This window comes from Eleutherodactylus coqui, chromosome 7 (assembly GCF_035609145.1).
Source record: "Eleutherodactylus coqui strain aEleCoq1 chromosome 7, aEleCoq1.hap1, whole genome shotgun sequence".
NCBI lineage: Eukaryota > Metazoa > Chordata > Amphibia > Anura > Eleutherodactylidae > Eleutherodactylus > Eleutherodactylus coqui.
In genome coordinates this window covers 194365705-194421234 of record NC_089843.1, presented here as the reverse complement: position 1 = coordinate 194421234, position 55530 = coordinate 194365705, and the positions used below count along the sequence as shown (strand labels likewise).

Below are 55530 nucleotides of genomic sequence, written 5' to 3'. Positions count from 1 at the left end.
TAGCTGAATTTTGTGACCATGCAAGGGTTATTGCTTGTATCCAGGTAGGATCAGTTGCATATGCAACATCTCAACCACCCGATTTTAAAAAACAAGTGAAATGACTACCACATTGTCTTGGAAAGCCTCCCACAATCCATCACATTAAAGGAACTGTCTGGCGAGTAGACATTGGTTTGCTCTATATTGATATACTTGTTAGGCACACGCTGGTGTTCTGAATCCCTCCAAAACATCCATCAGAAATCATCTCTAATAGGACCATCCTGCAGGATAGGAGGAACCGCTGGTGAGAACGTGCCACCACCAGGCACCAGAACAAGCATTTTAAACAACAACTTCTACACAATGGAGCCTTTTCAAATTATTTCAATTGAAAAATGTGTTTTGTGCCAGAAAAAAAAAAAAAGATTTACTCCTAAAGCGACCCACATTCTAGAATATGGGGATTGAGAGAGAGAAAAAAAAACCAAACAACTAAAGCCTAGTAGAAAACAACTCACGTACATCTGAGGCGTTTGTCACACAATGGAATATCACAAGAAAATTTGGCAGATTGAAATTTCAGTTTTGCCATTCCAGCCAAGTATGATTGGCCAAACAGAACCAAAATGAAAGGGTCTTCATAATATTCAGGAAACTGCACAAAAAAAGAAACCCGCATATGCTTCAGCCCCATTCACACAGAGGTTTTGTCATCAGCCCAATAGGAATCTGCGCTTGAGTTCACACGGCACATTTCAACATGTAAGGATTTGAAATAAATTGTGGGAATAAAACTTTACAGATTCCACGCTGAAACAATGTTGTGTCGTCGCATGTGGATTCGCCTCTTTCAATAGAGCCAAATCCACATATAGATCGAGAGAGTATTTTAGAATGCAAATCTGCTGTAGAACTATGAGGCTACACACGGGTGCATTGGAAAACCAGAATAGAACTCATAAATTTCAAAGGGTTCATTCACATTTCCATATTTTGTGCGCTCATTTTGGTCACAGGAAAAAAAAAAACAAACAAAAAAAAAAAAAACAGACCATGATTCATTTTTCGGTATATTTGTGTAACAAATGTCCCTGTAGGAGTCAAGGAGCTCTCCCATAATCTGGCAATATCCAAGACTGCAACAATAGGGCATTCGCTATGTCTAGAAGAAAGCAGGTTACATCACCAACATAGTAGAGGGTTCTTAAGGGCTCATGCTGACGGGCGAGTTTGAATTCTAGGATCCACGTGGGGCACCCGCACAGATCTGGAGTTCAAGCCGCCCACAGACAATCATGAGCCCGCGGGTTAATTTAAGCATGCGGGTTTGGTTTCCAGACCTTCTGGTTCGGAAAACAAATAGCAGCATGCTCTGTTTTGCCATGGATCCCGCAGGGACAGCTTCTATTGAAGTCAATGGAAGCCCTCCGATCTGCGGCACACCTGGAACTGTCACTCCGAGTGTGTTGTGGGTCCTGCGAGAAAGCAGGAGACTTAAAAAATAATATCTCCACTGCACATGTGCGGGGGAAGTGCCGGATGGCATGTCCGTCCACATGCACAGAGGAGACAACGGATGACCCGCTCGCATCTGGACTGGTAAGTAATGTGCTCATGCCACGGGCAGGGTGGGATCCTGCGGCGGAGCTCCCGCCCACGGAACCCGGTCCGCCTGTGGACATGAGGCCTTACTGTAAGAGCAGTGAGACTGTGGAACTCTTTGCCTGAGGACGTGGTGATGGCAAAATCCATAGAGGAGCTTAAGAGGGGACTAGATGCCTTTCTAGAGCGCTATATTACAGGATATAGACATTAGGTGAACAGCGCGTTGCTTATCTGGGTCTTGGAGTCCGGTAGAAACTCAAATGTTGATCCAGGGATTATTCTGAATACCATTATGAGTCAGGAAGGAATTTTTTTCCAACAATCGGGGTAAATTGTCTTCTGCCTCAGTTTTTTTTTGCCTTCCTCTGGAAGAATAAGGGGAGTGGAAACAGGCTGAACTGGATGGACATTTGTCTTTCAGCCTAACATGCTACGTTACTATGTAATGGGGTGCACAAATGTGCGCACAATATGCCAGGAGATGCATGAAAACATTGCATAAATCCACTGGAAAAACACCAAATCAGGAACTAAGGCGTCACGTCACATCAGTACGTTTGTTTGCTACGTACAGATGAACATGTCTTGCGGGCAGAAAAAGTACAGTAGAGCATGCCAATACGAGTGCAAAAAAGACTCGTTCAGAGCGCAAATATGCTGTGCTGGGGGGCGCAATTGTGCTTACACTCACGTGAAGCTGGCTGTAGGGTTGAGTTTCCAACAAGTTTTTTAGATGGAAAACTCCTGTGCGAGCTAAAATCCTCTACTGGAAATATCCTCTTCAATCAATCACTCACTATTCCTACAAAGTCACACCCACATAATAAGCCTACTCAGTCTGATAAAGCCCGACAGGCCTGCTTGAAAACCTCAATATTGTACATTTTAAAATTCAAAAAAAATAAAATAAAAATCTAATTTAGCCAACACAAATCATCATCATCTTCAAACCGCTTCTCGGTGGGGATCCCACCAGATATTGAGGACTTATCCTGAGGAGAGGCCACCAATATTAGAGTCTCAAGAAACCCCTTTAATAAAGTTGGCGAGTGCAGTCCTTTTAATCTGTGTTAAAACCTCTACTGTTTTAACGAGTTGTAACTAGTCCTCCAGTAGCCACCAACAGGTCAAGTGTCCAGGATTTCCTTATTGCACAGGTGATATAATTGTCAGTGGCTCAGAAGTCGCCATAAATGTTCTCTCTATAGGATATCCCCAACTCAAGGCCTGTACATATGGGAGAGGGCTTAACGCCTGCGCAGCATCTTATTGGAAAGGACGCCCCTTTAAGTCACTGTACAACCTTTCAAGAGGCAACATGACGAAGGGCGTAAGCTGAACCAGTCTTCTTATAAAAGGAAAAATAACCATATTATGAAGAGGATTCTGGTTGGCATATATCCTTCGATATGCAAGGCCTCTTCAAAGGGCGGTACCTTCCAATAGGTGGCGCTACAGAAGCACTCTGCCATCATCAATTTGCATACCAACCTTCCCCAGAGGAGCACTGCATAGCCTATAAGTCTTATGCCTACTTGGCAAGAACATTACCTTTCCCAAACTTGTACAAAGACATGAAACACAATGAACAGCATATTTTTCTCTGAACACAACCAATGGTTAAACAGGTTGCCCCGTCCCCTCTTTTTCACAGTTATGCCGATTTTCAAAATCCTAATACATCCATATAGTTGTAAATCTCACATACCTGTCTTTGTAAGTGCTCATCTGACCAACACTAGCTCTAAGTGCCATACAAATATGTATTCATTTCGTAAACCTTACAAAAAATAATGACAAACAGGGGGATCCGTCTACTCATACGCCTGGGATTCTGGAAGAAAAAGGTCGCAAATTCAGCCGCATCTCAATTCGCACACACATTTGTGATTAACTTTTGAATCATACTAGCATCTTTTGAACAAAAAAGGTTGGCAGGGGTTTGGCAAAGGGGTGTGGCCTCCCGCAGTACAAGAAGTTTGCTATAACCTATGCAAGAAGCAGGTGTAAAATAAAGTGTAATTCTACACAAGCTCATAGCCAGCATCGATTTCACTTCCTGGCACACAAACCGGCCAGGGATGCGCCAATTTTAACAAGAGGCATGCACTTAATAAATTAGGTGCACTTCGTATTTACACTAGCATATAAAACTCTGGTCTGAGTTCCCCCATGATATTTTTTTTCTGCCAAAAATCTGTTCGAATGCATTGTTAAACAACCAGACATTTCACATCAAGATACGGATTTGGAGACCATGAATTTCTATTTCAGAGTGCACCTTCCATCAGTCCCCCACATCCTGTGTTCTAGCAATATCTCAGGTTGTACAGCAAGAAATAGAAAAGAAATTAGACAATTTTTCAAATAATCTTTTTTCTGTGCCAGGTTTGTCATATTCTTTGTTAGTCGTTGACAATTAGGAGGGATGCTAGGTTAGGAGGGGAGATGCCCCCTTTGCTTCCCTGTTGTCTCCTCTTAGCCAGCTTTGATTCAGAAGGAGGAGAAAGTTGCATGGAGCAAGAGGTAGCTTTAACCATGATGGGGCATGAGGAAGAAGAGTCTGCTCCTTGCTCTTCCTCTTCTCGCTCCATCAGCTGGCGGTTCATTGCTATAGCTTCAGCAGCAAATGATGTAAGATCTTTGGCACTACTGTTCCTAAAACAGCAAGAAGACATTTGATTTGATGAATAATGCCACAACAGTCAGTCAGATTTTAACAGTTCAGTGAAGGACAGCATCTGGTAAGCTCAAAAACACAGTTCTGCATACCATGTCTCAACTAAAAGTCAAATTTTAACAAACAGCTGACACTTACCTTTGAAGGATAATAGGAGTTGGGAGTGTATTCTCTGGCGCACACTATAATGGCAAAGGAAAAATTGGAAATTAAAATTCTAGCATTGGTTTTTTGGATCTACATATAAAGGAGATTCTCAAAATGATCTTCGTGTTATTAATCACTCACACCATTTAAGGAGCATAAACAGACTACCATTCTAGGACTTGAAATGAAGCTGTTAGAGTTGGAAGGGACCTCCAGGTCATCGGGTCCAACCCCCTGCTCTGTGCAGGATTCACTAAATCATCCCAGACAGATGATATTTGTCCAGCCTCTGAAGATCCCCATTGAAGGAGAACTCACCACCTCCCGTGGTAACCTGTTCCACTCATTGATCCCCCTCACTGTCTAATATCTAATTCGTGTTTCCACCCTTTGTTTCATCCCATTGCTTCCGGTCTTTCTTTGTGCAGATGAGAATAGAGCTGATCCCTCTGCACTGTGATAGCCCTTCAGATATTTGGAGACAGCTATTAAGTCTCCTCTCTTTTTTGCAAGCTAAACATTCCCAGATCCTTTAACCGTTCCTCATATGACATGATTTGTAGACCGCTCACCATCTTGGTAACTCTCCTCTGAACTTGCTCCAGTTTGTCTATGTCTATTTTTGATTAGGACACCCAGACCTGGTCAAAGTATTCCAGATGAGATCTGACTAAGGAAGAGTAGAGAGGAATACATACTTCTTGTGATCTAAATTTTGCTTCTTTTAACCATTTGCAATCTAATTTTGGATTCAGGGTTTACAGGGGAAGGGGGGGTTCTTTCTGCCATTATACAATGGCACCACCTGCTGGCTAGAGCCAGTATTGGACATGCTGGAGAGGCCCAGGACAACAGAGCAGCCAGTAATATACAGTAAGAATGCCCTGCTGGACGTCTTCAAACATCAGAGCTGTACAGCCTTCAATCAGAAGGTCTTTAGATGTCAGACAGTGGATTGGAAAGGGTTAATACATTACAAAATGGTTTGCCTTTTTGCTGCTGCACCGCACGGTTGATGCAGGTTTTGTCTTTAAATTTGTTTGTTTTACATGTGCTGTTGCTTAAGCCTAATTTCTCCTGATCTGTATGTGCTTACCCCCCTCTCCCCATTCTTTTTGAATCCTCCCCCTCTCTAGTATTAGCTATTCTTTCTAGCTTTGGGTCTCAGAAGATTGGAAAATGGCAAATGTTGTCCCCCATCTTCATAAAAAGAGAAGATGGACCCAAGAAATTACAGGCCTGTGAGCCTGACTTCTATATCGGGAAAGATCTTTGAACAAATTAAAGCATATGTGCAAGTACTCGGATGAGAATGGAGTGACTAACCAGAGCCAGCATGGATTTGTATCAAACAAGTCATGCCAGACAAATCCAATTTCCTTCTATGGCAGAATCGCCATCCGGGTTGATCAGGAAAATGCAGTACAGATTGTCAAATGCCTTACTAAAGTCGAGATATACTAAGTATCTCATACTATCCTTATTGAAAAAAGTGACCAAATATGGGATTGACAAGGCAACTGTTTGGTGGATTCAGAACTGGCTGAGTGATCGTACTCAAAGAGTGGTCATAAATGGCTGCACATCCAAGTGGAAGAATGTATCAAGTGGGGTACCACAAAGCTCTGTCAACATTTTTAAAAATGATCTGGAGGAGGGAATGGATGGGAAATCGATCAAATTTGACGACACAAAGCTAGGAGGAAAAGCTAACACTGGAGACTTAAACAGTGGGTGGTGACTAACAGAATGGTATTTAACAAGAAGGATTTAGTTTTTTCCCCAACCATTTAGGAGATGTTATCCATTGGATAACAGCGATCACGTGACCAAGGATTGCATGATGAGCCAGGTTATGTATTTTTCTTTTTAATACCAATCTGCTTCCTGCCGCGAAAATCCGCCTGCCGGATGAAAATCTGACTCCTTTTCAGAGTCCCATGCACGTTCCCTCCCATAGACTTGTATAGGAGTGATTGTGTACGGGACTGAAGGGAGTCAAATAGTCATCTGGTGCAGGAACCTCTGCGGTGGGCGCCAGGAAGTCGGAGTGTATAATAAAATACAGCACCCTGTCACCTCTCCATAAGTTAGTTTATAGTGCTTTAGTCAGGTGACAGGTACCCTGTAATGCTGCATTTTCATTTCCATCTGATGTGCCCCTGTAAGGAGCCATTTTTTCATGGCAATCTATAATGGTTTTACTTTGGACTTACCCCTTGCACCCATGGGTGCTGCAGAACCTGTGCTGCACTTAGTCTCTTTTTGGCATCTCGTAGCAGCAATTTTGAGATGAGATCTTTGGCTCCAGATGATATGTGAGCCCAGTCTTTATCTGGAAACTCATACTTTCCTTCTTGAATACTCACAAATAGCATATTCTGTAAATATATTCACAACAGAAACATCAAAGTGCGTTACATTGACAATAGTAAAGAAATTAATGCAGCAGGGAATGAAATGGCTTTACATATTACCTGACAAGCCAGGCAAGCCTCTCCTCTATCCCAGCCACAGTCACTTCCACAGTGCCCGACAAATGGCGGATAGCCGCTCAGCATGATGTACAAGATGACTCCAAGGCTCCACAAGTCACAGCGCTTGTCATAGATGGAGGCTTCCTCATTAAATGCCTCTACCACCTCCGGAGCCATGTATTCTGCCGAGCCACACTGTAAAACACACAACACGTTCCTCATCAGGAAAGGAAGGTAGGCAAAGCTTAACGAGCAAGGCTGCACTTACACGAGCGAGGTGTGCACAAGTGGCATCCAGCAGGACTCCACCTGTGCTGTCAGAGGGTCCCGCTCTCATGCCAGACTCACAAGACGACATACAGCGGTTTGTAAAATTTAGAACATACGTCCAAGTGAAAAAAATAAACTCTACGCTCAGGTGCGTGAGCAGATCCAAATGAACAGGTTCTTTTCCCATGAAAGCGCCGTGCATATTGCAGTTGGACAGAACTTGTGCAAATAAGGCCTCACTGCACTTCACAAAGCTTTGATGATTCACACTCGGATATTACAGAACCCATTGAAACAGTTCACTACAACACAAGCACTGGGCCCCTGCAGGCAAAATGTAGCCTTCAAGGAAGTCAACAAGCAGAAGGGAGCAAATAAGTGGCACAATACATACAGAAAACTCCTAAACAGGCAGATGAGATGGCATGCAGTCCAAGGGCCTTCATCCATCAGTTCCACGTCAGTTATGTCCCTTAGGGCAGGGGTCCCCAACTCCAGTCCTCAGGGACCACCAACAGGTCATGTTTTCAGGATATCCTATGGTAAGAAGACCTGTGGCAATGTCTGAGGCACCGACAATTACATCACCTGTGTAACACTGAGGAAATCCTGAAAACACGACCTGTTGGCGGTCCCTGAGGACTGGAGTTGGGGGAACACTGCCTTAGGGGTCACCCCTCTGGTACCGTTTCTCCTCTTCTGTAGACCACGCAGTGCTCCATGGTCATAAGCTATGTATATTCATGATGTAGGCAGTCATCCACACTATTGGATAGTAGCTCCTCTATACAAGTCGCCAACCTCACGCGCTCCAACAGCCTTTACTATAGGAAATGCGTTTCCTGGACACGCAGACCCAACAACCGTGAACAATTTCTACATCATTTGATATGACTATCAGCGTAGAAGTTGCCTCTCACCACTTGTGCAATGCGAGAGAGTGAAACCGCAGAATAGATTTAAAAATTTTTTTTTTTTTAAAAAAAGGCAGACATGGTGGGATTAATTCACACTTAAAATACCTGAAAAGGATGTGCAGAGGAGTAAATACTTAAAGGGGTGGTCTCGCGAAAGCAAGTGGGTCTATACACTTCTGTATGGCCATATTAATGCACTTTGTAATATACATCGTGCATTAAATATGAGCCATACAGAAGTTATTCACTTACCTGCTCCGTTGCTAGCGTCCCCGTTGCCATGGTTCCGTCTAACTTCGGTGTCTTCTTGCTTTTTTAGACGCGCTTGCGCAGATGCATCTTCTCCCTTCGGCTGGTCTTGGAAGCATCGGCGTTTTGGCTCCGCCCCCTTTTCGCGTCATCGCGTAGCTCCGCCCCCGTCATGTGCCGATTCCAGCCAATCAGGAGGCTGGAACCGGCACACGTCATGGGGCGGAGCTACGCGATGATGCGTACAAGGGGGCGGAGCCAAAATGCCGATGCTGCCGAGCGGAGCCGAAGGGAGAAGAAGGGAGAAGACGGATCTGCGCAAGCGCGTCTAAAAAGGCAAGAAGACACCGAAATTAGACGGAACCATGGCGACGGGGACGCTAGCAACGGAGCAGGTAAGTGAATAACTTCTGTATGGCTCATATTTAATGCACGATGTATATTACAAAGTGCATTAATATGGCCATACAGAAGTGTATAGACCCACTTGCTTTCGCGAGACCACCCCTTTAAAGGGGTTTTGTCATCAGAAGAAAAATAAATTCTATACTTCCCTATTCTTCCCCAGGCGGCCTTCTTACCCCACCTCTGTCTGCTGCAGACACCAGTCACATCACTGCCAGCTGGCCGGATGCTTTTCTTCCTGTGATGTAGCATACATTGCAGCAGTTTCCTTCCTGCAGGTCAGTGTACCCGGTCACTAGTGACGCAACGTTCACTGCCTAGCAGGGAATGCCAAATCCTGTGCCGCGCGATTACCGAGACTGCGGATGCGCACTGACTCGCAACAGTAGGATATGAACATTCACAGCGAGACATTATGTAGCATCCATTCTCTGTAGTCTTCTATGCAGAGCAACTGCTAAGACTGCGCTGTTTTGCTGTGAGTGTTCACATACTATTGTTGTGAGACCGTACGCATGCGCAGTCTTGGTAGGAGCAGAATAGAGGAAGAGGATCCGGCCAGCTGGAAGGGTGGTGACCTGGGGGAGCCAGGAGAAGATATGGTAAGAATGCTGCCTGGGGAGGAATAGGCATGCATCCTGACCCCACACATTACACACACAGCTCTACTACATCCATTCTGACCCCACAAATGACACACACAGCTGCTGGATATAGTGATCAGTTCCTGGTTATGTGAACCCAGACTTCACCCACACTGGTGGTCACATGACAATGACATCACAGGTCCTGGTAGTCAAGTCCTGTTGGTTTATCCAGTACTTTTTACCAAACTCCAGAATGGCTTCTCCCACAGTAGTGACTTCACCGCAGGTTTTTCAGGCGACCGGATCTCTGTGGTGGCGGTAGGTCGGTGTCCTGTCTGAGTTAACGGCTTAGTTGTAATCTCATTTTGTTGTTTTTGTCCTCCCCTTCCAAGAGCACTAACCGTGTTCGTCTTTCGTTCAGGCTCTGTGTTTTATATATACACACACTATAGGACCTGTGATGATTTTCACCAGGGGCGGAGCATGAGAAGCACGCACACTAGAGATGAGCGAACGTACTTGGCCACGCCCCTTTTTCACTCGAGCACCGCGATTTGCGAGTACTTCTCTACTCGGGTAAAAAGATTCGGGGGGGGGGGGGCGGCGCCGTGAGAGTTAGAGAGAGCTCCCCCTGTTCCTCACTGCTAGCCCCCCGCTCCACCACTCCATCCCCGGCACCCTCTGAATCTTTGCACCCGAGTAGCCAGGTACTCGAAAATAGCGATGCTCGATCGAGTAATTACTCGAAACAAGTACGTTCGCTCATCTCTAATGCACACACATACATACATACATACATACATACTCACTGCATTAGAATCTGTATGTGTCACTAAAAAATATATATATTTTACCGGAGTTAAAAGTTCAGGGGTGGATATTGGTGAGCAATCACTATTTAACTTAATCCCACTGCCGAGGTCAAAGTCACAAATCTTCACAGGTGACACCTAGAAAAGAGCAGAAATATCTACATTACAGGGCCACTCCTGGGACTTTTTTCTCTTTATCTATACTGGGGGCTAGCTATATAAGCCCGCTAGTGTTACCTCGGGTAGTTATTCCCATCCATCCAAAACTCCTGGCTCCTTTCTCATCAAGTGGTCATGTGATCTCAGTTCTGACCAGCTCAGATTTACTTGGGGGTGTGTTCAGTTTGGAGTCTGTTTCTCAGTCTGGTCTGTTACATAGACCCTACCACAGACTGCTTGGGGGAAGGGGGGGGGGGGGGGGGGAAGAGAGAACACGACAGACCCCCCCCCCCTCCCCCCACCACATCAGCTCTTGCAGTGACCATTGTCACTACAGGGGGATGTTTTGCCTGTAACTGGGACTCCTATGGATGCAGCTCCATAAACAAAAAACATAAACATGTGAATGTCCCCCAGAGGTCTTATATGACGTCATGGGGGACAATTACAGGATAAAACAATACATACATAGGAAAGAAAATAACCCAAAGCCGACACTAATCAAAACCATCACTGTATGCGCCCTGTAATCCAAAACCATACTTACTATATAAAAAAAACCCAAAAAAAACACAACACTTAAACCGCCACATGGGTAAAATCCCTAAAAAGTGTCTGGTCCTTTAGGTACAAAACAGCCTGGTCCTTAAGGGGTTAAAAGATGCCTCAGACATAAGTGAAAGGCACCTTTAAGGAGCCCGTTCTTATCTTATTAATACAAAAGTATTCGACATAAAGGATTAATTGCTGTGGAGCAAAATAGGCGAGAACCAACCTACTGGGACACCTCTGTTACAGAACTAGTTTTCTTCGGGATCCATCACCATAACTGACCTCCCAGTTCTGTGGCTCCTCCCTCTCCAGGGTGGGTCTTCTGCGGTGTCCTGCATTTAACTCCTTATGGACCAGGCTGTTTTGGTCATAAATGACTAGACACTTTAGGGACTTTACCCATGTTTAGGTTTTACCGCTTTACTTTTTCCTTCAGCTACAAAAATTATTTTTGCTGCAACAAATTTTAGTTTTTTTACTGACTTTTTTTAGTTTTGGGTCACTTTCATGTATGTATTTTTATTTTAGTCTGTAGTTTTTACTTATATTGTAGGCTTCAAGAAAAAAAACTCCTGCGCTCAGGGTGCAGGCGAAGTGGTAGTACGTAACAAGAGGCAAATTTGAAAGACAGACCAAAAATACAATGAAAGGAAATGAAAGCTTAGTGCGACACGTTTCAGAGTTTGGAAAGCTCCTTTTCAAGTACAACTCTATAGGTGTCAGAATATAGAAAATATTTCATGTATAAAATGTTTTTTTTTTTTACTTCGTATTTTCATTCAAAACTTGTGCTTGAAAAAGGAGCTTTCTAAGCTTTGAAACGTGTTGCACTATACTGTCATTTCCTTTCATTGTAATAGAATCTGGCAGTTAAAAGGCCCAGTCACACTTAACGATTATCGCCCGAAATTCCTTCAAACAAACAAATTTTGAGCGATCATTAAGTGTGAATGCGGGGGGAAAAAAAAAAGCAACAAAGACTCACTTCTCGTTCGAGGCGGGGGGGGGGGGGGGGGGGGGGGAATTCAGGGCAGCCGTACTCTGCCAAAGCAATCATGTCTAAGCTGCAGACAGTATGTAAGGTCTGTCAGGACACTCTGGTAATTCTGCCAGCACATTCCTCACCTGATATGGACTTTCACAGAGAATGTTTTCAGGTTTCAGATCTCGATGCGCTATACCTGTGGAAAGTTGTAGTTATTGAGTAACTTCTAGAAATTAATTTCACTTATCTAATGCCAATTTCAGTTAAAAAAAAAAGCCACATTAGGTCTCTAAATTCCAAATATACAAGTAATATATGCAGTAAACAAGAGCAGAGCCTTTAAAGCTCACACTCTGTATCCCTTCTCCATAGACGTCTATGGGCAGTATGCGACTTGCTCTCATCTCCCTGGCGACGGTATCCGTGCATTGCGTCCACGGTGTAGGAACAGTTATGGTAGGTTCGCATGCAGCAGAAACACTGCACATTTTCAGAATTGCATTTGATGACAAAAATCCACTGTATTTTACAGTACAAGCTGCATGGACAAGGTTTCAAGAAATATTATCCAAACACCGGGCAGAACGTCTGTAGTGTAAACAGGCCAGATTAGCACATATCTGTAGAATGTCACTTAAAGTGGTTTTCCAGGGTAATCCTATTGATGACCTATCATTAGGATAGGTCATCAATAGTTGAGCAGCCAAGACCCGCCACGCGATCCCCTGACTGATCAGCTGTGCGAGCGCATGCTGTCAGCGCCGCAACACCACAGAGGTCGGAGCGGAAGCCTCCGTGTAGTGGTCAGCGCTTGTAACTGCAGGCACAGCTCTCATTAAAAAACCAACATGAGCCATGCCTGCAGTTTCAAGCGCCAGCCACTATATGGGAGGTCGGTGCGGAGATTTCCGCTCCAAATACACAGAGGTCGGAGTGGAAGCCTCTGTGCCGTCCTCCCATATAGTGGCCAGCGCTTGTAACTGCAGGCATGGCTCACGTTGATTTCAGCGAGACCCCAGCCTGCAGTTACAAGTGCAGGCCAGCCACTACACAGAGGTCGGAGTGGAGGCTTCCGTGCCAACCTTTGCATTATTGAGGCGCTGACAGCATGCGCCCGCTCAGCTGATTGGTCAAGGTCCCAAGCAGACCCCAGCTGATCAACTATTGATGACCTATCCTAAACATAGGTCATCAATAGTATTTCACTGAAAAACCCCTTTAAAGATGTGAAGTCTGCCCAGAGCCACAGCAAAAATAGTGAAGTCCACATCAAAAGCGGTGTGTACCTACCTTTGTTGTGCAAGTAGTTTAGAGCACCAGCAATATCTTTCACTACAAAACTGGCTTCCCTCTCGTTGAAGTGCTTCCGTCGATGAATGTGGTTTAGTATTGAGCCTAGAACACAAGATTCAGATGCTGTAATAGAACATTGATCAGAACTAGTCACCATCATATAGCATCTACAAAGTCATGTACACTAAATGGCTTTATAAAATCTCAGGGGAAAAAAAAAAAAAGTTAAAAAATTGTGGATTTTTGATTATGCCACAAAGTTACAAATCTATGCGGAGAGGAAAGACTTAAGGGGGAAAAACAAATCTCCATTAAAGCAGCAGATAAAAAGGAGGAGCGGTGGCAATTCTGTACACGAGATCACATCCAGAAAACAGACAGCCCTGATACTACTCCTTGCTTATGGAAGACCCCTAAAGGAAACCTCGTTAAAAGGGGTTTTCCAGGACAACACTATTGAAAACCCATCCCCAGGATTGATAAGTTGATCGGTGGCAGGTCCTGATGAACATTGGCACTCACCCGAACTCTTCACTTCAATCCACATCAGTGCCCTACAATGCCTGATATTGCAGCACCTCTCAGGACACACACCACCACACACTTGAGAACCTGCTGCAACAATGACTCTTCAATCAGCCGATAGCCACTCAAGATCCATGGCTGACCCCCAATTAATCAACCATTGAGGACCTAAGCTAATGATTGGTCATCAGAAGAATGCTACCAAGAAGTCCCTGTTATGAGGTCAACCCAGCATCATTCATCTACTGGCTCTTAGGCCTCCCTCACATGCGTTGCTGAAAGCGCTACAATTTAAATCAAGACACTTCGCCGCATTTTACTTTAGTTTTCGGCTGCAGCAATGCTGCGGCCAACGCCAGCTTTCAGCACTCCATTTTTGAGTGTTTTAGCGTTCCTCATCACGGAGTAGAAACAACTTGACGGTGTGATCCTGTATACTGTAATCTCTATATCTATATCAAACAACCTCTGCCATCACAGCACTGTCCTGTATACGGAGATATACAATTGTCTGCTAGAGGTTTTCTATTATAGTACCATTCGTTGCAGAGTGTTGTATGAAGTATGGAACGCACGCGGTCACACACTCACACACTCTTCAGAGCGAAAGTCTGGGCGGTTTAGTGAGCGAGCATTTCTGCAGTCCAATTCACTTCAATAGCCCATTTCAGTACTAATACATACCAAATTAGGACATGCTGTGTAGTTTTTCACACGACCATGCTGATGTTGTAAAACTGCCTTCCCACTGTGCTTAATTTTAGCCACGCTGTATGAACTGTGACATGAAACTGTCTTCCACAACCTCCCCTTTGTAGCAGAGTTTGTCTGTTCCTCACCCAGGTTTAAGCCTCCTACACAGCAGACTGCTTCAGTTAATGTCAAAGAAAATTTATGGAGGAACATGGACGCATTGCAGGTAAGTATTTTCCACTGCTTTTATTAGATCGTTGTGCTCAATAAAACACAGAAGGACGCGTTTAGACTGTCGAGGTGAACAAAGCTCAACAGTCGAAATGCGTCCTTCTGTGTTTCATTGAGCACAACGATCTAATAAAAGCAGTGGAAAATACTTACCTGCAATGCGTCCATGTTCCTCCATCAATATATTTTTCTTTGAAGTCAAGTGTAGCCATCCGTACCGAGTGGTGGGACGTGAGTATTTCCCTGCTAACATACACAGGACATATACAAGCATAGATCAACAGCAAGGTGAGACATTCCATTGTGGAGTTTAAAGGTTTCAGTTAATGACTGTTTCCCCATCTACATATGAAGATGATAATCACCATCACCTGGCAGGGATAACTGGTTAATCATACACCTGACTCATCCTACAAAACCCCTGACGTTGCCTTCAAAACTGCATCCATTTTTGCACAAAGGTTGGTCATATCAAATATAGATTTCTCTTTTGTTCAATCACTTAGCATTTTGTTAATTGACAAAAAAAAAAAAAAAAAAAAAAAAAAAAGACGTATAGCTGAAAGCAGCCATAAGCCCCTTTTACATGGGACGATTACGGTGCAAATTACTTGTTAGAGCAACAGTTTGAATGCCAACAGCGCAGTATAAATCCATGATCGGATCTTTCCTGCACACTAAACTGAATGATGCAGCGGCAGACCAACAATGTTAATCAGGGAGTCGTGTAAGTGCCGGGTGGCAAAGTAGTCAACCAAATCTGTGGCAGGACCTGGTGATTGGTAGATGGCGGTCACTTGGCGGTTAGAGGGAGAGTAGATGTAGACTGAGTGGGTAACAGTGGAAGTGTAATGAGCGTGAAGGTGCAGTTAACTGACAGATGGTCAGCACCTCCACAGTGTTTGCAGGTGTAGAATGTGGGTGAACTGCGGGCCACCGTAGAGTGCAGCAGGCAGCGCCAGAGGGAGCCACCCAGCAGGGACCTTTAAAAGATAAGAGGTCAAGAACATCATGAAGTTTATTGCAGACAAGGTGTTCCTTAGCGTGTCCAAATAGAGGGACCAAGGGAAACTGGTCACAGTTCTGTTTACAAGATTTGGGGATACCTCCCAGGAGTGAGGCAGGTGTGGACTGGACAGGGTGTGCAATGGTTGTGGGCCTTTGTAAATGTAGGCTTTAAAGATTTACAAGGAGATCCAAAGTGAAAGTCCAGCAAGATGGTAAAAGGGATGGGGAAATGAACTGTCTACTGCTAGCTGCAGGTTTTGGGGTAGTGAAGGAGTTTTAGAGCTAGGCAAGCGATAGTGAATGCTAGCCTAAGGGGTTGTACCAGGATCACAACTTAGCCACAGAATAGGAGATAACTTACTGATCGTGGAGGGTCTCACCACTGAAACCCCCACCAATCTGAAGAACGGAGGTTGTGTCCCCCTCTGCCTCACTGCTGGGTTATTCAACTTTTATAGTGATTTCAGAATGAACAGAGCGCTGGCCAAGCATGCAAGGCCATCGTTTTATTCCTTTCAATGCGGCTGACTGAAATGCCCGAGCCCTTGCCATTCGACTAGGTTTGTGTGACCAGTCTCCTCCTTGCAGTGGGGATGCAGTAACCCTGCAGTGAGGAGAGTGGGGGACATGGGACCACCCATTTTGGGATTGGTGGGTGTCTACTGCACTGATCAGTTTATCCTGGTACAACCCTCTAAAGATGGTTTCCTTACGTGGGAAGTGCTCAAGAGGTTGTAGAAGATGTGTATTAATGCTCCTAACACATCTAAAAGCCGCTATAAAACATTAATGAAGCAAAAGGCCAGATGGACACCCCCACAGTCATGTATAGATAACAGAACAAAAAGAAAACACATTAGAAAAATAGAAAAAATAAAAAAAAAGCATAGGAGATACATTCCCTTTAAGGGCTAATTCACAGTTGTAATTGTATACATTTGCAATGGCTGCATGTGGACAGTACAAGCAGCATTCCTTCCACTTTGGCTTTTCAGATATCTTTCCCCCTCCCCCCCCAATTATTATTTGCAATCATGTCATGAACTTAAAGTTGGACACAAAATATCCAAAGCCTGCGAGTCTCGAGCAGCACACAGACCTGTGTCCATATGCTGTCTGATGAGAGGTGCCCAAGAATCTCAGGCGCAACTCGCAAGAGGATGTGCGAATCTGCCGTAAAGCAGGGGCTATTCAGAGTTGTGTCCTGCTAGCCTACAGCTCATTTACATCATATTTAGGTTTCACCATATTGGCACACAGGTGGGGTTAGAGGACTACTCACAACACATTGGTTGGTGCCATCACCAGGTCCATTTAGGCATAACAGGTGCTTTATTACAATTACTCACCACCACACATCTTCTCAAATACCAAGTAGAACCTCTCCTCTTCTTCAAAGAACTCTATTAGTTCCAGGACATTCCTGTGAGACAAGACAGCATGTTGGCAACCAGTGGTGAGACTTTAGAGCATGTTCATGATTAAGTGTTTACAAAAATCTAAGAAGTCAAATAGAAGGAAATTATATAGGTAATTCACTTCATGGTCTAGAACAGGGGTCCCCAACTCCAGTCCTCAGGGACCACCAACAGGTCATGTTTTCAGGATATCCTATAGTAAGAACACCTGGGACAATGTCTGAGGCACCGACAATAATTACATCACCTGTGCAATAATGAGGAAATCCTGAAACCATGACCTGTTGGTGGTCCCTGAGGACTGGAGTTGGGGGAACACTGGTCTAGAAATCCAAATCTTTGCTGACGGCACCATCGACATAGCCAATTGTTCAACTCTAGAATTCTGATCCATCTTCATATTCCATGGCCATCCACTGGGAGGATGGATGAGAAGACCACCTGTGCTCCTAGTTCCTTCACTGTCTTTCGAAGGTCTTCAGAGTCTCTGAAAAGGACCTTGCAACTATCTGCAGTGTCATTTGCCCCTACATGTATTAGTAGGAATGGGTAGTGTTCTGCAGGACTGACAGCTTATCAGACATCTTTGATTTGTGCACCTGGAAGACAGCACACCTCTCATGAGTTGTCAGGTATGTAGAAAGCTGCCCCCGTTCCGCTCAATAGGGAATCCCCCCACAACAATCTTCTTTACAACCCTTTTTCTGCATCCAAGAGGCTTCTGAATGCCTACTAGACTGCTTTGTGGGTAGAGTAATTTTTTGATGTACCTCTTCATTGTTCTCTGTGAAAACCTGGTACCAGTTCCCAAGCAGTATGGGTGCTGGCTGACTCCTGATCCTCCGGCCTCACATGCTTCCATTCCACAGCTTCAGAAGGTAGGAGAAAAAATGTCCAGTGTACCTGCAGAAGAGTTACCTCTGCTGTCAAGGAAATACTCATCTTTCTTAATGAGTAACAACGTAGCTATTCTCTCCTGAAGACTTTGCACCTTTTCCTCCAGTAGAGACACAAGCTTGCATTGCTGGCCGGTGAAGTTTGGCTTTTCCTCTGGTTGGTCTGTAAGCATATAGCAGACATTGAAGCTCACCATATGGCTCCTCTCCTTCCATGTTTATGTCCACTTCCAAACATCTAAAAGTCAAGAATTCTTGTGATATCCAAGAGTAAGTTCATCCATCCTGGTCTCTTTAAATGCTTCCCATTCTTCCTTCTTTTAGGGATTGTTAACAATTGTGCTTTGAAAATCTCCTTTGCAATATTTCCCAACTTTTCTGGACATTTCTGTCCTTACAAATGTAAAACCAAAGCCTTATTTCATGGCTGGATTTTTTTTCTGGGCCGAGTTTGCATGCCCTGGAATCCTCACACAGATTAGCCCCATTCCAGGGTTACCTGCTGCCATTGCAACGTCAAAAAAAAGGACACGCTGCTTACTTTTTTCTTCACTGCAATGTAAATTTCAAGTCATTTGTGTCTGAACAACTGCATGGATTCCACTGAATACAATGTGAGACAAAACGCATACTGAAGCGTGTGTAAAGTCAGTCTTGTGCAATTGCCCTTAGGGAAAGTCAATGACTTAAATTGTAGTTTAAGTCATGGCAAAAATCATAATTTTTGCCATGATTTGGGGGAAATTGTGTCAAAGAAAAAAAACACATAAGTTTGACCAGGACCCTCCCTTTTATCATTTGTTACAATAGCGTTAGTCAAATCAGAAGTACAATGGATGCACTCACCTGTGACCCTGACATTGATATAACATTTCAACTTCTCTGAACACTCTACTTCGGCTGTGACCAGGTCGTTTCTCTATAATCTGATGAAACAAATGCATTCTTTTGTGAAGCCCATTTCTACTCACTTTTAGGGGCTGTTCATGTCACATTTCTAACATACAGTTAGCATTTATGTTAAATTGACAAAAACCATCTACACATATGCAGTTTGAAAGGGGCATTAGAGCCTCTTCCAACCAATGACCCATCCTCATCAGTAGCTGATCGAGAAGCGCCCACCGCTTGGGATCTTCACCAACCAGTCAGTGCAGCGGGGCTGGACATTGTCATCAGTGGTCAAGGAGAGAAGTCTACTAGCAAACTTCCTTCCCACTGAAATCAAAAGGAAGTGCTGCTTCCTATTACACCTCCAGATGTTTGGTCCTGACCATGAAGTGTAAGAGAAGTGCAGCGCTCCTGAGTGTATTTTTAAGTCCTGAGTGTATTTTTTCACTCTTTCACCAATTACATGGTCAGGTCGAGCAGTTAATACCTTTTGTACCAGCACATACTCCCGTCAAAGGACTATGTGATGTGAACCCTAGGCAGTCACATTTCACGATTCCCATGCACTGTAATCAAGGAATGCTGTAAGGCTTTCATAACTGCTGAAATGCTCAAATCAGAAAAGTTTTCAATTCTTTTCTTTAATTCCTGCATTTAAAGAGCTATAACTAATATTTCTGTTAGCATAGCTCTATATGGGCTTTTTTGCAAGGTGAGATGCATTTTTAATACATTATATGGTATTAAATACTAGTATTGAAAAAGGTTGCATAATTAATAGTTTTGACTTCTACAGATGCAGCAATACCAATTACGCTTTATAATCAAAAATTTAAAAAAATGTTTGCTTTTATTTTTAAGCCCCCCCCCCCCCCCTCGGACTTGAACTTACAATCACTTCAGCACTTTACAAAAGGTATTGCAGTATATTGTACAGTAATAAATTGTGCATTTCAATAGCAGTGTATTAAGGCCAGCCACAGGCAAGACTTAGGAGTACAATACGTAGCAGCTCTGACCATCTTAGCTAGTCTCCAGGCTGCCATGTAAACTCTGCTATACCCTGGTGGGGAGCACAGGTTTGTGCGTGATGGGGCACCCCTCTAGGTACCTGCTGGGTTGTGCAGTCTGAATTGACCACGACATCCAGAAAGATACCCAAACACGCTTAGAGCTAGCTTTAATTGCAGCTATTGCAGGATAGTGTCAAACGGCAAACACCTGCCAGGTATGGAGCAGGCTCTGTTCCCAAGCCCAATCTATACACAATCTGCTGTCCAAAGAGTCACTAAGGAGCCAAATATACTGCACAGGGCAAACAGGCTTAGTTAAGGTTTCTCACACACCCACCACCAACAGTAATAACACAGTGTGCATGAGCCGCAATAGCAAATCCAGGTGTAACCCAGCAATCGGTCCTCGGCAGCACGTATGGGTACCTCAAAGAGGAGCTGCAACAGTCCAAGGACTTACTTTCACTGCATACTCCTTGTTTGTGATTAAGTTAATGCAACTTTGGACCTTGGCATAAGCGCCTTCCCCGAGCACCTCATCCTGAAGCTGGTACATATCTGTAGAGAAAAAGCAAAAACATTTGGAATACTTTTAGATAAAGTACTTAATAAATATGGAAAAAACATCATGAACTACACAAACACTCCTCAGAATTATTTGTTATTTGAAAACCTGTGGACATCTATTCCATGAAGGGCCAAGTCTAAACCCCAATCCAGGAAGATACACCAAAGAAACCCGACATAATATCCTCTTAGTACCATTTAGTAAGATGTTCCAGACTTAACTTGGAAGCAGAACAGAAAAGTAGTGTGAAGTAATTTCCTTTATGGGGCAGCCTTGTCTCCTCCCCTATAGCGAAGGTGGAGGGTGCAGGCTGTAGTTACAGGTCAGGGTACACACCGGTGCCATAAATGCTGCTCAGCATTGAAATCTTGGGAGCTAAAGTCCAGAGGAGGAGTAAATAGTCTTGGCACAGAGGAAAGGGGGAATTCCTGCTCTTGCTCTAACAACTATCCTGCTCCGATCTGTGATATCACTACAAGGGGATTTACACGGGACGTGCTGTGGGGCAAGCGATGCCTCGTCCCAGTGATGCTATACTGTTACACAGGAGTATCGCTCCACACAGACCACTATACTACCGGGCCCACACAGACCTCATGGTCCTCTCCATTACACACCACCATACTACCACACAGACCACTATACTACCCAGCACCACCTGGTCCTCTCCTTTACACACCGTTATACTACTCGGCACCACACAGACCACTATACTATCCAGCACCACACAGACTTTGCGGTCCTCCCCATTACACACCACCATGCTACTACCCGGCACCACACAGACCTCTATACTACCCGGAACCACACAGACCACCTAGTCCTCTCCATTACACATCACTAAACTACCCGGCACCACACAGACCACTATACTACCGGCACCACCTGGTCCTCTCCATTATACACAACTATACTACCTGGCACTACACAGACCTCACAAGCACTCTGTCCAACCTGATTGTTGTGGCCCAAGACATGTGGCTGCCGCAGACAATCACTGGCTATAGGAGGTCTGTGTTCTGGCTAGTGATTGGCTGCAGCAGTCACATGTCCTGGTCAGCAGCAACCAGGAAGCATAAAACAAATAACACATACCTCTCACAAGTGTCACATTGACTACAATGGATGTAAATACAAGATAACCCTACACCCCATCGCCTCCTCTGCCTCCCTACACCAACCCCCACTTCCCACACCATCCGTCTCTCATTGAGAATATAAAAAGATAAATCACTGCTTATTGACCGAACACGATCCGCACACTGAGGTTTTAATCTTAAGGATACTTTCTGGGATTCTCCCCATCTGTGCATCATAGGAATATTCCCTACAAGAAATACAAGGTTTCTCTTTATTCTGACAAATAATGGTTACAGGGGTATTCCCTCTCAGCTTTTTATAGTCAAGGCAAACCATTGTTCTGACTACCGGCCATACAGCCGAAGACTAAGGAAAGACCGAGCATTTAGTGTGCTGCGCAGCTTCCGTAGTTCATTAATCTCAGTGAGTTATGGAAGCAGCGCTGTGCTGAGCGCTCGGGTCTTTTCAGCAGGTGGTCGGAGCAGAGACTCCAGGCTTCCCATCTTGGCCAAGAAAAGCTAAGATGAGAATACCCCTTTAAGATCAGGCCAAACAAATCCAGAGATGCCATTATCCCTAGAACTGAAAGAAACAAATCTATAAAAATAGATATAACAAAGCCGCAGGGCATCATAAAAGGAACATCAAATTAACAAGTTGAGGCTGGACTTCAGAACTTCATCCAGAGTCGCAGAGTGGGTGGCTCGAGGGTTAACCTTGCCATAGGTGTGTCGCCCAACCTTTTCTTTTCTGCCCAGGTATCGGGGGAAGGTGTAGCAGCTGGGCTCATGGGTGTTTCAGAGTGGTGTAATCCACCTTGACAGTCTAACACTTGAAGTACCAAACTGGAATGGACATCAGGCCCTTTTTTTGAGGCTTAAAGGCCCACCCCTTTCCCCTCCCCATCCTTCCCTTTATTCTTACGCTCTTTCATCTTTGTTACTGATCTTGTTTTTATTTCAGGTTAGTCAGGTTTATATTAGAGTAAAAATTTAGGACAGTGAGTATTTAGAAATAGTTCTTCAGAGGGTGCGATTAAAGTCGGAGAATGGGTTTGCTTTAGTGTATATAAATTGGCACTTGCTGTAAACCAGATTGCTTTGCTCCATATATGAGGTACACCCTGTTCTAATAAGAACTTTTTGAACAAAATTAACAAGTTGACAGTTATTCACGCATCTACTTTCCTGATAAAGTGGTGGAGAGGAATGGGTCAAATGTTATACAGATGGATGTTTACCACAAGTCCTCCGTTAATTTCTCATTACATGCTTAGTCTTCACACATTTCATCCACCATCAGGGCAGTCCCAGCTGGACAGTCCATGAGGAGAAGGTAAATTTGCTCAAATGAAACGAAATTTGAGTCCCAATTGAGAGACCTGGCTGTCACGTCCGTGCGACACAAGAGCCCCACGCTTAGAGGTGCAGGGTGATGCTCACACTGAATGCAAGAATCATACATCACGCAATGCAGGACCAAGAGCACCTTTTTGTGTCTGGGATGATCTAGTGAATCCTGCCCTGATCAGGGGGCTGGAGCCGATGACCCTGGAGGTACCTTCCAACTCCACCATTCTACGATTCTATGACTGGCCAATCACAACATTCCATAAGTAAAGGGGTCTAGTTTTCAAAATGGGGTAATTTCTTGGGTTCTTTATTGTTTTTGGCAGTTCGAGGACTCAAGTAGGCAATGTGGCCTAAATCACCTTCAAGCAAAATTCCTGTTCTGAAAGCCACCTGCTGCTCTTTTCGGTTTGGGCCCAGTTGTGCATACAACATACCATTAGGACCACAATGGGTATGTCTCTGAACACAGGAGTATCCATTTTGGGGTGTAAATACTCATTTTCATGTGCACTATAGAAAAAAAAAACCCTGCCTTTAAAATGATGCATTTGCAAAAATATGAAATTTTATTTTTTCTCCTCTAAATTGCATTCATTCCAGATAAAAAAAAAAGTGGGGTAAAAATACTCCTGACCCCCCCTCAGTGAACACATGAAGAGGTGTATTTAAAAAAACAAAAACGGTTATTTGTGGTGGTATCTGACACCTATGAGCCTTTGCAATCTTGGCTAGGTGCAGGAAAACAAAGTGTTCTTCAAAATGCTAATCAATGTTAAATTTGTACGTCTCCTAAATGGTTTAAAAAACACACAAGTTTTTCAAATGTGCATCCAGAATAAAAGTAAACAGATGGAAATATTTGTGATACTGCAATTGAAAATGTGAAAAATATAATTTTTAAAATTTTTCCAATTTTGGTGCTTTAAATAAATATGCATAAATTCTATCGGACTATTTTTACCACCTAAACGAAGTACAACATGTGGCGAAAAACTATGCAGAATCACTTGGATATGCAACATCTTTACAGAGTTATGCCATGTCAAGGCGCAAACAGTCTTCCTCACTAAGGTGTTAAAACAGATACCGCGGCACTACAGGCAATTCCATGGATGTGATCCGGATGGTCTTAAGATGTGAGGAACCGAGATGGCGAGTGGTGGCATCCGGGAATATGGGAAGAGCGGATATCACATTGTTGGCACAGAGGAATTGTTTCCACGTAGTCCTTATAGATACCAGGTTCCGTAAGGGGCTGAGAGAGTCCCTTTCCTTCTCATCATTCCTGTAGCTCCGGGTTTCTACTACGTTCAGTTTTAAGTTATTTCTTTTACCTTCCCCTTTGTAATGTCTCGTTTTTGGTTTGAATATTCGGAGAAGAATGTGGATTGCCACATCCTCCTAATGCATGAAGCATTCGCGCTCTGCATTTATGGGGGACTTCTTTTAAGAGTACCCTTTCTAGATCTAGTAAGGTTTCTTATTTTACAGAGTTAGGCCGGCTGCACACGGTGCCGCCCAGAAACCCCATACTTACCAGCGGATCCGGCGTCCTGGGTCCTGCATGACCCTTCGGCGTGACGCGCTGCAGCGTCACGTGACATGCCGGCCACGTCACAAGAGCCGCCCACAGCGTCACATGACGCGGCCGGCCGTGTCATATGACGCGCCGGCGGTGGGCGGAGAGACAATTTCACGCCACCTTCCGCTGTGCTACAGCGGAAGATAGCGTGAGTGGACAGATTCCATTGACTGCAATGGAAGCCGGCCGCGCGTACACCCGCGGCAAATAGAGCGTGCCGCGGGTGAGGACGGGAGATTTCACGGAATTCCGCACCGTGAACATTGAGCTATTAGGTTCAATAGAACCAAATAGCTGCGGGCAACGCGGCGGAAATCAGTCCGTGGGAAGGAGGCCTTTAACTAGATGGAGCGTAACGAATCCCAGTCTTTGTATCACTATTGCAGTAAAACGCATCGCAATTTATTTACACCTTAATATGGCCTCCTGCAGACGGCTGGGTCGGATCCTCACAGCGGGATACAAGCCATGCCCCTGTAGTTACCTGCGGCTCACCTGCTCCTGGCGTCTCGTTCCACTCTGCCATGTGCAGTGCCGATGCATCACTATTGACATTTCTGCGCAGGCCTCTGTGAGGCTCGCACAGAAATAGGACATGCCATGATTTGTTTACCGCACGAGTTTTCACACGGTCAAATTATGGCTGTCTGCATAGGATTATCTAATGCAATCCTACGGCCCCCCCCCCCCCCCCCCTGCTCCGTGACAGTCTTATCTCCAGTAATATAGTTGTTACTCCAGTCCTTAATTTGTGTAAAGCCAGTTTTTCCCCTTTCACTACTAGATCTGAAAAAGGTTTATCCCTCTAGAATTGACCTTCCTCATTTTCAACTTTAGCAGCATCAACGGCTTTTGCCTCCAATCATCTAATCTTACACAAATCTGTCAGATACACATCATTTCTTTAATTCATAGCGGGGTTGCAAAGTTAAAACTATGCCCATACACAATGTACAGAGTTTAGAATTTAAGAAAATAAAAACCAAAACCACACGTCCGTGTGATATGTAGACACGCACAGTACACTCACAGCCATTGGCAGTCTGCTCTAGAAGTTGTCGGATGGGACTTTTTCCTGTGATTATAAAATATCAGAGCAGAAGCATCATTTATGGTGGAGAACTGACCCCTTGTATGGAGGCTCTAGTACCCTGTTGTATTACTTCTAGTTTGGATAGAAGATGTGATACAGGCGAGCATGGAGACTCTAGTACCCTGTTGTACCGCCTCTAGCTTGGCTACAAGATGTGATACAGGTGAGCATGGAGGCTCTAGTACCCCATTGTACTTCCGCCAGCTTGGATACAAGATGTGATACATGAAGATTTTGAAGGTGGCAAGACTATTCATCTAATGATTGGCATACCTGCCTGAGATGTAACTGCATGCCGGATTTTGCAGCAAAACAATTCTGAAAAAGTGAAGCCAGGTCACAACCACCTCACATGTCTGCTTCAATGAGGGGGGTTATTAAGGAGGCTACAATAACTGTTAGGAACTTCACTGGAGTGCTGAAAGAAATATTGCACTTTGGCTTGATATTACTAACTTCTAATGAACCTGGGCAGTTTATTTTTCTTTCTGGCAGTTTACCAGGTTGTAGTTGCATTTAAGATGGCCTTTTAACGCCAAAAAAACAGAAGGGCTTCATCATTAACTTTCATTTTTACCACTATAAAAAAAATTGTAACTATTTATCCATCGATGTAGCTGTATGGGGACGAGTTGTATTTTTCAGTGGTACTATTTAATGTATCATGATATATTCTATGGTAACATTGTGAATGCAAATTTTTTCACATTTAATTTTTTTTAAATCTATTTGTCTGAAACTTTAAAAATAGCTATAAATAGTTAAACTATGCACTGTGACAAATGTATCCATGTCATACCTACCTCCTAACTTTCTATCAACTAGTAAATGACCTGTGACTTTTAGTAACAGACAGGACATAGAAACTAATAGCAACTGCAGAATGCTCGTTTTTTCCAAAATTTCTTTTCTCCTAGTTTATATAAATCAAGACTTTTTTTTTAGATGTTTTATTCAGTAACAGGTAACTGCAATATATATGAACCTTAAGACTTATAATTTACAACAAAAGTTTTTTTAATTTAACTATTAACTAACAGAACGATTAATCACACTTTCTTGGTAACAGACCAGACATCTAATTGGTGGGCTATTGATTCTACCATAAACTACATAGCAAATATAATAAGTTACATTACCTCACTGGCTTATTTTTGGTCATATGTATTAGTTAAAAACATCTATTCACTTCTATACTGAAATGCAGACTGAATAAATCTCTTCAATCTGTCCAAACACGTGTAAACTTGTATGGTCAAGTTCAGGTGCAGTATTAGATAGGATTTTGTTTGAGAATGGTAAAATATACTCAAACATTTCTCCTAAGGGCCCCTGTCCACGGGCGATGTGAAGTCCAACGGCAGATCTCTGGCACCGGTCAGCCCTATCTGATAGATAGGCTGGCCACAGAGAATAGGGGCAAGTCGCAGCATGCTGCGAATTGCCTGCCGCAAGCGGAGAATCACAATGACTCTCCGCTCGTGGACAGGTGCCGGCACGATTTGCCGGCAGTTAACCACTGGCGAAATCCCGCCCGTAGACAGGCACCCTAAGAGTCATAAAAAGAAATAAAAAATATTAATATATTTAGCTTTTTCAAAAATTCCCTCTTTAAAAGGAATGAGCCATATAATGTACTGAAAAACTCTAAAAAAAATTCAAAGTAAAGTAAAGAAAAAGAATGAAATTCCGCCATCTTTCGGTGCATCTTGTTTCCACGGCACACAAGCTGCAACAAAAATGGTAATTTTATGCTATATGGTCAGTACGATTACTACGATACTACACTTGTATTTTCCTTTTTCAAAAGAGATTTAATTTTTAATTATTGTCTGCTGCCATCTTCTACGCACAATAGCTTTTGTTTTTTATTTCTGCCGACGTAATTGTGTGAGGGCTCATTTTTTTGCAGAATGAGCTGCAGTTGGTACCATTTTGTAATAAAAATGACTTTTTGATCGCCTTTTATTGCCTTTTTTCCTTGGCAACAGGGTGACCAAAAGAGTGGATTTCTGGCGCTCTATTTTTTATTTTTTTCAAGACAACGTGCATTGTACAGGGTAAAGGCATTACCTTGATAGATTGGACTTCTGAACACAGCAATACCAAAGATGAACTTGTTTTAGATTCTTTTATTATAAATATAGCAAAAAAAAGGGGTGGCGAGAGGAGTGAAGTTACTTTTTTTTCGAACTACTAAAACTTTATTGATCTTATTTTAACTTTTTTTCAGTCCCCAGAGGGGTCAATAACTAGCGATGCTTTGATAGCTCCTGCAGTATGATGTAATGAAATGTTTCTCCTTAACGAGCCAGGGAGAGGAGTCAGCTTCGCCCCCTGCTCAAGAGAGCAAAGCAGCAGAATTACTCCAACACACACGTCACATCTGCCCATATTTCTACACTCTCCCCCCCCCCTAGATACTACACAAGATGGTTCCATAGTACTTGCTCTTCTTCAGAAGTATGGCCCTCCCAAGAAACTTTTCAAGCAGATCCTGATCACAGATATTAAAAAGTACCATCACGAGCCTCTGGTCTTTACACCTAATTTATACACCTCAAATTCCCTGCAGAGCCCATAGATAGAACAGACTCGAGAGTTTTAAAGTGTTCATTGAAGGTATAAGGATTAGAGGGGACCTGAATGGCTGTCAAACCACTCCTAGATCCATCCAACCAAGAGCCTCTTTTCACCTACTCCACTCTTATGAAGCTTAAGCCTTCTCGGACTTGAACTTGATGTTTGACGTGTACATCAGTGGATGGGCGAAGACTACCTTTTTTTTTTAACTCAAGTGCACAACTCACCATAGACAGGATTATTTATTCATTAAGAACGTACTTAAACTGGATTATAGGAAAACCTATCCTCAGGATAGGTCATATATTGGTTAGGACCCCAACCAATCAATTGCCCTGTAATGTATATCAAAAATTAGAGGTCTTCAGATTGATGGCACAACTCACCATGGGGAATGAGGAAGAGTTGACAGTTTAAAAAAAATAAAAATAAATGCATGTTTAAGGCTACAAGAAAATTCCTATAGAACTCACCAGATGGTACAAGATGCCAGATTATGTCTATAAGCAATCTCTCTGATACTGTTTGTGACTCTTATATAGAGTCTGTTACATACATGGGTAGATTACCCTAAAATATAACACTTCTGGAAAACTAACAGGTGAGAAGTTCCCACTTATGGCCCTTCTCATTCTTCTCTGGGCCACTCAAGCTCCTCCATAAAGCTTTTGATTACCAAATTAGGCAAATTTGCAGAATGGAGTCAGCTGCCTGGGAAGAGAAACATGCCAACTTTGATCATATTTGGAAACCACAGTGGGCTTTGCACAGCTCCAGAAGTCATCTGAAATTCCCAAAATAATGCAAACCCCTTATCTTATATGTACTTAAGGTGTTTTAGCCTGAATGCCCAGACGGATTATCACTGCAGAATTCGCGGTCAGACACCCGCCGTGAATTCTGCAGCAATGCCCACCCATAGAGATGCTGTGTTAAATTCGCAGCATGTTCTATTTTGTGTGGAGACAAAAATAACAAACAATGCACACAGCTTCCATTGCAGACAATCCTGCAATACCTCTGCAGTGCTCACAGGGGAAGTATCGCAGGAATCTGCGTCATGCGCTGCACTGAGCATGCGTGCTGGCTCACCAGCCGAGACAATTGCCATGGTCCGGACAGGCGAGTCTAGGGTCTCTGGGAGGCATTGGGTCCGATTACACTGATATTTCGCGGTCAGAATCAGACCCAGCCATGGAAAGTCTGAAATCTAGGAGGTAGAACGAAGTAGCAGCAGCAACCTGTAGCTTATATCTGCTGCTCCACTTCATCCTGTGCAGCCGCCGATCTGCTGCTGTGTTCACATGCATCACATCTGCAATAAACACAGCAGCAGCCTGATGCCTACAATCAGTGCTGTAGCTCCGCCCACAGCTCCTACAACATACTAATACCAGTATGTGTCTCACCAGGAGTACCAAAGAGCCTGCTGAAGGAGATGAACAGGACCGTCGGGCACTCCCATCATGCACTGCTCACAAGATGTTGGAGGCTATGGATAGGGCAGGAAGTAGCAAATTCAGACAAGTTGTCAGAGGAAGTGGGGATATTTTTTAGAGGGAGGGCCATGTGACAGAAAATAGAGAAAGTTGCTAGACCCGGTACAGTGACCCCATTACAGGATGGCTTATTGTGATGATTTACATGAGATTTTAAAAAGTTTGTATTTCTAGCAGTATTCCAGGCACAGACTGTTTGCCATGACATTCTGAAGACCTAACTCTACAGGTCTCCCCATGAACACAACTTACTATGTAAATTGTTCTGGTTTATTCTGTTTAGTGTATGCAGACTGTTGTCTATAGTACTCTGATCTCTGGGTGCCCTGGTGCCACACTTTGTACTATTCTCATTATTTACCTCTTCACCATCTCTGTACATTGTAATTGTTTTATATATTCCCCCCCCCCCCCCTCCCCATCAATAAAAAGACTTGCAAATATAAATAGGCGGAAGGCATAGGATACCCAGATTGGTTTATTCATTTAACCCTTTGCAATCCAATTTTGGATTCAGGGTTTCCTAGGGGCTCTTTTTCTGCCATTATACAATGACGCCATCTGCTGGCTAGAGCCAGTACTACAGTATGGGTCAGGCTGGAGAGGCCCCCCAACACCACAGCGGCCAGCAATATACAATAAAAATACCCTGCTGGACATCTTCTGACAGCAGAGCTGTACAGCCTTTAATCAGAATGTCTTCAGACGTCAGACAGTGGATTGGAAAGGGTTAAACCTTTGGTCATTCTGAGCTGAACAGTCAGATGGGAGGTTCTACCAGTGATTGACAGCTACCCTGTATGTGCAGTCACACACTAGGCAGGATGACCAAAGGTGCAGAAGAAAGTTCCCATTACCTATAAGTAAACCATTTTATGCCAGACACATGGAGGTCCAAAGTATCCATTCCATCAGCTTGGAAAGATAGAATGTAGAGGGGGACTCCTAACCAAAGCTCATTTTTAACATTAATGGCAAACCAAAAAAAAAAACCTAAAAGCCAGTAGCCCCCATGTAAATATATGGAGTGAAGGCGAGTCTTTTCTGAAGACGCAGGTCAGTTTGCATGGTCAACGGCTGCTAGAACTATATCTTGTAAGGAAAGCCAATACAAGCTTTCAATGTTCTGGTATCATAGCCCAGCCCTTCTCCAATTCAATGACGGTCTTTACTCCAGCTGTTGGAGGTGTCAGGAAGGCACAGAATTTTGTAGAGCAGACCTGTAAAAAAACCTATATAGTGTATCCAGCAGCACAGGAAATAAAGTCCCAATCTATAGGGGAGCCACATAAGTGCGTGCTCCGCACCAGATCCCTGACTTCCCGGGTCCTCCAAGCACATACGACAAACGAGAGCGCTAAGTGGCACATGGGAATTTTCATAAATAGTTATTCAGCATCCCAAGATGCCCCCGTTATTAGATTGTCTCGATAATAAATCGATGTTTCGGCCCCAACATGGCCTTTGTCAAGCCTACTGTGAAAAACTTGTCCTGAAATAAAGTAAAGGTTCAGACCTCTAGAATTCTCCACTAGGATATCCTTCCTGCTCCTGGACATTGGATAGTGTTGGAGAAGGTCGACTAGGATGTTCAAACACTCACTGCAGCAAAAACTTGATTGTTTACAACGATCAGAGGTGAGCCCCCATGATCCTTTTGATTGCCGTTTTTGAAGGAGCCATTTGGTTAGAAGATAACCTTCCCCATACATCACCAACTGTGCTGAAACTGATTGAATACTTACCCATCTGCCACCGCAATCCAGCCCTGTAGCCCCACCATCCTCCCACTGTCACCACTCACTATGAGACCAAGAGTTCAGAATGGTGACACTGCAGTCATGTGATATCCAGTGACCACGTGTCAGGAGGATGGAAGAGCTGTGGTGCTGGATGAGTGCCACTCTTGTTACTGTAGCAGTTGGTGGTTCAGTAACTAAACAACCCCTTTAACACACCATATGTGGAGCCATCCCACACCTTGTGTTCCATTCCAGGGTCTCTATTGGACCAGAGGCAATCCAGTTAACCCTCACCATGTGCGACTAACATCCCCGCTGACAATTTCTCCACCTAAAATAGGTCTCACATGGCAGAAATGACCTTCTACTCCCCCTCCCCGACATCTCCTGCGCTGCAGCAGTTTCCTGCATGTCCAGTCTGTTTATAAGCAGCAGTCAGCCTGCGTATGGGATGTCACAGGATGCTGCAACTAATCACAGACTACAGCACTCCAATGCCGAGGTCTGCGATTGGCTGCTGCACCCTTTGTACACATCATGTGGTTGGCCCACAGCTTCAACTGTAGGAGATGCAGGGACCCAGGAGAGGCAAGAAGATGCTTTATGTTCTGACATGGGGAACATGTTTTCATAATAGAAGTATGTAAAGTGCATCCAAGGATGGCGCTCTACTAGCTTTGCTTATACTTTCCCTTGTCAGATCAGTAGAGAAGTACTTAGAAGAAAAGCTATATGCGCAGATGGAAGCTGCGTCCGATGACTGACCTTCAAACCTTCCAGTGAAACTGTCTGTTGCTCTGCAGCGTTTTTTCTTCTTTGTTCTCTTTTTGGCATCAGGAATATCAATGGGAGCACTTGAAGGCATATCTGTAGAAAAGGTTTAAATACATAGTATGGACCATGACTCTTACCCAACAAGAGAAGTAACTTCTAACTACGATAAACAAGGATAACATGTTACACGGGTGGACTATAGGCCAGGGGTATCTATGATGCTTGACTTGGGGCCCTGTTACATGGGTGGACCATAGGCCAGGGGTCATCTATGATGCTCGATTCGAAGCTCTGTTACATGGGTGAACCATACGTCAGGAGCATCTATGATGCTTGACTCAGGGCTGTGTTACACAGGTAGACCATAAGCCAGGGGCATCTACGATGCTCGATTCAGGGCTCTGTTACATGGGTGGATCATAAGCCAGGAGTATCCATGATGCTTGATTTGAGGCTCTGTTACACAGATAGACCATTAGCCAGGGATATCCATAACTCGACTTAGGGCTATGGTTGGACCACAAGCCAGGAGTATCTATGATGCTTGACTTGGGGCAAGTTGTTGGGCACAAATACCCAACAGGTTGTACCAGTAATCATTCTTGAGCTTTAAGGGATCATTCACATGGCTGGAAGTGTAAGACGCTGCATTATTATGCAGTGTTTTTACCACTGTATAGGGCATCGATTGTGCACGGCCCATGACAGTAGCTCATGCACAATGACTTTTTTCCTTATTTCCTGCTCTGTATTAGCAACATTGCGTGTTAAACACCACATACGCAATGCATTGATTACATACAGCGTTTAATACACAACCCATAAATAGGGACTGTACACACAATAAAACACAACATACTGCAGGGTTTTTTAATGCGCACATTAAGCACAATAAAAACCGCTAGTGTGAATGGGTCAATGATCAGCGTACTTCATTAACGCTTAATACTTGGTGAAGTTACGTTCATGTGAATGAGCATTGTTCCAGCCGCCTCCATTCACAAACAGGCAGTGGTTCACAAATAAATGGCTGCCGGTTACCACGGCCGTTCACTTGTTCCGTTTTCTGCATGCAGAAACTCAACGACAAACAAGTGAACAAATTCTCGGTGGTCATTCAGTCAGAGCAGCAACACTTAGCGATTCTTCTCCGCTGTAGAAGGGCCCATTGTAGCATCACTAGTCCACTGCCTACAACAGTCCAGGGAGAACAAGCCCTTCTCCAACGGTGGACTCGCAGGAGAGAAGCCTCTGATGACGAGGGGTCATCACTGGGGAAGGGGTGGTTGATGAAATCCCATGGTACCATTCATATTGGGCATCATGTAAAGGCCCCAGTCACACATGCAGAGGTCAATTTCTGTTCCACCCTCAGAATAGCACAAGAATACTGGAACCACCGGTACGGTCTGCTGACAGGACCTCATTGACTATAATTGGGCCACTTAGGACTTCTGGACAGCATATAAAACTGGTGTTCTACACATTTAAAAATCCTATAAAACCAGGTAAAACCCCAACGGCAGGACCAACGGGATACACTTAAGTATAATTACCAGGACGGGACGGGCACTCAAAGCTGAACACAGTTTCCATGTTTCGGGATTCATCACCATAGTCCATTTCAAATGGGTTTTGACCCTAAAAAAAAAAAAACCAAACAAAGTGTTAATCACCCTCTTGACTTGGGTCCTACAAAACTTAAGGGTCACCCTGGTGCCCCCCCCTTCACCCGATTACGTGTCACTCAAGGGTCTCCCCAGCACTTCCCTGCAGTGCTGTGATCTATCATAGCCGTGCGATCATCAACAGTAACTGACAGGAATGACTGCCACCTGCAGGCAGGTCCTTTAACAGCATCACACAGATTGAGAAACTGACTAGACGGGGAATAACCCCAAGTAGATCCGAGCAGGTCAGAACGGACATCACATGACCAGAGAGGCCAGAAGATATGTATGTATGTCTACATAATGAAGGAGCTGTCACCGGAGTGACCATTGAAAACCAAAATATACATCCTTCGCTTATTCCACACAACCCAGAGTCCTTCAGTCATCCTGTAAGTCACTGGCAGGAATTGTTGCACCTCCATACTGGTCTTATGTGCCCTCGCTGTATGGCTCCACAGAACACATTTAGGTAGTTTAGTGTAGGACGGGAACAAACAGAACAATGACTGACTGAGAAGATCGTGCAAGATTAGTCAGTGACTAAGTGGGACACGAGTCATTTTACCAAGTGGATGTCATGTGAGACCACAGCTCAGAAGGATGGGGGTTCTCTGGGCCTGTTTGTAACAAGTTACACTTTGCATCTTCTCAGATTGTTGCACTTATGAGGTTTTTGCACCGGGCTTTGGTGTTCAGCACATAGGAGCAGTTTAGTTTGACTTGTTAACTTAAGACTTCATTGAGACTTTAAAAAGCTGTTAGTTATTTGGGGGTTTCTTTTTGCACTACTTGTGTGACATAAAAATCCTGCCTGCCATCAATAAAGGTACTCCATAAAGTCAGCTGTGAGGATAAAGCAGTCTGCAAGCAGGAGTCATCCATGAGAAGCCGTGGCAGCCATCTACACATACTACACGGCACTGGACCGAGACCTCCAAAGTGTCTTCTGGCGATCCTCGCTGACCCCCAGCTCCAAGTCTTCACTGCTAGCCTCCCATCTGTGCAGAAGGTGGGGTACCTGTCACCATGTCATGGAGCCCTGAGCTCAGGTTTGTCATCCGACAATGTATAACGCAATTTTATACTCTACTAGTGGTGGCGAGCCCTCTCTGCTGGCACGTGCCGCCAGCCACTTACAATAGTGTTTACCGGCTCGGGTACCACAGTTTCTCGCCGGTAATCAGTCGCACTGTTGGCAGCGCTGATCCCAGCGCACTCTGATAGCAGTGCGCAGCTGGGATCCTCCTCCCTAGAGCCCTCTTCTCCTTAGTACTGCAGGAGAGGACAAGGGAGGGAACCTTCCAGGCTCACACACTGATGTCAGTGTGCACTTAGGATCAGCGCCGAGAAGAGAAAGCAGCGCTGACTACAAGGAGGAGGTAAGTATATGGGGTGGGGGCCACCATTGTTACTTAGGCGCCACTGTGCACGTCACAGCATACCTCAAGCTGACTAAGGGGATGTTTACTCATGGTGGAAATGCAGCGGAATGTCTGCAGTGAAAATTTCCACATCAAAAACAGTCAAAATCCACACTATTGCTATTAGTTCTGGCAAGAAATCCATTGCGTATCCACAGCCGGTTTCCTACTATGCGGCGCTCCCCCTCACCTCCTCAGGCTTCCCGATGTCAGCGCTCCCTATCTTCTGGTTCCCAGCGGCCTGGACAGGTGAGGCCACTGAGAACTAAGAGCCAGGGAGCGCTGACAGCGGGAAACCTACGGAGGTGGTGAGGGGAAGAGACGCATAGTATGACATCAGCTGTGGGTACGCAACTAATTTCTAGTCAAAATCCACACCCATGGTACTCCAGGTCTCTAACTAGGAAATAAGACATACGGCGTTCTTCTCTGACCATTTTGAAACTACCCCATTTTTATAATGGCGGAGGTAAAAAACAAACAAAAAAAAAAACACATACATTGCGATAAGCCCCGCCCCCTGACGTGTTGGCACTTTTGCTGTAAATAAGTGGGTTTTGGGTGGCAGTTTGGGCACTCGGTCACAAACAGGTTCCACCACTGCTCTATACAAACTTCTTCCTTCAATGCAACAGCAACTCTAAGCAAAAGTTGCGCAAAAAAAAACAAAAAAATCTAATTTATGACTAATGTGTCTTTGTTAAGAGCATCCCATTCACAAATGTAATCTATTCTGCACGTGAGGAGTACATACATGACACAGGAGTGTTAAAGTAATCTCAATACTTCAGGGATATGCCAGTTTAATGCAAATTACACAGGCATATTACTTTCAGTACTCCTATACAAACTAACTAGTCACTAAATCGTAAGTCTCTCAAGTTGCAAGAAAAAGTAAGTAAGACCCTCAAAAATACCTGTATTTCTGCATCAACTACTATGTGGACCTATTGTTCCCCAAGTCACAGTTTGAGTAAGGCCTCATGTTCACTAGGAAATTCGGACCCGCGCAGATTCTCCATGCAGAATCCCGCAGCGGGTTCCCCCTTCCCTGCGGACATGAGGCCTGAAAATAAGATTTACTCACCTGTCCGGATGCTGCGGATCTGCCCTCCGTCGCGGCCGAGTCTTCTTTCTTCGGCCCAACGGATGTGCTCTGATGCATTTTCCCGCACGTGCGATCCGCGCGGCAGGGAAAAGGACATTTGCAGGTATTCACTTACCTGCGGGTGTCCAATGCATCCCTATGGGCGCGGATCACGCTTGCAGGACACCTGCACGGATTTGCTAAATCCAATTACCTAGTTGACATTAGGCCTTACTCAGTTGTACTGCTCAGGCCTTACAATAATGTCTAGTACAAGCAGTACTTTGAGGGGTAGAGAATCATCAAGACATGAGTGCAGCGAGTCCAATAAAGCCAACTCACCCTGAAGGAGCGGTGAAAGCCTTTCATTTCAGGACTTTTCTTCTGTACCATATTTGCAACAAAAATCTACAAGTTAAACTCAATGAACAAAATTTTCTCAAGACTCCAAGGAGTCGTAATACCGGCTGACAGTTCGGATTGAAGGAAGGACAAATGGGTGATCGGAGCTCTCAGATGGCTGGAAAGAGACCCTGTGAAGACAAAGCACAGGCTGTAAGGGTTAACCAAACACCGATACGAGTTCACATCAGCCAGTTATCACTGGAACCACTGAAGTAATGGCAGAATAAGCAGGAAGCTGCGCTACAGTATAAGCCGTATGTCTCCACCACTGCCCCCCCCCCCCCCCCCCCCCCCCACCACCACCACCACCACGAACATTTAGGGCTCATGTCCATGGGCAAAATAAGAATTAAAATCCGCAGCGGATTTTAAACTTTTCTCCTGCCCGCGGATCCGCATCCCATAGGGATGCATTGACCACCCGCAGGGTAGACAAATACCCGCGGATGGTCAATAAAAGGGATTTAAAAAAAAATGGAGCATGAAAAAATCTGGACCATACTCCATTTTCATGCGGGTCTCCCGCGGGCTTCTATTGAAGCCTATGGAAGCCATCCGGATCCGCGGGAGACCTAAAATAGGAATTTACTCACACGCTCCGTTTCTTCTCTTCGTGGCAGCGCCATCTTCTCTCCGTCGCGGCCGGCTCTTTTTTCTTCGAGACGGCGCATGCGCGGGGCACGTCACCGACGTCATCATGCGCATCCGCCGAGCCAAAGAAAGAAGATCCGGCCGCGACGCAGAGAAGATGGCGCCGCCGCGAAGAGAAGAAACGGAGCGGATGGGAGGTGAGTTTATTCTCATTTATTCTGATTTTCAGCCCTCATGTCCGCGGGGCAGGAGGGACCCGCTACGGATTCTACATGGAGAATCCGGAGCGGGCCTGATTTTCCCCGTGGACATGAGGCCTAAGGCTCAACATGAGTTATATCGTTTAACCCATTACCCCGACTCCTTCTCACCAAAGGCCTCCTGCACCAAGTACTACAACCCCCAATATCACCAGAACCCCCAACAAAGACAAAACACTTTGTAGCGGGCTCCGGCCTGGCTATGAACTGGCATCACGGCCATCATCATTCCAGTAAGTCTTAGGCTAAATATTCTGTCAGCTGCTGCAGTTTTGGGGGTGGTAGAGCGATCGCCATCACCACAACCCCCCTTGTTCATTCTGGTGCGCCGCATATCTACAGTGTTTACACACCAGTATGAACGGATCAATAAGAGTTCATGTCCTTTCATTGACGCCATTCACCTCGTGTGACACGGCCACACTGAAAGCAGTCATGTGACTGAGCCCGCACACGCCTGGTCCCAGCCGCACTTCAGGGTGAAGGAGGAACACCCCACCTCCATAGTATACTTATACGCTGCCACTAACGAGGAGGGGGGGGGGGGGATATTAAACCGGGACACACTGACTAGACGGACGCCTCACAAGACCCTCCAGTAATCTGGCCATGACGACAGCCGTTACCTGGAACAGGTACTTAATACCTGCAAACATCTCACATACCGCACATCGCAGCTACTAATGCGCTATATTATGGGCAACAACTTAAGTGACCATACAGGTTTAGGGAAAAAATAAAAAAGTTCTACCTCTACACCCGCTATTGACATGCCAGGTTTAGAGAAAAAAAACCAAAACCCACAAAGTTCAATCATTTCAGATTCCGCCCCCCATGTGACCCGTTATCTGTACAGCTCCGGGCGAAAACAAACTGAAAGTCTTTTAGGGTGAAAAAAAAAAAAACAAAGCTAAAATAATATGGTTGCGTAAGTGTTCACACCCCCTTATGGCCGGGGATGTGGGTGTGTTCAGAATTAGCCAATCACATGCAACCTACTGCTAAATAGTCAGAACTCCCTGGCCATTATTTACAGGGATTCGGGTCCCCCACATAAAGCTGAGCTCCTCTAGGAGTAACATTGTTACTCCATATAGATCTTACAGATCAGTGGGATCTGATCATTGAAAGAGGAGCGGGGGACCAAAACATCCAAGACATAAGATGTACCTGGGGCACAGGGAAGACAGTCAGCAAGAAAGATAGGGGATCCAGTCCCAGACACGGCTGCACAGGGCACCCCTAGCACTGCTCCTAATATATAGGGACCCAGACGTGACTACACAGGGCACCCTTAGTACTTGTCCTAATATATAGGGACCCAGACATGACTACACAGTGCACCCTTAGTACTTGTCCTAATGTATAGGGGACCCAGACATGACTACACAGGGCACCCTTAGTACTTGTCCTAATATATAGGGGACCAGACATGACTACAAAGTGCACCCTTAGTCCTTGCCCTAATATATAGGGGACCCAGACATGGCTACACTGTGCACCCTTAGTACTTGTCCTAATATATAGGGGACCCAGACATGACTACACAGTGCACGCTTAGTACTTGTCCTAATATAAAGGAGACCAGACATGGCTACACAGTGCACGCTTAGTACTTGTCCTAATATAAAGGAGACCAGACATGACTACACAGTGCACGCTTAGTACTTGTCGTAATATAAAGGAGACCAGACATGACTACACAGTGCACGCTTAGTACTTGTCCCAATGTATAGGGGACCAGACACGGCTACACAGTGCACCCAAGTACTTGCCCTAATATATGGAGGACCCAGACATGACTACACAGTGCACCCTTAGTACTTGTCCTAATATATAGGGACCCAGACATGACTACACAGTGCACCCTTAGTACATGTCCTAATATAAAGGAGACCAGACATGGCTACACAGTGCACCCTTAGTACTTGCCCTACTATATGGAGGACCCAGACATGACTACACATTGCACCCTTAGTACTTGTCCTAATATATAGGAGACCCAGACACGGCTACACAGGGCACCCTTAGTACTTGTCCTAATATATAGGAGACCCAGACACGGCTACACAGGGCACCCTTAGTACTTGTCCTAATATATAGGGACCCCGACATGACTACACAGGGCACCCTTAGTACTTGTCCTAATATATAGAGGACCCAGACATGACTACATAGGGCACCCTTAGTACATGTCCTAATATAAAGGAGACCAGACATGGCTACACAGTGCACCCTTAGTACTTGCCCTACTATATGGAGGACCCAGACATGACTACACATTGCACCCTTAGTACTTGTCCTAATATATAGGGGACCAGACATGGCTACACAGGGCACCCTTAGTACATGTCCTAATATATAGGAGACCCAGACATGGCTACACAGTGCACCCTTAGTACATGTCCTAATGTATAGGGGACCCAGACATGGCTACACAGTGCACCCTTAGTACTTGTCCTGATATATAGGGGACCCAGACACGGCTACACAGGGCACCCTTAGTACTTGTCCTAATATATAGGAGACCCAGACATGGCTACACAGAGCTCCCTTAGTACTTGTCCTAATATATAGAGGACCCAGACATGACTACACAGGGTACCCTTAGTACATGTCCTAATGTATAGGGGACCCAGACATGGCTACACAGTGCACCCTTAGTACTTGTCCTGATAAATAGGGGACCCAGACATGACTACACATTGCACCCTTAGTACTTGCCCTACTATATGGAGGACCCAGACATGACTACACAGTGCACCCTTAGTACTTGCCCTACTATATGGAGGACCCAGACATGACTACACATTGCACCCTTAGTACTTGCCCTAATATATGGAGGACCCAGACATGACTACACAGGGCACCCTTAGTACTTGTCCTAATATATAGGGACCCAGACATGACTACACAGGGCACCCTTAGTACTTGTCCTAATATATAGGAGACCCAGACACGGCTACACAGGGCACCCTTAGTACTTGTCCTAATATATAGGAGACCCAGACACGGCTACACAGGGCACCCTTAGTACTTGTCCTAATATATAGGGACCCCGACATGACTACACAGGGCACCCTTAGTCCTTGCCCTAATATATAGGGGACCCAGACATGGCTACACTGAGCTCCCTTAGTACTTGTCCTAATATATAGAGGACCCAGACATGACTACATAGGGCACCCTTAGTACATGTCCTAATATAAAGGAGACCAGACATGGCTACACAGTGCACCCTTAGTACTTGCCCTACTATATGGAGGACCCAGACATGACTACACAGTGCACCCTTAGTACTTGCCCTACTATATGGAGGACCCAGACATGACTACACATTGCACCCTTAGTACTTGCCCTAATATATGGAGGACCCAGACATGACTACACAGGGCACCCTTAGTACTTGTCCTAATATATAGGGACCCAGACATGACTACACAGGGCACCCTTAGTACTTGTCCTAATATATAGGAGACCCAGACACGGCTACACAGGGCACCCTTAGTACTTGTCCTAATATATAGGAGACCCAGACACGGCTACACAGGGCACCCTTAGTACTTGTCCTAATATATAGGGACCCCGACATGACTACACAGGGCACCCTTAGTCCTTGCCCTAATATATAGGGGACCCAGACATGGCTACACTGAGCTCCCTTAGTACTTGTCCTAATATATAGAGGACCCAGACATGACTACACAGGGCACCCTTAGTACATGTCCTAATGTATAGGGGACCAGACATGACTACACAGTGCACCCTTAGTACTTGTCCTAATATATAGGAGACCCAGACACGGCTACACAGGGCACCCTTAGTACTTGTCCTAATATATAGGAGACCCAGACACGGCTACACAGGGCACCCTTAGTACTTGTCCTAATATATAGGGACCCCGACATGACTACACAGGGCACCCTTAGTCCTTGCCCTAATATATAGGGGACCCAGACATGGCTACACTGAGCTCCCTTAGTACTTGTCCTAATATATAGAGGACCCAGACATGACTACACAGGGCACCCTTAGTACATGTCCTAATGTATAGGGGACCCAGACATGGCTACACAGTGCACCCTTAGTACATGTCCTGATATATAGAGGACCCAGACACGGCTACACAGGGCACCCTAAGTACTTGCCCTACTATATGGAGGACCCAGACATGACTACACATGGCACCCTTAGTACTTGTCCTAATATATGGAGGACCCAGACATGACTACACAGGGCACCCTTAGTACATGTCCTAATATATAGGAGACCCAGACATGGCTACACAGGGCACCCTTAGTACTTGTCCTAATATATAGGGACCCAGACATGACTACACAGGGCACCCTTAGTCCTTGCCCTAATATATAGGGGACCCAGACATGGCTACACAGTGCACCCTTAGTACATGTCCTGATATATAGTGGACCCAGACACGGCTACACAGTGCACCCTTAGTACTTGTCCTAATATATAGGAGACCCAGACATGGCTACACAGGGCACCCTTAGTACTTGTCCTGATATATAGGGGACCCAGACACGGCTACACAGGGCACCCTTAGTACTTGTCCTAATATATAGGAGACCCAGACACGACTACACAGTGCACCCTTAGTACATGTCCTAATGTATAGGGGACCCAGACATGACTACACAGGGCACCCTTAGTACATGTCCTAATGTATAGGGGACCCAGACACGGCTACACAGTGCACCCTTAGTACTTGTCCTAATATATAGGGGACCCAGACATGACTACCCAGGGCACCCTTAGTACTTGTCCTAATATATAGGGACCCAGACATGGCTACACAGTGCACGCTTAGTACTTGTCCTAATGTATAGGAGACCAGACATGGTTACACAGTGCACCCTTAGTACTTGCCCTAATATATGGAGGACCCAGACATGACTACACAGGGCACCCTTAGTACATGTCCTAATATATAGGAGACCCAGACATGGCTACACAGGGCACCCTTAGTACTTGTCCTAATATATAGGGACCCAGACATGACTACACAGGGCACCCTTAGTCCTTGCCCTAATATATAGGGGACCCAGACATGGCTACACAGTGCACCCTTAGTACATGTCCTGATATATAGTGGACCCAGACACGGCTACACAGTGCACCCTTAGTACTTGTCCTAATATATAGGAGACCCAGACATGGCTACACAGGGCACCCTTAGTACTTGTCCTGATATATAGGGGACCCAGACACGGCTACACATTGCACCCTTAGTACTTGCCCTACTATATGGAGGACCCAGACATGACTACACATGGCACCCTTAGTACTTGTCCTAATATATGGAGGACCCAGACATGACTACACAGGGCACCCTTAGTACATGTCCTAATGTATAGGGAACCCAGACACGGCTACACAGTGCACTCTTAGTACTTGTCCTAATATATAGGGGACCCAGACATGACTACACAGTGCACCCTTAGTACTTGTCCTAATATATAGGGACCCAGACATGACTACACAGTGCACCCTTAGTACATGTCCTAATGTATAGGGGACCCAGACATGGCTACACAGTGCACTCTTAGTACTTGTCCTAATATATAGGGAACCCAGACACGGCTACACAGTGCACCCTTAGTACTTGTCCTAATATATAGGGACCCAGACATGACTACACAGTGCACCCTTAGTACTTGTCCTAATGTATAGGGGACCCAGACATGGCTACACAGTGCACGCTTAGTACTTGTCCTAATGTATAGGAGACCAGACATGGTTACACAGTGCACCCTTAGTACTTGTCCTAATATATAGGGACCCCGACATGACTACACAGGGCACCCTTAGTCCTTGTCCTAATATATAGGGACCCAGACATGGCTACACAGTGCACCCTTAGTACATGTCCTGATATATAGGGGACCCAGACACGGCTACACAGGGCACCCTTAGTACTTGTCCTAATATATAGGAGACCCAGACACGGCTACACAGGGCACCCTTAGTACTTGTCCTGATATATAGGAGACCCAGACATGGCTACACAGGGCACCCTTAGTACTTGTCCTAATATATAGGGACCCTGACATGACTACACAGGGCACCCTTAGTCCTTGTCCTAATATATAGGGGACCCAGACATGGCTACACAGAGCTCCCTTAGTACTTGTCCTAATATATAGAGGACCCAGACATGACTACACAGGGCACCCTTAGTACATGTCCTAATGTATAGGGGACCCAGACATGGCTACACAGTGCACCCTTAGTACTTGTCCTAATATATAGGAGACCCAGACATGGCTACACAGGGCACCCTTAGTACTTGTCCTAATATATAGGGACCCCGACATGACTACACAGGGACCCTTAGTCCTTGGCCTAATATATAGGGGACCCAGACATGGCTACACAGGGCACCCTTAGTACTTGTCCTAATATATAGAGGACCCAGACATGACTACACAGTGCACCCTTAGTACATGTCCTGATATATAGGGGACCCAGACATGACTACACAGTGCACCCTTAGTACATGTCCTGATATATAGGGGACCCAGACACGGCTACACAGTGCACCCTTAGTACGTGTCCTAATATATAGGAGACCCAGACATGGCTACACAGGGCACCCTTAGTCCTTGTCCTAATATATAGGGGACCCAGACATGGCTACACAGAGCTCCCTTAGTACTTGTCCTAATATATAGAGGACCCAGACATGACTACACAGGGCACCCTTAGTACATGTCCTAATGTATAGGGGACCCAGACATGGCTACACAGTTCACCCTTAGTACTTGTCCTAATATATAGGAGACCCAGACATGGCTACACAGGGCACCCTTAGTACTTGTCCTAATATATAGGGACCCCGACATGACTACACAGGGACCCTTAGTCCTTGCCCTAATATATAGGGGACCCAGACATGGCTACACAGGGCACCCTTAGTACTTGTCCTAATATATAGAGGACCCAGACATGACTACACAGTGCACCCTTAGTACATGTCCTGATATATAGGGGACCCAGACATGACTACACAGTGCACCCTTAGTACATGTCCTGATATATAGGGGACCCAGACACGGCTACACAGTGCACCCTTAGTACTTGTCCTAATATATAGGAGACCCAGACATGGCTACACAGGGCACCCTTAGTACATGTCCTAATGTATAGGGGACCCAGACATGACTACACAGGGCACCATTAGTACTTGTCCTAATATATAGAGGACCCAGACATGACTACACAGTGCACCCTTAGTACTTGTCCTAATATATAGGGGATCAGACATGACTACCCAGGGCACCCTTAGTACTTGTCCTAAGGTATACGAGACCCAGACATGACTACACAGGGCACCCTTAGTACTTATCCTAATATACAGGGGACCCAGACATGGCTACACAGTGCACCCTTAGGCCTCATGTCCACGGGCAGAGGAAGAATTAAAATCCGCAGCGGATTTTAACTCTTCTCCCGCGCGCGGATCCGCACCCTATAGGGATGCATTGACCACCCGCGGGTAGATAAATACCTGCGGATGGTCAATAAAAATGATTTATTTTTTTTTAAATGGAGCATGAAAAAATCTGGACCATGCTCCATTTTCGTGCGGGTCTCCCGCGGGCTTCTATTGAAGCCTATGGAAGCCGTCCGAATCCGCGAGAGACCAAAAATCAGAATTTACTCACCCGCTCCGATTCTTCTCTTCGCTGCGGCGCCATCTTCTTTCCGTCGCAGCCGGATCTTTTTTTCTTCGGGCCGGCGCATGTACGGGGCACGTCACCGACGTCATCCTGCGCATCTGCCGGGCCGAAGAAAGAAGATCCGACTGCGACGCTAAGAAGATGACGCCGCGGCGAAGGGAAGATCCGGAGCGGGCGAGAGGTAAGTTTATTCTTATTTTCAGCCCTCATGTCCGCGGGGCAGGAGGGACCCGCTACGGATTCTCCATGGATAATCCGTAGCGGGTCTGATATTCCCCGTGGACATGAGGCCTTAGTGCTTGTCCTAATATACAGGGACCCAGACCTGACTACACAGGGCACCCTTAGTACTTGTCCTAATATAGGGGACCCAGACATGGCTACACATTGCACCCTTAGTACTTGCCCTAATATATATGGACCAGACATGACTACAGAGGGCACCCTTAGTACTTATCCTAATATATAGGGGACCCAGACATGACTACACAGGGCACTCTTAGTAATCGTCCTAACATATAGGGGACCCAGACATGACTACACAAGGCACCCTTAGTACTTGTCCTGACATATAGCGGACTCAGACATGACTACACAGTGCACCCTTAGTAATTGTCCTAATCTATAGGGGACCCAGACATGGCTACACAGGGCAGCCTTAGTACTTGTCCTAATATATAGGGGACCCAGACATGACTACACAGTGCACCCTTAGTAATTGTCCTAATCTATAGGGGACCCAGACATGGCTACACAGTACACCCTTATTATTTGTCCTAATATATAGGGGACCCAGACATGGCTACACAGGGCACCCTTAGTACTTATCTTAATGTATAGGGGACCCAGACATGACTACACAGGGTACCCTTAGTACTTGTCCTAATATATAGGGACCCAGACATGGCTACACAGGGCACCCTTAATACTTGTCCTAATGTATAGGGGACCCAGACATGACTACACAGGGCACCCTTAGTACTTGTCCTAATGTATAGGGGACCCAGACATGACTACACAGGGCACCCTTAGTACTTGTCCTAATGTATAGGGGACCCAGACATGACTACACAGGGCACCCTTAGTACTTGTCCTAATGTATAGGGGACCCAGACATGACTACACAGGGCACCCTTAGTACTTGTCCTAATGTATAGGGGACCCAGACATGACTACACAGGGCACCCTTAGTACTTGTCCTAATGTATAGGGGACCCAGACATGACTACACAGGGCACCCTTAGTACTTGTCCTAATATAGGGGACCCAGACATGGCTACACATTGCACCCTTAGTACTTGCCCTAATATATATGGACCAGACATGACTACAGAGGGCACCCTTAGTACTTATCCTAATCTATAGGGGACCCAGACATGACTACACAGGGCACCCTTAGTAATTGTCCTAATATATAGGGGACCCAGACATGACTACACAGGGCACCCTTAGTAATTGTCCTAATATATAGGGGACCCAGACATGACTACACATTGCACGCTTAGTACTCATCCTAATACATAAGTGACCAGACATGACTACACAGTGCACCCTTAGCACTTGTCCTAATACATATATTTGATACACGGCCCACCAGGGGGAGATCCTCCGACCACACGGCCGCCATGTTTAGGCCTCACGTGGACAACTGACATGGACCTGAGGTAAACAGTGCGCGGCACAAAACAGCTGGGCGGGGAGCAGCGGGGAGACCAGTCCGTGAAGGCCGCGCCGCTCGAGTCATCAGCGAGGACACGGGGCAGTCAGCGGCCCATCCGCCCGCACTCCCCCTGATTACACCCCACTCGGCGCCTGCGCACATCCCACCTCTACTGCGGGGAGCGCGCCGTGCACTGCCGAACTGTCAGATAGAAACAAGTTTACAGCGGGCACCCAACAGCAGAGACCCAGCGGCCCACCTACCTGCACGGGCTCTGCAGTGGCCGGGGCACCGCTAGCAGCCTCGGAGACAAACGCCGCTGGTGACATGAGAGAGCTGACGCACTGCCCCGTCCGCTGCCCTTATATAAACCCAGAGGAGGGGCGGGGCCGATGCTCACGTGACGTCGAACTGACATTGCTGTAGGTGGAGGTTGGTGGTCATGTGATGCCCCGCCGTCCTCCTCAGTGTCTGTAGCGAATCACTGCTGTTCTTCCCCGAGACCAGTTCTAGCCAACCTGGAGCTCCTCCCCTCCGGACAGGAAAACATTGCGTCACTCAGAGCGCTGCGTGCGCGACGGACTGTAGCGGCTGCCATGACCACTGCGTTCGCGATGGACTGTACGAGCGAGATGACTACTGCGTGCGCAGCGGACTGTAGAGGCGACATGACTACTGCGTGCCCGACGGACTGTAGAGGCGACATGACTACTGTGTGCCCGACGGACTGTAGAGGCGACATGACTACTGCGTGCCCGACGGACTGTAGAGGCGACATGACTACTGCGTGCCCGACGGACTGTAGAGGCGACATGACTACTGTGTGCCCGACGGACTGTAGAGGCGACATGACTACTGCGTGCCCGACGGACTGTAGAGGCGACATGACTACTGTGTGCCCGACGGACTGTAGAGGCGACATGACTACTGTGTGCCCGACGGACTGTAGAGGCGACATGACTACTGCGTGCCCGACGGACTGTAGAGGCGACATGACTACTGCGTGCCCGACGGACTGTAGAGGCGACATGACTACTGCGTGCCTGACGGACTGTAGAGGCGACATGACTACTGCGTGCCCGACGGACTGTAGAGGCGACATGATTACTGTGTGAGCGACGGACTGCAGAGGCGACATGACTACTGTGTGCCCGACGGACTGTAGAGGCGACATGACTACTGCGTGCCCGACGGACTGTAGAGGCGACATGACTACTGCGTGCCGGACGGACTGTAGAGGCGACATGACTACTGTGTGCCCGACGGACTGTAGAGGCGACATGACTACTGCGTGCCCGACGGACTGTAGAGGCGACATGACTACTGTGTGCCCGACGGACTGCAGAGGCGACATGACTACTGTGTGCCCGACGGACTGTAGAGGCGACATGACTACTGTGTGCCCGACGGACTGTAGAGGCGACATGACTACTGTGTGCCCGACGGACTGTAGAGGCGACATGACTACTGTGTGCCCGACGGACTGTAGAGGCGACATGACTACTGTGTGCCCGACGGACTGTAGAGGCGACATGACTACTGTGTGCCCGACGGACTGTAGAGGCGACATGACTACTGTGTGCCCGACGGACTGTAGAGGCGACATGACTACTGTGTGCCCGACGGACTGTAGAGGCGACATGACTACTGCGTGCCCGACGGACTGTAGAGGCGACATGACTACTGTGTGAGCGACGGACTGTAGAGCCGACATGACTACTGTGTGAGCGACAGTCTGTAGAGGCGACATGACTACCGTGTGAGCGACAGTCTGTAGAGGCGACATGACTACCGTGTGAGCGACAGTCTGTAGAGGCGACATGACTACCGTGTGAGCGACAGTCTGTAGAGGCGACATGACTACCGTGTGAGCGACAGTCTGTAGAGGCGACATGACTACCGTGTGAGCGACAGTCTGTAGAGGCGACATGACTACCGTGTGAGCGACAGTCTGTAGAGGCGACATGACTACCGTGTGAGCGACGGACTGTAGAGGCGACATGACTACCGTGTGCCCGACGGACTGTAGAGGCGACATGACTACTGTGTGCCCGACGGACTGTAGAGGCGACATGACTACTGCGTGCCCGACGGACTGTAGAGGCGACATGACTACTGTGTGAGCGACGGACTGTAGAGCCAACATGACTACTGTGTGAGCGACAGTCTGTAGAGGCGACATGACTACCGTGTGAGCGACAGTCTGTAGAGGCGACATGACTACCGTGTGAGCGACAGTCTGTAGAGGCGACATGACTACCGTGTGAGCGACAGTCTGTAGAGGCGACATGACTACCGTGTGAGCGACAGTCTGTAGAGGCGACATGACTACCGTGTGAGCGACAGTCTGTAGAGGCGACATGACTACCGTGTGAGCGACAGTCTGTAGAGGCGACATGACTACCGTGTGAGCGACAGTCTGTAGAGGCGACATGACTACCGTGTGAGTGACAGTCTGTGGAGGCGACATGACTACTGCGTGCCCTACGGACTGTAGAGGCGACATGACTACTGTGTGCCCGACGGAACGTAGAGGCGATATGACTACTGTGTGAGCGACGGACCGTAGAGGCGACATGACTACTGTGTGCCCGACGGACTGTAGAGGCGACATGACTACTGTGTGCCCGACGGACCGTAGAGGCGACATGACTACTGTGTGAGCGACGGACTGTAGAGGCGACATGACTACTGTGTGCCCGACGGACTGTAGAGGCGACATGACTACTGTGTGCCCGACGGTCTGTAGAGGCGACATGACTGCTGTGTGCCCGACGGACTGTAGAGGCGACATGACTGCTGTGTGCCCGACGGACTGTAGAGGCGACATGACTGCTGTGTGCCCGACGGACTGTAGAGGCGACATGACTACTGTGTACCCGACGGACTGTAGCGGCGACATGACTACTGTGTGAGCGATGGACTGTAGAGGCGACATGACTACTGTGCGCCTGACGGACCATTGAGGCGACATGACTACTGTGCGCCCGACGGACTGCAGAGGCGACATGACTACTGTGCGCCCGACGGACTGCAGAGGCGACATGACTACTGTGTGAGCGATGGACTGTAGAAGCGACATGACTACTGCGTGCCCGACGGACTGTAGAGGCGACATGACTACTGTGTGCCCGACGGACTGTAGAGGCGACATGACTACTGTGTGAGCGCCGGACTGCAGAGGCGACATGAGTACTGTGTGCCTGACGGACTGTAGAGGCGACATGACTACTGTGTGCCCGACGGACTGTAGAGGCGACATGACTACTGTGTGCCCGACGGACTGTAGAGGCGACATGACTACTGTGTGCCCGACGGACTGTAGAGGCGACATGACTACTGTGTGCCCGACGGACTGTAGAGGCGACATGACTACTGTGTGCCCGACGGACTATAGAGCCAACATGACTACTGTGTGAGCGACAGTCTGTAGAGGCGACATGACTACCGTGTGAGCGACAGTCTGTAGAGGCGACATGACTACCGTGTGAGCGACAGTCTGTAGAGGCGACATGACTACCGTGTGAGCGACAGTCTGTAGAGGCGACATGACTACCGTGTGAGCGACAGTCTGTAGAGGCGACATGACTACTGCGTGCCCTACGGACTGTAGAGGCGACATGACTACTGTGTGCCCGACGGACCGTAGAGGCGATATGACTACTGTGTGAGCGACGGACTGTAGAGGAGACATGACTACTGTGTGAGCGACGGACCGTAGAGGCGACATGACTACTGTGTGCCCGACGGACCGTAGAGGCGACATGACTACTGTGTGAGCGACGGACTGTAGAGGCGACATGACTACTGCGTGCACGACGAACTGTAGAGGCGACATGACTACTTCGTGCACGACGAACTGTAGAGGCGACATGACTACTTTGTGCCCGACGGACTGTAGAGGCGACATGACTACTGCGTGCCCGACGGACTGTAGAGGCAACATGACTACTGCGTGAGCGACGGACTGTAGAGGCGACATGACTACTGCGTGCCCGACGGACTGCAGAGGCGACATGACTACTGCGTGCCCGACGGACTGCAGAGGCGACTTGACTACTGCGTGCCCGACGGACTGCAGAGGCGACATGACTACTGCGTGCCCGACGGACTGTAGAGGCGACATGACTACTGTGTGAGCCCGACGGACTGTAGAGGCGACATGACTACCGTGTGAGCGACGGTCTGTAGAGGAGACATGACTACTGTGTGCCCGACAGACTGTAGAGGCGACATGACTACTGTGTGAGCGACGGTCTGTAGAGGAGACATGACTACTGTGTGCCCGACGGACTGTAGAGGCGACATGACTACTGTGTGCCCAACGGACTGTAGAGGCGACATGACTACTGTAGAGGCGACATGATTACTGTGTGCACGACGGACTTTAGAGGCAACATGACTGCTGTGAGCGACAGACTGTAGAGGCGACATGACTACTGTGTGAGCGACGGACTGTAGAGGCGACATGACTACTGTGTGAGCGACGGACTGTAGAGGCGACATGACTACTGTGTGAGTGACAGACTGTAGAGGCGACATGACTACTGTGTGCCCGACGGACTGTAGAGGCGACATGACTACTGTGTGAGCGACGGTCTGTAGAGGAGACATGACTACTGTGTGCCCGACGGACTGTAGAGGCGACATGACTACTGTAGAGGCCACAGTCTGTAGAGGTGACATGATTACTGTGTGCACGACGGACTTTAGAGGCAACATGACTGCTGTGAGCGACAGACTGTAGAGGCGACATGACTACTGTGTGCCCGACGGACTGTAGAGCGACATGACTACTGCGTGCCGGACAGACTAGAGGCGACATGACTACTGCGTGCCGGACAGACTGTAGAGGCGACATGACTACTGTGTGAGTGACGGACCGTAGAGGCGACATGACTACTGTGTGCCCGACGGACCGTAGAGGCGACATGACTACTGTGTGAGTGACGGACTGTAGAGGCGACATGACTACTGTGTGCCCGACGGACTGTAGAGGCGACATGACTACTGTGTGAGCGACGGACCGTAGAGGCAACATGACTACTGTGTGAGTGACGGACTGTAGAGGCGACATGACTACTGTGTGCCCGACGGACTGTAGAGGCGACATGACTACTGTGTGCCCGACGGACTGTAGAGGCGACATGACTACTGTGAGCGCGACAGACTGTAGAGGCGACATGACTACTGTGTGCCCGACGGACTGTAGAGGCGACATGACTACTGTGTGAGCGATGGACTGTAGAGGCGACATGACTACTGTGCGCCTGACGGACCGTAGAGGCGACATGACTACTGTGCGCCCGACGGACTGCAGAGGCGACATGACTACTGTGTGAGCGATGGACTGTAGAAGCGACATGACTACTGCGTGCCCGACAGACTGTAGAGGCGACATGACTACTGTGTGCCCGACGGACTGTAGAGGCGACATGACTACTGTGTGAGCGACGGACTGTAGAGGCGACATGACTACTGTGTGCCTGACGGACTGTAGAGGCGACATGACTACTGTGTGCCTGACGGACTGTAGAGGCGACATGACTACTGTGTGCCTGACGGACTGTAGAGGCGACATGACTACTGTGTGCCCGACTGACTGTAGAGGCGACATGACTACTGTGTGCCCGACGGACTGTAGAGGCGACATGACTACTGTGTGCCCGACGGACTATAGAGCCAACATGACTACTGTGTGAGCGACAGTCTGTAGAGGCGACATGACTACCGTGTGAGCGACAGTCTGTAGAGGCGACATGACTACCGTGTGAGCGACAGTCTGTAGAGGCGACATGACTACCGTGTGAGCGACAGTCTGTAGAGGCGACATGACTACCGTGTGAGCGACAGTCTGTAGAGGCGACATGACTACCGTGTGAGCGACAGTCTGTAGAGGCGACATGACTACCGTGTGAGTGACAGTCTGTGGAGGCGACATGACTACTGCGTGCCCTACGGACTGTAGAGGCGACATGACTACTGTGTGCCCGACGGACCGTAGAGGCGATATGACTACTGTGTGAGCGACGGACCGTAGAGGCGACATGACTACTGTGTGCCCGACGGACTGTAGAGGCGACATGACTACTGTGTGCCCGACGGACCGTAGAGGCGACATGACTACTGTGTGAGCGACGGACTGTAGAGGCGACATGACTACTGTGTGCCCGACGGACCGTAGAGGCGACATGACTACTGTGTGAGCGACGGACTGTAGAGGCGACATGACTACTGTGTGAGCGACGGACTGTAGAGGCGACATGACTACTGTGAGCGCGACGAACTGTAGAGGCGACATGACTACTGTGTGCCCGACGGACTGTAGAGGCAACATGACTACTGTGTGCCCGACGGACTGTAGAGGCAACATGACTACTGTGTGCCCGACAGACTGTAGAGGCGACATGACTACTGTGTGCCCGACGGACTGTAGAGGCGACATGACTACTGTGTGAGCGACGGACTGTAGAGGCGACATGACTACTGTGTGAGCGACGGACTGCAGAGGCGACATGACTACTGTGAGTGCGACGGACTGTAGAGGCGACATGACTACTGCGTGCCCGACGGACTGTAGAGGCAACATGACTACTGCGTGCACGACGGACTGTAGAGGTGACATGACTACTGTGTGAGCGACAGACTATAGCGACAACATGATAGGAGTGAGGTGCCATTGCTGTGACCAAAGCGTGCCTGGCAGACTGTAGAGGCGACGTGACTACTGTGTACGCGACTGACTGTAGCTAGCGACGACATGACGGGCCTGAGGTGCAGCTGCCATGACTGCTGTGTGTGCAGCGGACTATAGTGCTGACATGACTACTGTGTGCGCACGACAGACTGTAGCGGCGACATGATTGGCCTGAGGTGCGGCTGCCATGACTACTGCGTGTGCGGAAGATTGTAGCAGTGACATGACGGGCCTGAGGTGCGGCTGCCATGACTACTGTGGCGTGACATGATGGGTTTGAGGTGCGGCCTACTGCGGCTGTCATGATTACTGCGTGTGTGATGGAGTATAGTGGCGACATGATGGACCTGAGATGCGGTTGCCATGACTACTGCGTGTGTGAACAACTGTAGCGGCGACATAACTACTGTAAGTGCGACGGATTGTGGAGGCAAAATGACGGACCTGAGATGCGGAAGCCATGACTACAGTGTGCGCGACAGACTGTATTGGCGGCATGACTACTGTGTGCGTGACGGACTGCAGTGGTCCATGACTACTGTGAGCACGACAGACTGTAGAGGCGACATGACAGGCCTGGGGTGCGGCTGCCATGACTACTGTGTGAGTGATGGACTGTAGCGGAAACATGACGGACCTGAGGTGCGGCTGCCATGACTACTGTGTGAGCAACGGACTGTAACGACAACATGACAGGACTGAGGTGCGGTTGCCGTGACCACTGACAGTGGCTGACTGTAGCGGTGACATGACTACTGTGTGCGCTACTGACTGTAACTAGCGGCGACATGACGGGCCAGAAGTGCGGCTCCCATGACTACTGCGTGCGCGACGGACTGTAGTGGCGACATGATGGGCCTGAGGTGCGGCTGCCATGACTACTGTGAGCGCAGCGGACTGTAGCAGCGACATGACATGGCTGAGGTGCAGCTGCCATGACTAGTATGAATGCGATGGACAGTAGCTGCGACATGACAGGCCTGAGTTGCAGCTGCCATGACTACTGTGAGCGCAGTAGACTGTAGTAGCAATATGACAGGGCTGAGGTGCGGCTGCCATGACTACTGTGAGCGCAGCGGACTGTAGCAGCGACATGACATGGCTGAGGTGCAGCTGCCATGACTAGTATGAATGCGATGGACAGTAGCTGCGACATGACGGGCCTGAGGTGCGGCTGCCATGACAACTGTGAGCGCCGGACTGTAGCTGTGACATGACGACTGTGAGCTTGACAGACTGTAAGCAGCGACATGATGGGTCTGAGGTGCAGCTGCCATGATGACTGTGAGCGTGACGGACTGTAAGCAGCGACATGATGGGCCTGAGGTGCGGCCTCCTGCGGCTGCCATGATGACTGTATGCGTGACTGACTGTAATGGTGACATGACAGGCCTGAGGTGTGGCTGCCATGACGACTGTGAGCGTGACGGACTGGAAGCGGCAACATGATGGACCTGAGGTGCGGTTGCCCTAAGTACTGTGTGTGCGGCGGAGTGTAACAGTGGCAAGACTGGCCTGCGGTGCGGCTGCCACGACGACTGTGAGCTTGCTCTGGTGCCAGCAGGATACAATGTGGCCCTCCTTGAAACAGGCTCTATTTGGGGGCCGAAGCGCAGCCTATCTTTTTAGACTATGGGAAAATAAAGATTTCATTATATTTATGATACTATTGTATGCAGCTACTATTCTTCTATATTTCTGGATCTGCCTTTTGAGTCTTGAGACTCAGACTCACATTAGTAGCTGTCATTTTTTCCACCTCTCCCTGTGGGGAATACCTATTGAGTACTGCTGCAAACCTTCTACATGGATACAATGTGGCCCTCCCTCACTAACGTGGATTTCTACCCTGATTAGACAATCAGTGTGCCCTTGCACTTGTGCAAGGCCACCCTTTAAGGGGGTTTTCCAGGGAAAATAATACTGCTGATGGGTCCTCTGTATAGGTCATCAATAGTTGATCGT

General features: G+C 47.0%; 1 protein-coding gene across 2 annotated transcripts; it reads right to left on the bottom strand.

Moving 5' to 3' along the window:
* Positions 1-1017: 1017 nt before the first annotated feature.
* MKNK2 (MAPK interacting serine/threonine kinase 2) lies at positions 1018-47223 on the bottom strand. 2 transcript variants are annotated; one of them, XM_066574198.1, is made up of 14 exons: positions 47132-47223; positions 36595-36785; positions 33628-33712; positions 32063-32164; positions 20259-20356; positions 18741-18820; positions 16930-17003; positions 13121-13225; positions 11971-12026; positions 10177-10272; positions 6895-7089; positions 6634-6798; positions 4409-4452; positions 1018-3424 (listed from the first exon to the last, which is right to left on the bottom strand). In XM_066574198.1, the coding sequence occupies exons 2-14, from the start codon at positions 36643-36645 to the stop codon at positions 3409-3411; spliced, it is 1167 nt and encodes a 388-aa protein (XP_066430295.1). In that variant the 5' UTR covers positions 36646-36785; positions 47132-47223; the 3' UTR covers positions 1018-3408. The 2 variants fall into 2 exon arrangements, with proteins under 2 accessions (XP_066430295.1, XP_066430294.1); XM_066574197.1 differs by lacking the exon at positions 1018-3424 and adding an exon at positions 3444-4248.
* Positions 47224-55530: the final 8307 nt, after the last annotated feature.

Coding starts and splice junctions, on each gene's coding strand:
- MKNK2 (XM_066574197.1), bottom strand. CDS start 36,645: ATGGTACAGAAGAAAAGTCCTGAAATGAAAGGCTTTCACCGCTCCTTC. Junction 13,226..16,929: donor ATTTGAGAAGATGTGTGGTG/GTGAGTAATTGT, acceptor CTTGTGTTCTAG/GCTCAATACTAAACCACATT. Junction 12,027..13,120: donor AAACTACTTGCACAACAAAG/GTAGGTACACAC, acceptor AACTTTCCACAG/GTATAGCGCATCGAGATCTG.